This window comes from Vulpes vulpes, chromosome 3 (genome assembly GCF_048418805.1).
Source record: "Vulpes vulpes isolate BD-2025 chromosome 3, VulVul3, whole genome shotgun sequence".
NCBI classification, from domain to species: Eukaryota; Metazoa; Chordata; class Mammalia; order Carnivora; family Canidae; genus Vulpes; species Vulpes vulpes.
Window position 1 is genome coordinate 63,604,430 of NC_132782.1, and position 71,729 is coordinate 63,676,158.

The window sequence follows — 71,729 nt, forward strand, 5'->3', positions numbered from 1 at the left end:
AATTTGCCACCATATAGTATAAACCCAGTGCTCATCCCTCAAGTGCCCTCCTCAGTACCCGTCACCCAGTTACCCCACCTCCCCTTCCACTACTGCATGTACGTTTCCCAGAGTTAGGGGTCTCTCATGGTTTGTCTCCCTCTCTAATTCTCCCCACTCAGTTCCCCTCCTTTCCCTTATAACCTCTTTCACTATCTCTTATATTCCCCATAGGAGTGAAACCTTATAATGTTTATCCTTCAATTGACTTACTTCACTCAGCATAATACCCTCCATTTCCATCCATGCTGAAGCACATGGTGGGTGTCCATCCTTTCTGATGGCTGAGTACTATCCCACTGTATATATAGACCACAGCTTCTTTATCCATCATCTGTACAAGGACATCGTGGCCCCTTCCACGGTTTGGCTGTTGTGGACATTGCTGCTGTGAACATTGGGGTGCAGGTGTCCCGGCATTTCACTGCATCTGTATCTTTGGGATAAATACACAGCGGTGTAATTGCTGGGCCATAGGGTAGGTCTATTTTTAATTTCTCAAGGAACTTCCACACTGTTTTCCCAAGTGGCTATACCAGTTCACATTCCCAGTTCCTTTCTCTGCATCTTATTTTTATTTTTTTATTTTTATTTTTTAAAATATTTTTATTTTATTTTATTTTTATTTATTCATGACAGACAGAGAGAGAGGCAGAGACACAGGCAGAGGGAGGAGCAGGCCCCATGCAGGGAGCCCGACGTGGGACTTGATCCCAGGTCTCCAGGATCACACCCCAGGCCAAAGATGGCACTAAACTGCTGGGCCACTGGGGCTGCCCTCTGCATCATATTTTTAAAAGAAATATTTACTTTTTTTCTACTTACCAGAATCCCAATATACACATTACAAACTTTACTTTTTACTGTTGAATTATCTTGGTCTCCAAAGGCCATAGAAAGACACCAGAACTTAATAATTCTGAGAATATTCCTGTGTCTGCACTGAAAAGTAGAAACTACTACATTTCCTGACTTTTGCCAAATTGCAAATTAGTGAGCAGAGTGGAGGATGGCTGTGGTGAGTCAGGGCTGGCTCGTCTGCCAGAGCACCATCAGGCCCAGGAAGTGTCAAAGCCTCACCTGCAGCATCCACCCTGAGCCATGCACAGCACAGAGGGGCACGGAGGGGCATGAAGGGGGCACAGAGGGAGCACAGAGGGGCATGGAGAGGGCACAGAAGGGCACGGAGAGGGCACAGAGGGGCATGGAGGGGCATGGAGAGGGCACGGAGGGGTACAGAGGGCCATGGAGGGGGCACGGAGGGGCACAAAGGGGGCATGGAGGGGCACAGAGAGGCACAGAGAGGCACGGAGGGGCACGAACAGGGCATGGAGGGGCACAGAAGGGCACAGAGAGGGCATGGAGGGGCACAGAGGGGGCATGGAGGGGGCATGGAGGGGCATGGAGAGGGCACGGAGGGGCACAGAGGGCCATGGAGGGGGCACGGAGGGGCACAGAGGGGCATGGAGGGGCACGGAGGGGCACGGAGGGGCATAGAGGGGGTACGGAGGGGGACAGAAGGGCATAGAGGGGCACAGAGGGGACATAGAGGGGCACAGACGGAGCATAGAAGGGCATGGAGGGGCACAGAGGGGACGCAGAGGGGCACAGAGGGGGCATGGAGGGCAGAGGGGTACGGAGGGGCACAGAGGAGCATGGAGGGGGCATGGAGGTGCACGGCTGGGGCACAGAGGGACATAGAAGGGGCACAGAAGGGTATGGAGGGGGCACACGGAGGGGCATGGAGGGGCACGGAGGGGCACAGAGGGGCACAGAGGGGCATGGAGGGTGCACACGGAGGGGCATGAAGGGTGCACACGGAGGGGCATGGAGGGGTATGGAGGGGCACAGAGGGGGCACGGAGGGGCACAGAGGGACACAGAGGGGCATGGAGGGGGCACACAGAGGGGCACAGAGGCACCCCCCAGGTCCAGCACAGAGCCCACGTCTGCTTCGGTGCCGGCGGGCGGACCTCCCTCAGGTGAGCGAGCACCTACATCAGGGCCACCCGTGCCCTCACGGGCCTGGGCCAGGAGCCAGCAGATCCCACTGTGAGAGACACTCGGGGCCGCAGCCGGTCACAACGGCCTCTCCGCTGCCCGGCCCGGAGCAGCAGCACTGGAAAGACGGGTTTGGGCGCAGCCGGCAACGGGCCGCCAGGTCCTGCACAGAATCGTCGGGAACCGGGAAGACCGCAGGCCGCATCTCCACAGCCAGGAGCTTAGCTACAGGCAACGAAACTCTGAGTTATTTTCATCTCGACAAACTCCTGAGTCAGAAGACCAGACGCTCACAATGGTCTGTATTATTCGGCGAGAAGATAAGACGTTCACATTATTAGCTGCTCCCCCGCATTCGGTGCTACGGCTCCGTGGCTCCTCGTGCTCCCGCGAGTGGCAAGTCCTGAGCTGAGTGACTCTGTGACTCTGCTCCTGGAGGGAGGGGGTTCTGGGGACCAGTGATGGACATGGCATTTGAGATGGACCTTTACTTGCCACCCACCTCCATGCAGCTGCTCTGTCCATCCTGCACCTGCTCCAGGGGTGCCACGTCCACGCGTCAGGGCTGCCAGCACATGGACAGCACCTCAAGCCCGGGACCTGGCTCGGGGCTGGACACGTGTCCAGGCCACCAGCACAGCCTGCGGTGATGGTCCAGAGAAAGACACCCCACCCCCAGCCCAGCTGGGATGCTTGCTTCACCCGCCTTGCTCTCCGCCTCCCCTCATCCCTTCCCTCCCGAAAACATCGGACCCTGAGCACAAGGACATGTGCCTCTACGTGCAGAGTGGGGGACAGACACACGGCAGACATGTCCTCCCTTCTGTTGGAGGAAGAGCCCTCTTCCTCGGCAGCACATCCTGACGGGCACTGGGTCCCCAGGACCTGACCAGGAGCAAGAAGCCAGCTCCTGCCCTTTGGGAGCCCTGTTCCCTGGGGGTGGGTGGTCAGCGATGGGTCCTGAACAAGATACTGTAATCAGAGCCCGGTGTGGCCTCCTCCACCCTGCCAACACGGGGCCCTCCCCCAAAGCCAGCAGTGCACCAAACGCCCAAGAAACCCCATTCCCCACCCAGTGCTTACTGTTAGGACACTTACCGGGGTTTGGGATGTGGGTCTGTAGGACAAATGCGAGCACGTAAAAAAAAGAGAAAAAGAGAATGGAACCAGCTCCTCTGTCACTGTCAGCCCCAAGGGTCTCACCCACCCCAGGGCTCACTGGGGAACCTTGAACTCAGCCGGAAGCCCCCCCCCCCACTTATTTTACAGGATCAGCCGACTACGAGGAAGAGCAGAGTCAAGGGGAAGGCAACCTCTCCCCCTGTGGGCACACACACAGGGGAGAACGCATTCCCCATTAGACAGAAACCCAGAGCCAAGGTCCCTACTGTAATTGCTTCTCCTGACAGCGCATGGTGACCACTGGCCTGTCCGAACAGGAGGGTTGGAAAGGGGAAGGTACATGCACAAAATAAGCTGTACCTCTGTGGCGATGGAACCCCGAGTTCTATCATTCTGGGACGGTCTCTCCCATAGTGGACAGGCCCCTCCATGTCCGGAGGTGCAGCAGCACCGCAGCCCTCCGGCACACAGGTGAATGGTCCAGCTACTGGTATAAACAAACGAGAACCCCTGTTCGGCCACTCCATTTGGGGGGTGTCAGGATAATTGCAAAGTGAGCATGATGCCCGGGAGCAACATTTTTGGAGGAAAGGTGTTGTTTATATTCTAAGAGACAGTGGCAGGAAGGACTCGCAGAGCATCTCATGATGCAGGGCATGTGAGTGAGCCATGGGTTATACGTGTGTTGGCATGCTCGCTGTGGCTTCTCTCTCCAACCACATTTTGAGGCCGCAAGTGCCATGAACTTTCAGGGGGGAGCTGCCTTTGACAATACAGACTTAGCTGGAAGTGATGCCCACAGTCTCCAGAACCTTTGGTGTGTGCACCAGGTGTTAGTGCACATTGGAAGGTGAGCCCATCACTCACAGGCGCACTCTTGGCCTGGGGTCCTGGTTTAGGAAGGAGATGATGGAAGTGTAATCTCATGGCAGAGACATGGGGAGGATTCCCCCCACTGTCCTCAGCCAAGTGGCAGGAAACAGCTGGCCGGAATTTCTGAGTGCCTCTAATGAAGAGGATACTTTCTTGTTCACATTTGCTGATTAAATGCAATAAGACTAAAATTCCTTGGTGGGTTTCTTGGAAGAAAGTTTGCCCAGAAAGACAATTGAGTCTGTCCAGGGCCCCACGGGGGGAGATCGCACTTAGAGATCAGACGTGGACCCCATGGTTTTTGTCAGTGTTTTCTCTCTGAGTGCTTTGAGAACGTTTGTGGACTTGACTCACAGGTTTGGAATACTTATTTTTTGGGATTGCTGTCCTCAGAACATGATGTCAAGGGTTTGGCATCTGTAGAATGCCACGTGGCTGAAGGAATGGCAGAGTGAGGCCTCCAAGTGCTCAGGGAAGGAATAGGAAGGCTGGAAGCTTCCAAAATCAAGGACGTCCGCAGGGGCTCCAGGAAGCCTCCCGGACCCGGTGAGCCCTGGTTTGGGCACAGGCTACCGTCTCTCGGCGACTTGACAACCCCCGGTAACAGCTGGCTACACCCATTCACTGCTCCCTGAAGCTACGTACCATTCACCACGGCTCCCGTGTTCTCACCTGATCAGTGTTTGCTTCACTCACCTTTTAGGGACATTTGTTGCCTTTACTGAGAGGCAGGCACTCTCTCCACCTCCTGTTCATAGAGGCGGAAGTGGACCTGTTATTTGGAGCAGACAGCCAGTGGGCACCCTGGCCTCTGCACTAAGCTGCGTAGAAAGGAAGGGTCCCACTTAGAGTAAAGCTAAAACCCCAACCAGCTTCCAGAGAAGCATGAGTAATCTGTTGCTTACAGCCTACACTAGGGGCTTTCAAGCTGCCCAAACACAGCCCTTGCAAGAAAGGTATTTTCATATCTACGCACACACTGCGCACACACACAAGCACACCTGAAACACAAGTTCACGAAGCCTCCTGAGCGACCCAATGATCTTTTCTGTTTTATTTTGTTTAAAGGAAACTGCTCATTGATCTCGTGACCCACCGTGGGTCACAACCCACACCTTGAAAACAAGCCTAAACTACTAGACCGCCGTGCATACCCACGAATGCATCCCCGCAGACCCACGGTCAGAAACATCTGTCCATCAGGTGGTTTCTAACTGTTCCTAAAGCCACGCTGTCTTATATCAAGAAGCATGTGTTCAAGAGACATCAGGCTACATGTTTCATGCAGTTTCCAACCACCACTACTGAGTGAGTCCTTTGGGATTGAGCCTGTGACTTGGGCTTTTAGGTCATTTATATTCAACAGAACATAGAGGTGTTCCTGGTGAACCTCGTATGGGACTCCCTCTGTTTCTGTTTTTTATTTTTTTAATTTTATTTTTTTAAAGATTGTATTTATTTATTCACGAGAGACATAGAGAGAGAGAGCGAGGGAGAGAGAGGCAGAGACAAAGGCAGAGGGAGAAGCAGGCTCCTCACAGGGAGCCTGACACGGGACTCGATCCCGGGTCTCCAGGATTAGGCCCTGGGCCGAAGCGGCACCAAACCGCTGAGCCACCCAGGCTGCCCTGTTTTTTGTTTTTGTTTTTTTTAATTTAAATTCAATTTTCCAACATATAGTATTACACCCAGTCCTCATTCCATCATGTGCCCTCCTCAGTGCCTGTCACCAGTCACCCCATCCCCCCGCCCACTTCCTCTTCTACAGCCCTTTGTTTGTTTCCCAGAGTTAGGGGTCTCTCGTGGTTTGTCTCTTTCTCCAAAGGAACTTCCTCTGTTTAAAGAGCTCTTACCAACCACAGAAAGATCCCATGTCAACCCAGAGAATCTTGAGATTGTCAAAGCTTGGGTCTAGAGATTGCGGTGATTCTCCTTCCCAATTCTTGTCCTATGAGTGGAAAGGCAAACAGGGATGGGTCAAACTGAACAGTCCAGCATCTGCAGCACAGTAAGAGGGCAATAACACCAGGTGAATTCATGGACATGCTGACACGGGCAAGGCCAAGGCTGTGCAGTGGGGAACGGGATGCAGGCCCAGGCCCCAAAGCTGTGTCCGTGGGAGCTCTGTGTCCACACCGTGCCTGCCCACCGTGCACACTCCCCTCCCCACTGGCAAGGCCATGGGCACTCTGAACTATCTGCACATCTGGGAGGCCCCCCAGACCTCCGAGTTGAGAGAGGAGACAGGGGTTGTGGCTCTGAACATGAGTCATCCATGCTAAGCTCATCCAGGAGTCAGTCGAATGTACAATCATAGCCTCATTCGCTCTGTTTTGATGAGGTCAGACTAGGGGGAAAAGAAAGAAAAAGAAATAAAGAAAAAGGAAGGAAGGAAGGAAGGAAGGAAGGAAGGAAGGAAGGAAGGAAGAAGAAGAAAGAAAGAGAGAGAGAGAGAGAGAGAGAGAAAGAAAGAAAGAAAGAAAGAAAGAAAGAGAGAGAGAAAGAAAGAAAGAAAGAAAGAAAGAAAGAAAGAAAGAAAGAAAGAAAGAAAGAAAGAAAGAAAGAAAGACAAGGAACAGGAAGTGTTTTTTTTAATCTAAATTCACACCCATGAAATGGCATCCCCAAGGAAGTTAAACAAGACTTTGAAATGAAAATTGCCTAAGAAAGGCCATGCAAATGATATAAAAGGGTAAGGACCCACTGGGGCCGCTGCCTGCTTCTCACCCCTGGATGTGGCTGGGAACATTTTCCATTTGTAAAATCCAAGGTCATTTTAGTCACTAGTGAAGTGCTTGTGGAATTATTAATAGAAATTTTGAACAATACTGCTCAAACAGAATCATGATCTATATGCCTGTGACAAGCAGAGTGTTAAGGATTCTGAGAGGTTTGGGTAACAATGGCTGGTTTTTCTCATACAAATGGAGCACCTGTCAGCTTTTCCAATAAAGAACTTTCACTCGGAGCATACTAAACTCTTCCTTACCTAGCTGCCATCGTCCTCCGATCCTGGGAAAGGTATTTTTAAACGTCTTTCAATGTATTTCATGCCTTCCAAGTGCAGCAGAAATAGTTTGTCCACGTGTATAGCGCTCCTTTCTCCAGCACTGCTCAAAGCCAGCGAGCGTTTGAGAGATGGCAGGCCATCACCCTAATCACTTTTGACTTTTTTCTTCAAAACCACATCACGAAAATGCCGCGATCTGAAAAAGCGGGTGGGGCGGTAGTAGGGGTATTGTTCTCAAGGAAGAAAAGCTGGATTTCGGTTCGGAGTGTGGGGTACATCCTGCAACTCTGTAGTCTGCCCTGGACTGAGGTCCGGACAGTGGGCTGCTCCCCGGTCCTGTGATGGCCACATGGGACCCCTGGGAAAGCACATCGTCCATGGTGCAGCCTCTGGAACACGGATAAGGTTGCATTCTGCTCCCCGGCACCTCACCACTGGCAGTGCATAGTAAGTCAGTATCTGTGATATCCTGTGAGCTGTTGGGACGAGGGTGTCAGGGGTCAGAGAAGCGAGGCGTCATCTCCCAGACGGAAAACACAGGGAAAGAGACACAAACACACAACCTGACCCAACACAACCGTGGTCATGTTGCAGGTTACAGACCCTGCCTATGTTCTGTCTCCCAGGAACTCAGAAGATGTGCTGCCTGAATCAGGGACGCAGAAGCTTGTGAGCCCACCTTGCACATGCAAGCCAGCAATTTGCCACTGCATTTTTACTGCTTTACCAAGAAAGGCCCTAAATCGACAAAGCTAACACGGGCTTTATTTTCCATGTTAGAAAATTTCCCAAATGCTCTCCTCCTTCCCTCCTGCCTCAAGTGAACAGGCCACAACTAGGGGATCACGTCACTTTCTCTTTTAAAAATTTCCTTGTGGGTTTAAAATTACCTTTATGGACAGTCTACACAACATCCACTTGCAGCCCAGAAGATTTATGAACCATTCCAAGGTATTCCTCTAATACAAAAAACTCTGTTAGTAGCTCAAAAGAGTTAATAATGGTCAAGAAATTGAATAATATATTAAACAAATTTTTGCAGTACTATAAAATCTCCTGATTCATGTCTGCTTCGAGTGTGCTCCACTTTAAACAAAACCTTTTTGAAAGAAAATTATTTTAATTTTGTTGCCACAATGTTCACTTCACAGCAAAGAGTCTGCAGTGAAAACAAACATTATCCTTCCAGATAATAACTCAATCACTAAGTTGTCTGATATTCTCTAAGTTTTGTAGAACTGTCTCGCAGCCCGATACAGGAGAGGAATGGAACTACAGGGTTTCTGTGTGGACATTGTTAGGAATAGTTTGTTCAGTCCTCTGCTTGTGCACCTGAGACAGGTAAGGTTGGAGGCATTACAGGAAGTGGCATGCTGGAGCCAGAAAGCAGGCGGCCTGATTACCACACGCAGTATGCTCTTCCTACGCCTTCGCAGGTCACAAGAGCCTCGATAAATGTAAGTGGACCGGATTATAACTCAATAAATATAAACGTGGATTTCCACATACTTGCTCTGATAATTACTCCTTGGGAGCACACCTGTTGTGCGGCCACACAACTGGGAGATGGATGGTCCCTCAGGGGTTTCCTGCAGGAAGGTTCACCAGCACCCACTGGCCACCGAGGGGCTTGCATGGAGGTCAGGTGGCACCACGAGGGTCCGTGAGGGGACAGCTCCCTGAGGACCCCACGGAGAAGCCAGCAAGCAGGACGATGAGGTCACATGACAAGAAGGAAGACACACCTCCCGAAGAACGCTCCCATGTGGCGCTCAGCATTCCAGCAGGAATAGCCTGCTTGCCCACCCTCTAGCCGTGCCTTTATGCTTCATCTCGAACTTAAGACGTTTTTTTAAGATTTTATTTATTTATTCATGATAGTCACACTGAGAGAGAGAGAGGCAGAGACACAGGCAGAGGGAGAAGCAGGCTCCATGCACCGGGAGCCCGATGTGGGATTCGACCCCGGGTCTCCAGGATCACGCCCCGGGCCAAAGGCAGGCGCCAAACCGCTGCGCCACCCAGGGATCCCTCGAACTTAAGACGTTTATTTGCATTCACAACCTGGACATGTGTGTTCATTGAAACCGGGCCTCTGGACCCTCCCTACCAGCACTAGGTGTGTGTGGAAGGGGAAGCCTAAGGAGGAGGAAGGGTAAACGCCATTCATACCTTGTGGTTTTATCCAGGCAGCTGGTGCCACACAATGCGCCAACCTGCCCATTGGTGATGAGTGACAGTCCCAAAGACGCCTGAAGTACGTCGTTGCCTTGATACATCTTGCCAAAAGATTGGTAATCCATATGAAGTACAGGCAACTCTTGCTTCAAAATTAGATCGTGCAGGCAATGCATGAGTCTGAGGGGATGTGCAATGAGGGCGGCATCATGGTCTTTGGGAACTTAGCAGTGTGTATGTGCGTAAGAGCAAAAGGTGAGGATGTTATGCATGATCCTGAAGGTTGAAGCAGCTTCACCGAATGTTTAAATCAAGAATGCTCAAAATGAGAAAGGAATTTAATAGAAAGTACAAAAAATGGGATGTGCTTCTGTAGGTTGTCCCCGCCGTTCTGCATAAATGCGGCAAGCCGTGCTGTGTCCTGAGGATCTGGAGTCTGCTACAAGTTGGCCATTTACTCATTAGAAGAGAGCAAATTAAAGGACATTTGTATAAAGCACAGCTCCATGCTACGGCCCCTTTTTGAGTGTGACTTATTCTGGGGAATTTAAACTCCATTGGAGAGGAGTGGATGGATAGACGTGCCCGATCAGGGAAGGGAAACTCTCAGCAAGGAAGCCAGGGGTGGAGGCCAGCAGATCGTGGGGTTGGACCCAAAAGCGAGTGGCCCCGAAGGTGATGGAGGCCGGCCCGAGAGCCGAGACCACTGTCATTACCACCACTTTGGATGGCAGCAGTTGGGATAGTATGGGTTGTCCATTTGTTTTTGCAGATACTGAAGCCCTTTTTGTGAACTCGCTATAGAACAATTTAAGGAGAACGACTGAGCTACCTGCTGCTCTGTTTAATCTGGAAGGGCTTTCCACGGTCCTCCACTGGAGCAGACAAAGTCTGTGTTGAGTCTCTGTTCATTGTGCTTTGCAGTGTGTTTACACAGACCTACAGGTCCCGATGGACATTTATGATGGAGGTTTAGGGACTATGCCATCCACACAACCCTGGGCTGCATTCTTGCCCATAGTCCTTATTTGCACAAAAGCCAGTTTGTAGCAGGGACAGCTGAGGATGGGCAAGGAGGGCATGTGGTGGAGGGAAGGACAGATCAGCCTGGGAGAGCAGACCAGGTGGAGATGTAGCCAGGACAGGAGCAGGGGATCCTCACTTTGCCAGGTACGGGATCCAGAGCATATTCCTTGGGCTGTTGTGGGCAGAGTTAGAATCTGTATTGTAATCCCTGTGACCTGCAACAAGTTTCCCATTGTCGATAGAGATGACAGTCCTATGCTGTGCTGTTGTAGTGAGGTCCGGATGAGTGAGTCCACAGTAAGCTCAGAGGAAGCCTGAAATCAATGCTGACACTCTCTGCCTTTATATTTGGCTGCATGTCCTGACCACTGGGCTTCGGCCCCTCCTCCTTACATGTGAGGCCAGTAACATCAACCCAGGGACACTGTGAGGTCTGCACGATTCTTCAATGAGATACTGGATGTGAAGTATCCAGTGGACACAGACCCCAAGCAATTACAACTGTAACATCACCGATCACAGATCACCAAGACAGATATAATAATAATGAAATTTTCATCATTCAAATATTGTGAAAATTACCAAAACGTGACACAAAAACACACAGCAAATGCTGTTGGAAAAATGGCACCAGTAGACATGCTCCATGCGGCGTTGCCACAAATCTTCTGTTTGTAAAAAAAAATGCAGTATCTCCTAAGTGCAATAAAGCCAAGTACAATGAAATGAGGCCTGCCTGTTTATAGAACGCATTTATACACAGAGTTATGAACTGGATTGATGTCATTGCTAAGAAGCCACTCTTCTTCTGTGGCAGCAAAGACTTCAATGACATCGAAATTAAACTTGAGTCCCCTTTGCATTCATACCTGAAAGGGTTCGGCCACCTTGCAGAGACAGTTACTACAAGTCTCAGTCAGGAAAACATGAGAAAGTGCCATTTCTCTCACCTCCTGCTCAGCTGAGTTTGGAGCAAGGTAGGTAGTGACCCAGGAGCTGCCCGCAAGCGCCGGGCCCGGCACCCGCGGCTCTTTCCTCCATGAGACCCCCTCCACTTCTCACCCTGCAATACTTTGGCCAGGCTGTGGCTTTTCAAAACATCGTGATCATTTAACAAACATTTAATAAGGGCATATACTTAAAATAAGTCCTACTCATCTGTGTTTAACTCAGACTGTTCTCCAGGGGTGTGGAAGCAGCTTCACATGAACAGAGTCTTAACCAGTAGTTCAAGAGGGAGAAGAGGATTCTTGTGAAGAAAACAAGGCACAGGGTGTGTCTGAGAATGTGTCTGAGGTTCCAGGCTTCTGCATCCACTGTGTGCCCGCATCCTCCTCTCGACTATGCACTCCACCTCCTGCACCCACTGTGCACCCCGCCTCCTCCTCTCAACTATGCACCCCACTTCCTGCACCCACTGTGCACTCCACCTCCTGCCCCACTGTGCACCCCACCTCCTGCACCCACTGTGCACCCCACCTCCTGCCCCCCTTGTGTACCCTGCCTTCTCTTCTCGACTGTGTACCCCGTCTCCTGCCCCCACTGTGCACTTTGCCTCCTCCTCTTGACTATGCATCCCACCTCCTGCTCCACTGTGCACCCTGCCTCCTGCACCAGACTATGCAACAGCCTCTTGCACACAACTGTGCACACAGCTTCCTCCTATTTATACAGCCTCCTGCACCTGACTGTTTACACAAAACTCCTGCAGGTTACTGTCTACACAAATTTCTTAATACTGTCTGCATAAGCCTCTTGTAGCTGACTGTCTTACACAGGATGCCTACAGCTGGCAGTGTGCACACAGTCCCAGCACAAAGATGTGTTTTCAAACAGGCTTGTACCCAAAGATGTGAGCAAGCAAGGGGAACCTCTGAGGATCATGCAGAAGGCCAGTGAGACCCAGGTCCTATTGGCAAAGGCCTTGACCAGGTGAGTAGGAGGTCCGTGATCTATTTGAAGCAGGTATTTTGGAGGCTGGTGTGGGATGGCAGGGCTAGAAGAAGGCTTTGAGGCAGGAAACCAGGGTTTGGGTGCTGCTATGGGCAGACCAGAGGAGCAGGGAAATAGGACATGGGAGGCACAACTGCAGGCACGGCTCTTTCAATTATCATGTGTCTTCCCATCCAAACAGTTGAAACGAAAATGTTCCGTTTCACAGGTTTCACAGGTGTCCAGGGCTTAGTGCACAACGCACCTCTGGTTGTTCCTTGTCAGTGTCGGTCTCTCTGCTCAGAGCCTAAAGGATGGCCTGAGAGTCACAGTCTTCTTGTAAAACTCTGGTGTCCATCCACAGACATGCAATGCAGCGGCAGTGAAGGGGCAGGTGCTGGATGTGGGTCCTGCTCTGAGCTGTGTCCCAACCTTGGGACCGAAGGAAGACCAGAGAGCAGTGGTGTGGGGAAGACACACTCACAGATGGGCAGGGACAGAAGGCCTCTGAAACCAACAGGAAAGTCCCAAGAAATCTATGTCCCCTGCAGGTTTACAGTGGATTCCAATGGGCTCATTGATAACACATCTAGATTCATTAGTGGGACTGCACAGCAGCACAGTGAAACCCAACCAGAAATTATTGAAAACTCAAGTGACTGTCTCCAGCTTATGTTACCACTGGCCCGACAGGCAGGGGCTCTCCTGAGGCACCAACCCTGTACCAATAGGCTGGCAATCCAGTGTGAACAGATTTGACGTCTCTTGTGCAGGCATCTACCTGCCTCAGGACCCAAACCTCCAGGAAAAGCCTCGTGACTGGAACTTTTCTTGTGATCAAATCACTTTGTTTCGCTCCTTCTCCACCTGCAAACCCAGAAGCCCATACATATTCACTGCGTGGACCTCAGGTCAGTGCAAACCCAGCAAATCTCCAGCCTGTTGCATTCATGAACCGCAGTGCTGGCTGAAGCTGGGGCATGCAGCCTTGTACACCAAGCAGTCTGCAGAACAGAGGCCCGGGCCCCGATCCAAATGCCAGTACCCCTCCGTCCTGCCGAACATGGGGGAGTGGTGTGTGGACCCACAGCTGAGTCAGGGCTAAGGCTGGTTTCTAACACTGGGGATCACTACCTATAAGGTGCAGACATGTACCAGCTTCTGATGGAAACCCAAGAGCTCTCTGACCACCCACTGATGGCCAAGCAAAGCCACCCAGTCCCTACTGTCTCCAGACAGCTCTGTTTACAGGATCTCCGTCATCTGTGGAATCTCTTGGTTCTTTCGGGAGTGTGCGGGTCACTATAGCCCAGATCCACCAAAGAGAATTTCACACCCCAGCTCTGTCCCACATGGATCCACCACCTGAACAGTGTCTGAATTTCTACTGTGGGCATTTATTTTTTATTTTCTCATTTTCTTAGCCTCAGGCCATCACCCTTTAAAGAAATACCAGTGCCTGGGTCCATGCCGAACCAAGTAACCCCGAACCTCTGTCCAGGTGCTTCTGATGCCATTCTGCTTTAGGGACATTAGGACATGAAGTCACTTCATGTAGGGTGTAAACACTGTGAATGCTAGTGAGGGTCAGTATGTTATGCTGAATTAAAGTGACCATTTTTAAGTCATAGCATTTACTTATGAGAAGAGTATGTGATTTGAGAATAGATTTTCACGGCAGAAAAGAAGGAAGGGAAGGTGTGGAGAGCTGGTCAGTGTTGGGGCCGCTGCGTCCAAAGACGTCCACTTTGTGTACTTCTGCTCTTGCTAAAGGTGATTCCGGCTGTGACGAGGGCCACCTGCCACCCCAGCTCCATCCATAAGCACACAGTAAATTTAGTTGTGTGTACTCTCCCTCCCTCCTTCCACTCCTCTGTTTCAAAGCCTATGTTTTAAAAAAGTGCCACTTGACAAATATTTTTTACTGTGCCTCATCAATATTAAGATGGCCAGGTTTAGCAAATAAAAATAAAAATAAATACAGTTAAATTCAAAGTACAGAAAATCAACAAAATTTTAGACCTAAACACTGCAGGGGGCATACTTTGCTTATACTACAAAAGTATCCACTGTTTATATATATATAAAAAAAGATGTAACTGGATGTCTTGTATTTTATTTAGCACCTCTGGAATTTATATATATATTTGTATGTTCATGTGTGACTCTTTTCTATATTCATGTGTACATTGTATTCTATTTATATCATATCTATTTATTGATTGTATCCATTATTTCTCACAAAAATCTAAGGGACACGTCTAAGGTCAGGAAAAGGTCTATATTTGTGCTGCATAAAATCAAACCTCATGACGTTGTGCATTTGTCAAAACCCTCAGAATGTGGGACACAGAGTGAGCCCAGACTTAAACTGTGGACTTCAGTTCAAAATGTATCGATACTCAATCACCCATTGAAACAAATGTAGTCCCCGCAACCTGGCTGCTAAGAGCGGGGGGAGGCTGCGGGGAGGCTGCGTGGTGAGGAGGGCGCCCGGGGGGCTCTGTGCACTCGCTGGGTGATGTTTCTGCGACCCTAACTGTGCTCCAGCTTTCTCTGTGATGCGAGCAGGGACATGTGTGAGTGGGGTCCAGCTTCCTGCGAGCAAAGTTAGTGGGAAACGAAGTTGGCCAAGGGGCAGCCGCCCAGAGGAGGGCTGCTCTGTGCTCTGGGCCTGGGTGGGGCCGAGCCCTGGACCCCCAGAGAGAAGCATACTCAACCTTTCTCTGCCCCACCTTTCCCCTTTTAGGGCACGACTGGGGTCTCTCTCCCTCATCGTACCATCTGAGGTCACCCCGTTGCCCACGGTGCACACCTCCTTATGCCACCCTGGTGTCCTTGAAAGCACCTTCCCAGTCCTGCCCCAATGTCCCCTCCACACCTTGGCATTTAACCTGCTGCTCTGCGTGTGACATGGCTTCCCACATACAGAAGGGGAGAAGGAGGCTCAGTGAGATGAGTCCACCCCTGCTCCGTCTGTGCTGGGCCCAGAAAGGCCCCCCCCCCTTCAAAACTCCCCACTCCCTCCACGGGGATCCCTCCTCAGATGTCCCCCCTCCCCTGTCAGCAATGGCTGTTCAAACATTAAAACAGTGCAGCTTTATTTTTTTAAGTTTTTATTTAAAATTTGGATATTTATAAATTATAATGTCTATTTTGCCTTCAAATCTCAAGAGATAACAGAATATTATAGAAGAAAAAACTCTTTTGGGAAAACACACAAGTTGGCTATTTTTGTTTCTCACATCTGGTTTACTGCACCGTTTCCGCTGAAGATATATCTAAGTCTACACTTTTAAGACAAAATTGTTAAATCATATCTTGTCAGTGGGACACAAATTATATGAAAATCTTAATTGTTATAAGGGTTCATCATGCTAAGGACAAGAACAAGTCAATGGGAACGTCGCCCTTTTTGCTTTGACAAGTCCACGCACTGCCGCCCCCCAGAGCACAGCACCCAGGCAGGACAGTGACAATTAAATCCAGCCCTCTTTGTAATGTCCCTAACTCCCAGCTAATTGTGCCTTGCCCAGATTTTGTGGTGCTGTCACTTGGAGGTGTATTTCTCATGGTGGACGGCTAAAGTGTCTTGTTTGGAGCAGTCAGGAAGCCTGGTTTACCCACGTTCAGGATCCAGACACGCAACGTGGGCCTCGTTAGTGACCCTGGTCCGTGGATACCATGGGGCCTCTGGCCAGGATGAGATCTAGGAGTGACCCCCTCGGATGGACAGTGGTGCTGCTGGGACCAGCCTAACCCCATGAGGGGCCCCCTGCCCAGCCTCCTGAGTGGGAGGAGCTAGGGCCTGGGGAAGGGCCATTTGGGCCCCTTAGGGTGTCACAGGAGGACAGTCTGTAATGCCGCTCCCTCCCCCTCCAAGCTGTGGAGGGGCCATCCTGCATGGCATCACCTGGGATTCCCCTGCAAGCAGCACCCACCTCCCGAGCGCAGGCACTGCCCCTTCTGTAGGACCGCTGTTCAGAGCCAGGAATGGGGCCGCACCAAGGCGGCCACCCACGCTACACAGAGCTTATCCTCCGTCTCCCGTGGGACACCGTCCAGATGATGACGGTCAGCACCTGCCCCCAAGCACCCTGCCCCAAACTGCCAGTGCTCACGTGAGGTGCCGCAGTCCCACGGAGATGTGCTTTGCAGGACCCCCCAGCGCTGAGATGACTTAGGACCATCTTGTTCCCTTCCCCTGTCAGACGTTATCTACTGGTGGCCTTTCCTGACCTCAAAGAGTTGGGGCAAAAGTGCACCTGGCCTGAGAGTCAGCCCACCCCTCTCCCCTCCCAGGCCCCCAGCCCACCTGCATCTAGGCCTTCTTCCCCCTCGCTGTGCCTTGTTTGCACTGGAAAGGCAGGAGGGGAGGGGTGTGCACCTGAATACATTATCTGCTTCTCCTTAACATGGTGAAGTCAGTGGAGTTGTTTACAATATAACTCATTTGTGGTTCTGTCTCCCGGCAGGCCGGCTTTATCTTCTTTAAAGCACAGCCTCAAGTCAGCCTCTGCCTTTATGAAAAGCCCAGCCCCACAGAATGTTCAACACACTGTCTCGCCACTCAGGCTCGGGCTCAACCTTGCCCTGTCCACCCCAGATTGGACCCCCTGCAGGACGCAGGGTCACCGGGACTGGGCCTGGTAACTCCTGTTTACGTCTGGGCCCGGTTACCACCAAGGGCACCTTTACTTGAGGGGCTGAGTATCGCATCATCATTCCGAAACAAATTGTTTTTCCACCGCTTGAGAGTCAGGAAGAAGAAGCCTGGAGCTGGTCTGGGCCTCAGATTTAAAGGAGCGAAGTCATCATCATTGGGTACCGCCCAGAACCTGATCTGCAACCCCTGGGGCCCACCCCGGTCCACCCCACTCTGGCCTGGGGGGATCCTGGTCTCCAAGCCTTGGAGGGCTGACCCCACCCCGGCCCACCACCATTTCCTCATTCCGGTGGGGGCAGACCTCCACTCTCAAGTAACCCCCCCCCCCCCCCCCGGGTGTGAATGGTGAGGAAGGACCCAGCTTAGGCCTCTGGGGGGGGGCGGGGGGGGGTGTCTCCCAGATGAACAAGGCCCTGAGCACCAAAGGTAAGGAGCACAGCACCTCCCATGACCTGACCCTCACCTCCCAGCCCCTCCATCCCCCAGTGCTCCCCCCACCCCAGCTGCCTCTGCTGCCTACCTTAGGTCCTGCACTTGCTAGGGCCCCTCTCCCCGCTGCGGGAGGCAGAACACGGTTCCTAGGCCCCGCCCTCGGGCTACCAGGTCTGAGCTTTGCAGTCAAAGCTCCCCCAAGGGGCCCAAAAGGAAGCGGTGAGGGCGAGGATGGATTGGAGAACCTCCCTGGTTCAGCACAACGGAAACCCGGCGACCGAGCGCGCTCGCGGGCGCCCCCATCCGGGCCACAGGCTGCGCTGCCTACGCAGCGTCGGTCACCACCTCCAGGCAGCCCACCAGCTAGTTCTTCAGGAGGAGCGCGGCGAGGGCTTCGGGCAGCATGTGGAGGCGGCACATTGACTTTATTGGGCCTGTAAAGCCCTGACTTGGTCTAGTAAATTCCCTGAAGGAGAAGCAGCAGCTTTGCGGGCCACTGGGCTGCGGGCAGCGGTGCCGAGACGCCAGAGGCTCCCTCCAGCGCCCTGCCCCTCGCTGCCCGCCGCGGCCGTCCCTGGGGGGCCACCTGCCGGGCGGGCGGCGCAGGGGGAGGCCGCCCGGGGCGCGCGCGGGGTCCGTCCCACCTGCCGGGGGTCGGGGCTCCGGGGACCACCGGGCGCGCCACGAGCCCTCGCTCCCCGCAGCTTCGGAGGCCGCGGTCCTCCGCCGCCCACAGACGTGCGGCGCCCGCGCAGGGAGGCGAGGAAGGGGGCCCGGAAGGTGCGGCGGCTGGAGCGCAGGGTCCGCGCGTCCCCGGCGGCCGCCGCACTCCTCACCTTGCAGCAGCGCTGGGCGGCGGCGGCCTCCCGAGGCGCTGGGGCGGGGGACGCGGACCGGGGCACCATCCTCGGACGCGAGCCCGAGCCGGGCTGGAGGGCCCCAGGGCAAGGCACCTGCCGAAGTCCGGGGGAGGCCGGTGGGCCTCGGGAGCGGCCGCCGTTGCCGTCCAGCGCTCCTGCGGGCGGTCCAAGGCCCAGGGAGCCCGGCTGCAGCCCGTCCGAAGGAGGCTCCAGGGCCAGATACCGCCCCCCCCATCCCAAGGGGAGGGGGCCGATGGAAGAACTCGGGCTCTCAGGCCGCAGGGGCGGGGGGCGCATTCTGCCTCGGGGATCCAGAGTTCCAGCTCAGGCCCCCTCGGGTTCCTCAGCCCCTCACTTCTGAGTGAGCCCCCCTCAGCCCCCTCCCGCCCCAGCCCGGGGCCGCAGGCTCCCGGCAGTGACCCCCGCAGTGACTCCATCAGTGTCCCTGGCAGGGGGGCCCAGGTGGTTCACCGCATCCACACGCTGGCTCCACCGGCTGCTGCTCTGCGAGTCGGGTGGCTGCTCTTGGGGCCTCGAAGTGACCCAGGCAGCAGGCGCGTGGCGGTGCCGCACTGGGGGCCCGCAGGGCAGAAAGGGCCTGGGGTGTCCACGGAAAGGCGCCCCCATCTCGGACAGCGCAGGCGTCTGAAGACCTTGCACAAAAGCCCCGAAGAAATTATTGTAGCTGTGCCAGAGCAAGGCACCTGTACTCAGCCGGGACACCCGCGGGGCTCTAAGGACAGAAGGAGCTTGGGGCCCTCCCTGGGGGAAACGCAGGGGCATCCCCAGCCCGCTCACCTGAACCAGGTCCTCTGGGGGCTGGGACTCAGGGCGACAGCGCCCACAGCCAGTGCTCCTGGCGCTCCTCCTCAGGCGCTGGGGGGCGGCTTCCCCTGGCTGACGTTGCCTCCCTCTCCCCAGCTCCTGGAGACACCAGTCGCCGGCAGCCCCCACTGACCCCAGCCTCCTGCCTGTGCCCATCCAACCTGCCAACTCCCAGCCCAACCTCTCAGGGCCGAAGATCACCCACCCCGCGGTGGCCTGGACCAGAGTGGAGTGCACGGGACTGCGCAGGCAGGGGCACATGCACTGCGCCCTCCAAACCCCAGGCCAGGTAAGCAAGTTCCCCTGGGTTCCGCCAGGCCTGGGAACCCAGGTCCCCCCTCTGTCAGAAGATGCCAGAGTTCAAATATTTGCTTTGCCCTTTTTCTTGATCTCGGAGGAAAAGGCAGGAGCTATGATGGCATCTCTGTGGGCCTCAGACCTTCATCCCTGCGAGCAGTCACACTGTCGCTAACTTTGATCAGCCTTATTAATTCCAGCTGTGCTCTATTTGTTTGTCATTTCCACCTTTTCCTCTGGAATCATTATTTATGGCTGGGGGAGCGTAGGGGGGAAGGTGCCCTCCGCTGGAATGGAGGCTGGGGGCAGTTACTGAGGGCAGGAAGGTGACTGCAGGTGTTTTCCCTAAAGGTCACCAAAAGGAGGGGAGGGCAGGGGCCTGGTCAGCCCAGTTCCTCTCAGGGTCCTTGCTAGAGAGCATTAACTAATTAGGGATGAGAGAAATAAAAAAACAAAAACAAAAACAAAACAAAACACTACACCTCCTTTAAACAACCAAAGGTAATTATAACCCTGTTGTTGACACTAAGGATTAATAATTGATCAGGAGTTACACACAATAAATTGTCAATTTATCTCCTCACGAAAAATGCCAGTGCTTGTGTAGTGTTGTGTTTCGTTTCTGCCCTCTGGGCATTTCCTACCAAGATCCACTGCTTTACCATTTGGAGGCAGCCCCAAACTTCACAGTTTGCTTCTTTGAGAATATCAGATTTAATTTGTGATCAGTTCCATATAGAACAAAGTAACACTGGGACACCTTTTAAAAAAGACTCTCCCTTATTATCTTGGGGCCAGACTTCAGTAAACAAAAAAAAAAAAGAAAAAAAAAACACATTCTTCCTCTTTCCTTTTACCTGGGATTGCAGAAGAACAGAAGAGGGAGATTTCATAACTCATTCCTTTTTTATTATATTGCCAGTATAGTCCTCCTTAATAACATCTTCAATTTTTATCTTTCTTAGAAAGAGAGAGAACGCTCTGCCCTCAGTAGAGAGAACACAAGCCTATTCTCTGCTAGGAGGGTGGGGGGTGGAGGGTGGAGGCAATGAGTCTGTAGCCCTCTGTTTGCAGGAGATACAGGTGAAAAAGTAGTGAAGCATACAAGGGGGGGAGGTGTGTACCCTAAAACAAGTGTTTCCTCCTTGCCTACCGAGCTGAGGGTCCATATGCACATCATGAAAACCTGGTCTGATGGAGCTCCAGCCAAAGCAAAGGGGAGGGCCGGCATGTGCTGTCATTAAGGCCCATAGAAAGTAATTTTCAGCAACTGAAAAATTATATTGTCATAGATTACTTCTTCTCATAATAAGCCTTTAAAATATCTGTAGGGATTTGTCACTTGCATAAAGGTTTGAAAATACATCAAAGGGACATGTCCCCTTTGCGATTTGTAGAAATTCAAATGATGTTAATCATAATATCCACATATCACAGACTGTTGTGTATTGTCCCCGTGGTTGCCCCTTGGGTTAACGCATTTTTTAAAACGTTTAAAATGTTATTTTTGTAAAAGCTGTGTAAAAACACTTATTTCATATACCTACGTATATCCTTAATTTGGGGGTTAAAATAAATGCTGTTCTCGGGATTCCCAAAGCACTAAGGAAAAATCATCTGTTAATCGTGGTGTAGAGTTATTTGGAGGAAACTTCCTAATAATTCGGTGTACTGCTGCTTAGATTTGAAAGGGTTTCCTCCGACGGAACAAATAAACTGGTTTGGAATGATATTTTCAAACTGATGTGTGTTTTCTGGACACCAGCAGTGCAAGTTTAGGGCACATTTATTCTGTAACGATAAAAACAAAAAACAAGCCAGGTTCGTGTCAGCGTCTGTGCTATTTATTTGGGTGCAGCGTCCCCGCACCCCAAGACTGGCGGGCTGGAGGGCGCGCGTCGGGGCGCCGGGGCCGCGCCGCAGGTGTCCCGGGAGCGGCGGGAGTCGGGCGCCCAGGTGCGGGCGGGGGGCGCCCCCGCGGCCGGCCGCAGCCCCGACCTCTCCCCGCTCCCGCCCTCTCGCCTCGCGTCGGACAAAGGTGGATGAAGTTCTTTGCAAGTTTCAAAGGCAGTTGCTGGGCAGCTTCGCAGAAACAATAACTCTTTTATTGGGGACAAATGTTGACATTTGACGGGCGCGGAGGCCGCGGCCGCCGGGCAGCGCCCCGGGACTCTCCGCAGCGCCCGGCCCCGGGGCCCCCGAGATGAGAGCGCGGGTTCGATCCGGCGGGCGGCGCGGCCGAGCCGGGGCGGCGCAGGGCAGGGGCCGCCGGGCCGGGGCCGGGGCCGGGGCCGGGGCCGGGGCCGGGGCCGGGGCCGGGGCCAGGCCGAGGGCCGCGAGCGCGGGGTCGGGCTGCGGCGCCAGGCCCGGCCGGCGGCTCCCGCCCCGCTCGCCAGCGCCCCGCGCGCCAGGCCGCCGCCACCGGGAGCTGCGAGCTCCGGGCCGGCGACCGCTCCCGTCCCCGGCGTCTCCAGCACAAATAAAAATCAGAACCCACACCAGCTTCCTCCCCAGGGGAGGCTCTCTCTCCACCCCGTCTCCCCTCTTTCTCCCTCTCCTCTCTCTGTTCCCCCTCCTCTCCCCCCCTCCCTCCCTCCCTTCCCCCTCTCCCTTCCTCCTCCTCCTTCTTTCCTAATGATCTTCATGGAGAAGAGCTCATAAATCACTCTGCATTTCTCTTTAGAAAGATCCCTCTAAACACCTGCAGGTTTTATGTTCTTAGCACACATTTAAAAATCAAGTTCTCCAGAATGAAATTCAGGTCAGGAGGCAGGGTGAGTAAGTTATGGAAATCTTTGATAATTTGTTGGGCATATAAACATCAAAGAAGATTCGTTAGCCTCAGCTAATCTCCTGAGCTGCTTTGAGTTTTCACTGTCTGAAAGGTGCGGTTGTCCGGAGAACCGGGTCGGGGATGGAGTGGGGGTGGGTGTGGGTGTGCGCGCTTTCGGGAAGGATCACATGTCCAGGTAAAACAATCTGCTGTTCCAAAGGGAGGCAGCTATTATCCAGGCTTCAATTTCTGAACATATGCACAAAGATCAATTTTTGTTTGGGTTTTCCACTCCCATACTCCATACTTCTCTCAGAGACAGAGTGCCTTAACTGTTGCATGTTCATTAGGGTGTGTGGTCTTGAAGTGTTTAATTTGCTAGAGATTATTCACTTCCATACTTTGCAGCAAAGTCTTCCAAATACTCAAATTATAATATTACATCTAACGGATACTGCTGCCATGTGCATTGTGTTCTCTGCTGTGCATTGTATGGCTATTATTAAAAGCAAACTACTTCATCCCTTCATGTTGCCCTCAAAAATGCTATCTGGAGGGGGGGAATCATTATCTTCATGGAAATCCTATGAAGGTTTCACATCTGAAACAAAAATGAGCAAAAGAGCTCACAGCTCACTTTTCCGTTAGCAGACCTCACATTTGTTTTCTTCCAGACTCGCTGCCACAGAGTGGCACAGTTTCCCATGTGAAAAATCTTCCCTGTCACCAAGAAATAGCTCAGCTCCAAACATTTCCATGTTTCTTACTTGCAGAGGCAGGAAGGAGGTGGGGCGGGGGTGGAGGGAGCAGCTCTGTACCCTAAAGGTTGGCTTTATGTCCAGCCTCCAAATGCTTTTATACTCAAAACCAACAAAATGCCTAAGAAGTAGCAGAAAACCTAAATCTCGATCTACTCCTTTTCTCGGGAGACAAACCACAACTGCTCCTCCCCACTGCCCTGGCTCGGTGTCCAGTTAACAGCCCCCTGGCTTTGCCTCAAGTACCCAAGATTACTTTCAAATACCCTTTCTAACAAGACCCCAGCAAGAGGCCACTAATTTCTAAGGCACAAAAAGCCACTGGAGAGAGATCCGTTTGTCAATATCAACTGGTCTAGCAATTTCCCATCCTCAGACACGTCGGCCTATCGGAGCTGGCAGATGTTTAGACAAGATTTTATAAATTGTTCAATATCAGCCCATAATGAACCCCAACTGACCATTCCAAAGCAGCTAAAAGCATCCGGGACGTCCCCCGCTGGGATCCAATAATGCGCTCATGCTGCAGCATTATTAATCATGGAATAAAACAGATGAACCTCTTGAAAAGTAAGTGTATGATTGATTAAAGGGCAATCTAAGAAGCTATTATTCTTGTTTTATAACCGTAAGTTATATTCACTCAATTTATCTTTGGAAAGGAAATAAATGATTGTTCATTTCTTCTCTGAAATCATATTATATGGATATCCATATAATTTTGCTGAAAATTAAAGTGACAGGTTTGCTGCTTTTATGATACTAATCAAAGGGAATACGCTACTTGACTACAAATTCTAGACTTGTCCTATAATTAGATAGCGAGCAGCACAATAACCAGGCCACAGTCTAAGGTTGTTTAAACTTTTCTTTTCCCCCAGGGTAAGGGTAAGAGCCACCGAAAGGAAAATAAATCTCTCCTTCCAGATTTTCGCCTTGCGTTCAACGTTGAGATGTATGAAAAGGGGAGGTAAGGCCCTTTAATCTGAATAATCTATGCCAATGTGGATAATTCAGGCTTTAAAGTAAACAATGACTTCCACCAGTAATTTACGGCCAGAAGTGTGACTCCATCCCCGGTGCTATCACAATTCTCCAGCTTACCGAGAAGGTTCAATAAGCCGGCATAGAAATAACTATAAAATGGATCCTGATGCATAAGGATGTCAGGTCATTTTATTTTGCCAAGTCTAAAAAAATTGTCATTAACAACTAATTTGCATATTCAGAGCACAAGATCTTAATTTTTCTTGCAAAACACATGCATGTAAATAATCCAAAACTGGATGTTATTGCCCTACTGTGTCTTTCTCTTCCATCTGTCTTTCTCCCTTTTTTTTCCTTTTTTTTTTTTTTAAGAGCAGGAGAAGGGAGAGGTTATTTTGCACATTTTCATTTAAAAAACCTGAGGTCAGATCACCTGGAGGGAGGGGCTGCTACCAACAGGGGGGCTCCCTACCCAAACCACTCTCCTAGGAAAAAGGAGCCCCAAACACCAGATTGTCGTAGACTAGTCTGTTTTTATTTACAATTTAAGATATAAATTAGTAAAGAATTCTTGTTAAACAACCAACAAAGATTGTATAACCAGCAATGTTCAAATAAAAACCAGGCAGAATTTATTTACAAAAAGTTTAGATTCCATTGCAATACAACTTGCATAAATTACTAGAAGCTTTATATCATTATAAAAATAAATATCAAATTTGTTTCCACTTCTTAAGTACTCAAGTTTCTCAATCACATTTTATTTCTACTGTGTACATCTTTTACAAATAAATTTTACAGTAAGTCCTATCACACCTAGAGAATATATACCGTGGCAATGAAGTGATCAATTCAAGATATCCTGAGAAAAAAGATTGTTTTCAAAAGTCACACATACGTTGGGGAAGCTATACTATGCCAACAAATTCACGTCATGTCCAATAAAAGTCTGTTCCGATAGAGTCTGTGGCGCCTTCTCCTTTATAGTGGCACGAGATGCGGTCCGGGCTTAGAGATGTGTTTTTTATATCTGTGTATTTCTGAACTTGGGGAGAGAGAATGGCCTGCTGACTTTTTTTTTTTTTTCCAAAGCAATTGTGACACCTACCTGTGGACCAAGGAAAAAACCAAATCATCTCAAATCCTTCAGTCCACACCAACATCATCACATCACAGAAACGAGTCGATCTGAAATGCTTCTGCCTTTTTCCCAACATCTTCAAGATCTGTGATTACTAATTTTGCCTAGTTGTAAAGTAGGTATTTTTTGAGAGACTGCTGGGAGCCGGGTGATCGCCGAGGTCCTATCTAGAGCCCATCTGGACACAGGGGCAGGCCTGATAAACGGCTGGGCTGCTCACGTCTCTTCGGGCTTACTCTGCAAACATCACCTCTAAAGGGTCCTGGTGCCCCAGGCTTCAGCAGCCCTAGCTCATCAAAGCCAGCATCTAGTACATGCCTAGCATAGTAAAAATGCTTCCAAACTGCTTACAAACACCCAAATTTTAATCATCTAATTTTCAAAGAGAAAACAACAGCACTGGTGCAATATATACACTCCCTCCCATTAAAGGAGTGATTCTTGACAGCTGAGCTGGAGTGAGTAAGAGGGACTCTATAAAACAGAACAGCTACTTTCCCAATTAAAGGGGAAAAAAAAAGACCGAAGACCACTGCAACTGCTCTGTCCTCAGACTCCATGGTGAGAAGCGAGAAATAGACATTGAGCAAGTTTACAGCACAATCGGTGATGGGAGGCTCCCCCAGGGTGGGAGGCGGCACCAGGGTGCCCACTTACTTGCATTGCTGTGCGCACGGGGCCTTCTATAGGTAGGGCTGGACGCCCCCACCAACCACGGTGCAGCCCTCACTGGCATCTGTCAGGGGAGGGGGCAGTTAGTCAGAACCTGACCCCAGAGCCATCTGTCTCCCAGACAGCTGCACACCCACCAGCCCGCACTCCCACGCACGCCCGCTCCCTGAACGCACAAAACAGTTAGGGAAACTGTCTGTGCGGCCACTCTCGGCAGACAGATTTGGGGCATGTTTCCCTTTCTCATTTTCTTTTCTCATCCCCTTGAGCTCCTTCTGCAGGTCTTATCAACTCTGGCCTGAATTATGAGCGATGGGAGGCAACCCAGAGAGGGCTGGGGAAGCGGCAAAGACTCTGGTTTCCTATTTGGAAGAATTAGTGCCTCTCAGAGTTACTAGAACGTTTTGTTTCCTTCCAGCCAGAAGCAGAAGAGGAGACTCAGCTGAGACTCTCAAATCAGAACCGCACTGAAACTTCAGCCCAGTCAACGCGGGAGTCAGGCTGTAATTTGCATTTTGTGACAATTTGGGGTTTTTTTTGGGGGGGGGGAACAAATCTGTCGTGATAATGACATTCAGTAACGATAACGGTAAGTTCAATAAAATGTAAAGAATAAAGGCGTGAGGCTTATTGCAAGGCAAGGGGCCCTCTGCCGTCCCCTGCCCTTTCCTGCTGCTACCGCCGCTTCCCTTCCCAAAGCTCCAGGCGCATTCCCTCCCCTCGTCTCTCCAGTCCCAACAAAGGCCCCCGCGCCCCGCCCCAGGGTCTCCCGGGCCCCCTTCCCCACGGAGTCCCGGGAGGGGGTCCGCCGGCTCGCCCTGCCCGGAGGCCCCGCGGGCCGCCTACCTTTCTTGGGCTCGTAGCCGCCGCCGGGAGGCCGGTAGTGCGGCTCCAGCGGGTGCGCGCCCGCCTTGCCCGCGTCGCTGGCCGCCTTGGGCGCGGAGTGCAGCGCCTCTCCGGGGGCCGCGGCCGCCGAGTTGTAGCGCAGGAGCCCCTGGCCCTGCAGCGCCGCGTTCAAGTTCCCGTAGTTTGTATAGTTGCCGTAGAAGGGCGATGTGTAGTACAGGTGGCGGCCGAGCAGCGGCGACGCGGGGTAGGGCGAGCCGCCCGGCGGCGCCCCGGAGGAGGCGGGCGCGGCGGCCGCGGGCAGCCCCGGCGGAGCGCAGCCCGGGCCCAGGCTCGGCTGCTTGAGGTCCGACGTGGCGATCTCGGCCAGAGACCACAGCTTGGGCTTGCTGGCGGGCTGCGGCGCGCCCGGCGACGTCCGGCTGCCCAGGGGCATCTTGCCGCCGCCGCCGCCGCGGGGCGCGGCCTCGGGCGCGGGGCTCAGCAGCGGCGCCTCCACGCCGGTGAGCGGCGACGAGGTCACGGGCTTGGGCGGCGCCAGGTCCCGCTCGCCCTCCTCGTCGTCGTCCTCGTCGTCCTCCAGGTCGTCGTATTTGTCCTTGCACTCGGAGCCCGACTCGCACAGGGGGTCCCCGGGCCGACAAGGCAGCTTCTCCCCGTCCGACTCGGCGGAGCACGAGTGATCCGTGAGCGAGTCGACGTGCAGGCTGATCCCTGCGGGGGCGCGGGCAGGGCTGTGGTCCGCAGGGACGGCCGGGGGCCTGGGCACCCTGCGCCCCACGGGACCTCCCACCCCGATCCCAGGCGGGAGCACGGCCTCCCCGGAGAGCTCCCGAGGAGTCGCTGGGCCCCGCGCGCACCCGGGTGGGGCGGGCAGCGCCGTCCCGCCCTCGGCTCCGCGCCCGCCTGGGAAGAAGGCTCCGCGACCACGCGCCAGCCACGGGCCTGCTCACCTTCGTCCTCCGCTGACGTCTCGGTGCCCTCCTGCGCCTTGTCCGGGCTCTCTCCCTTGCTCCTGGCGGCGTCGCCCTCGTCCTCGTCCTCGTCCTCGCTTTTGTTCCTGGGCGCCCATGTCATCTTGTTCTCCTTCTTGAGGCGCCGGCGCGCGTTGGCGAACCAGGTGGACACCTGCGTGAGGGTCATCTTGGTGATGATGGCCAGCATGATCTTCTCGCCCTTGGTGGGGTAGGGGTTCTTGCGGTGCTCGTTGAGCCAGGCCTTGAGCGTGGCCGTGGCGTCCCGCGTGGCGTTCTTGCGGTACGCGGGGTCGTTGAGCTGGTACGGGTAGGCCGCGCTGCCGTACGGGTGGTAGCTGATGGCGCCCGTCATCCCGGTCGTATGGGCGTCGTAGGGCGCGCCCTGGAACCAAGGAGAGCCTGGTGAGGGGTGTGCGAGGGCCTGGCCCGCATCAGCCCAAAGCTGACCCCTCCGCCCCCCCCCCACGCCTCCCTTCCCAGGGTGAGCCCCCCACTGGAGCCTCCTTCCCCGCGGCAAAAGAGCGGAAAAAACGCAGCGCACAGGGCGAGACAGGCTGCAGATTGCGGAAACGCTGCCGTTCTAATCTCGAATTTTTGAACTATTTCACTTTCCTAAAATGACACATCTTCCCCCAAAAGTCCCCGAGCTGCGGGCACAGAGGCACGCAATCATACACACACAGAGACCCACAGGTACTTTCTTGATATCTAAATTTCTCTGGCTGGCTCCCCCTACCCCCCCTTCCCCGCCCTTCTACGGTTAAAAAACCACCCCGGAGCCCCCGCTCCGCTATTCACCGCTCTAAAGCTCGGCAAATCCAATTTGCAACTCAGAAGCCAGTCACCGTTTCGAATTCTTCAAATACGCGGTAATTAGCATTTTAATTCAGCCTTTAACGTTTAAATTCGAGACATTTGCAGCCTCCGCCAAGGCCCCAGTTCCACTGTCGCTGCCCTGGAATTCCACCGAGGGCGGGCAGCGGCGACAGTCCCCCCGCGCCCACTCACCCCCCCCCCCCCCCGTCCCAGCCTCGATCGTCCGAAACGGGCGTAAGCAGCACCGGGGCCGGGCCCAGCTGCGGACCCGGAGGCCAGCGGGACGACCCCAGGCCCGGCAAGCGGCAGCTGCCCTGGGTACTCGGGGGACCGAAGCGGCATTAGGGTTGCCACACGCCCGCCGCCGCGTCTTTCGGAAGCACGGCCTGTGGGACGGATGAAGGCCGAGATCGCGGCGCGCCGGGCAGGGCCGCGAGCTGCCGCCGGACCCTGCGCTCCCTCCCCCTCCCGGTGAGCCCCCCCCCCCGCCCCCAAACCCCGAAAGTCAAGCTTAAGCGCCCGGCCTGGCCCTGGAGGCCCCAGGGGCGCCGAGGCCGGCTCCCGGAGTCCCCGCCGGCCCTGCACCCTGCGCCTGGCTTGGGCGCGTGAAGGCAGGACGACCCAGGGCGCATTCCCGACCCCGGCGGTGTCGCACTTTTCAAGCTCTTTGGGAGCAGCACCCAGGACCCCGAGGTCGAGGGGGGGCGGACGGACCCCCGGTGCGACGGACGTCGCGGCGGGCCGCGCTGCCTCCGCTCCGGCCTCCCGAATCCGCGCCCGCGGAGCCATCGCCCACGGCAGCGCCCCGCGCCCCCGCGCCCCGCGCCCCGCTCGCCGTCCCCGCGCCCCGCGCCCCGCGCCCCGCTCGCCGTCCCCGCGCCCCGCGCCCCGCGCCCGCCGCTCCGCGACCCTCCCACCGCCCGCGCGCCGTTACCATGTAGGACGGGAAGCCGGCGGCGGCCGCGTCGGCCGAGTACTGCAGCGGGCTGCCGAAGCCGGTGGCCGCCTGTGCCGTGAAGGCCGCGGAGCCCGGGTACGGGCTGAACGCCGAGCCCGACGCCGAGCGAGCCAGCTCCTCGCTGCGCGGCGCCGCCAGCGCCGAGGCGCCGTACGCCGGGCACGAGTAGAGCGCCAGCGAGCCGGGCGCCTGGTACAGGTAGCCCTGCGGGTAGGACATGGTGGGCGCGGGGCGCGGGGCCCGCGTCACGCCGAGCAGCGGGCCGGGCGCGCGGCGCCCTCCATCCACGCCCGGCCGGGGCGCGGCGCGGCGGCGGGCGCGGGGCCCCGGGCCGAGGCAGGCGGCGGCGCACTAGCCCGGGAGGCCCGCGGGCCGGGGGAGCGGCGGGGCGGCGGGCGCGGGGCGGCGGGGCGGCGGGGCGGCGGGGCGGCGGCGCGGAGCCGGTGGGCGCAGCCGCGCGCCAGGCCGGCGGTCGGGGTTTGGGGGAGTCTGGAGCCGGGAGTGAGGAGTTGAGGAAGGAGCGCTCGAGTTTCCGAGGGACATTGGAACGCGGAGCTGTCCGTCACGCGCTCATCTGCATACTCGGGCGCCCGCCCCCTCCCCGCTCCGCCCGCTCCGCCCGCTCCGCCCGCTCCGCCCGCCCCGGCTGCCGGCCGCGGCCGGGGGAGGGGCGGGGACGGGAGGGGAGGGGAGGGCGGAGGAGGAGGCGGGAGGGCGGGGGAGAGGAGGGAGGAGGGACGCGCAGGCTTTTGTGGCGCAGACGCCAGCCCGCGGCCCGCGGCCCCGCAGCCCGGCCCGGCCGAGCCGCTCGCCCCGGCTCACGCCCCCTCCCCCTCGCACGCCCTCCGGGTCCTCCCCGGCCGGCTCCTCCCGCCGCCCCCGTCCCCTTCCCCATCGCCCCCCGCCGCCCCCTGTACGCCCTCCCCGTTCGGCCCGCGAGGGCTGGGCGGGGGCCGCCCGCAGTCGGGGACCCTTGTGCGCCGCGAGGAGGCCGGCCCAGGTGACGGCGCGCGTGACCCCGGGCTCGGGGCCAGGAACCGGGGCGGAGGGAGTCAGGCCCTCCCGGGGGCGGCGCGCGCCGCTGTCGCCCCCTCCCTCCCCGGGCTCCTGGGCCTCCCCGGGGGAGCCTCCCCGCGGGGCCTCGAGTCCGGTGGCCTGCCCCGCGCCGCCCAGCGCGTGCCTGCGACCCCGGATCGGGGAGGGCCCTGAGGTGAGCTTCTGCTCCCCAGTCCCTAGGGGGACACCCGGGGCTCTGCGTGCCAGGACTTTGCGCTCGTGGGAAGGTGTAGACGCTCGCCGCCAGTGTTTCTCTCGGGAAGATGTCACCCCTGAAACGCTGTACTTGATTGTATTTTGATAAGTTGACTCTTCTTTGGGACAAGTGTCGTTAAGCGTTCCGGAGAATGACTGTCACCGGACAGACCGCCTCTGCACGACGTGAAGACTCGCTGTCGCTGTCGCTGTCGCTCGGGAGGAAGAAGGAGGGCTGCGGGAGCGAGCGCTGTCAGCAGCACAGGTGGCTCAGGTAAAACTAGGGGCTCCGGAGCTCCCTCTCGGGCCCAGAGGCAGGTGCTTAGCCAGGGGCCCAGGGACCCCAGTCCCAGAGACCCTTCACTCCCCAGCCCTTCTGCACCCCTTCTGCACCTGGGGCGGGAGGATGAAGGCACCTGGTTCCTGGGGTGTCACAGATGGGGGGTGCCCAAAAGGCACACGGGGTGTCAGTGTGCACTATCCTGGGCAGGGCACCCACCCAACAGGTGCCTTTTCCTCAGAGGCCCTCTCTGGGGTGGGTTACCTGTGCGGTAGAATTGCTGCAGGTGGGAGCTGCTGCGGCCTGCGCGGCACCTGCCCCACCAACCCTGTTATGGACTTCTGCGGGAGTCCCGCAGGCCCTGGCCTGGCCAGGCTGCAGTGGGGGGACGGAGAGCCTGCAGCCCAGGCCTGTCCACAGCAGAACCTTCAAGACACAGTTAAGCTGTGTTTCTTTTCCTAGGTCCCAGGAAGCCAGTTGCAAACCAGAGTCTTGGGCTTGGGAAGAACCCATCGTCCTTGGCCTGCAGGCCTGTGACTGCTAGTAGGTGCACCTTATCACCAGCCCCCATGTCTTCCCACTTCTTCTTCCCCAGTGCTCCCCCTTCCTGAAAACCAGTTCCTGCACCCTCTACACTTCGACCGACCTCCATATCACCCCCAAACAGCCCTTCCCACATGCCGGGCCACTTGCGGAGACCTCTCTGGAGCGGTTTTAACGATGCTGCCACGCCAGGTGGGCTGTCCAAATTCAGTGCGGGGGCAGATACTTTACAGCAATTATGGTAGTGTGGAAAAGGACAGAGAAGGGCGGCTGTGGGGGTTGCTCCAGCAGTCCTCCCAGCACACCCTCGACAGGATCTATGAGATTTTTGGTCTTCCTGAGGGAGGACTGGGCCAGGTAGAGGCCATAAATGAGAGTCACACACGTTGGATGACAAACATAAACAGCAACAGATCAGATTTGCAGGCTTTTGGATTCGTTTCCAATGAGACCGGTAAAGTGAAAAAAAAAAAAAATCAGGTCTAATTTTTATCTCCGAGGATGATTGGCCTGCAGTATTTCCATTTCTAAAGGCCAGTTCCTGCTGTGTTTCATTAGCATTTGGGGCTCGCCCCCTCGCCCTCCCTCCTTCTCCCTCCACCCCCCTTGGGCCTGATCTCTGCCAGGGGCAGAAAAGAAAACATTGAATTATTACAAAAACATCCCCAGTTTGGAGCAGGAGCGTATGCTCCGGATACACTCGATTTTGACATCAATTAAGTATATAAGCAGACAAGCACACGTGGCTTTGGAGGGGCTCAGTCGCCCTGGGTGCATCTCCACCAACGCTGTCTCCTCTTCCCTCTCTTTAGCTCTTGCTGCTGATTCTACAGACAGCCTCTTCCTCGAGTGTATTTTCCCCCAGCAATTACACTCCTCCACTGAAATCTAAATTTTCCATACTGCTGCCTGCTACTAATAAAAACCGTCTACCTTGCACTATTAAACAGTCGAATCGCGCTACATGCCGTTTTTATTGGTAGTGACTGTAGCAAATTAAAATGCCTACGCAGAGACATTAAAACTTACACTCTGCATTGTTATTGGAATATATAAACTCCGTTTCACTTTAAAGCTCCCTGATTTTTTAAAACCACTTTCCCTTTTCTTAGATGAAAGTTGGCTTGGTCTTCTTTTACAAGAAACCAATGGGAAAAACAGGCTGCGAGTGTGGAGGCTGGACGCGGTGGCTCGGCACGCGGCCGCCTGCGAGGGTGGCCTGGCTTGGCGCGCGCTCGGGCCGGGCCGCGGTGGCCGCGGAGAGCGCAGGCCGAGCGGGGAGCCAGCTGCTGCACCGCGCGCCCAGGGCCGCCGCTGCAGGAGGGCGGACCCCGGGAGGCTCGGGGTGGACCGGCCGGCGGTGCACCGCGCCCGCACCGGTCAGGCCCTGGGCGGCCCGCGTGTTCGGATGCCGTCCGAGCTGCCCGGCAGAGGATGGGCAGGCACGCTGGAACACCGGAGACCTGCGTGGAAGTCGCGGTCACTTTGTCACAGTGGCAGGGGCAGGGTCGACCCGCTCCTCCCATCCGTGCGCTTGTAAAAATAAGTTAGCACCGTCACAGGGTTCGTTCTCGTCCTCACGCATTCGTGGCGCAGCACTGCACGTCTCCGCGAGCCGGGCTCCTGCGAGGCCGCGCGGCAAGAAGCGCCGGGAACGCGGCTCGGCCCGAGAGGCCTCTCCGGGAGGCGGCGGCCGCGCAGGCCGAGGCCCTGGCGCACAGGGCTGGCCCTGGGCTCCGGGCGCGGGAGGCCCACAAGCCGTGCGTGCGGGCGGCGAGGGGGCGCTGTGGCCCGCGGCTGCGGCCTCGGCCCCTGCGCGGTGGCCCCAGTGCTGTCCCCGGCCGGTGGCGGTGCGCGCCCTGGCCCCGCCCGACCTCCCCCGTCCCGCGTCGGTTTCCTGGTCGGTGGGGGGGGGGGGGGGGGTATGCCGGGCACTCCAGTAGATCCGAAGTCACGCAGGAGCCTGTTTGCTTTACTACCCTGGCGGGCGGCGGAGTGTCTAAGAGTTTGGAGGGAAGAGCCACCATTTTGGAATGCGCAATTGGGGGAGGGGGCTCAGTTAAGATAAATGCGCACCGTTCGCAGGGGGTCCCGTAATGCAGTGACCTTTACACCGTAAGCAGCCTCGGTGCGCCCGGGCGCCTGCCCACCCAGGACGCCTCTGGTCCCAGCGCTCCCTGCCGTCCTGGACCGAGGCCAGCCAGGAAGGGTGAAGGGGCACTAAGTTCGGGTTCTGCAACTCGCTTTGTTTCTCTCTGCCCCCGTTTTGTTTTGTTTCTGTTTGGTTTGTTTTTGCAAACCCACATGTGCCGCCGTATCTTGTACCCAGTGCGAGTCCCGATGAAACGTAGAGGTCTCGGCAGCGCGGTCTCCAGCGCTCTCGGCTGGCTGCGAGCAGGTCCCCCGACCCCAGATGCACCGGTGTTCCGCGGTCCCCCGGCGCGTCTCCGAGGCTGGGCCAGATCCCCGCAAAGCAGGCGCGCTGGACGATCCCTCGCTGCCAGGGGTCCCCGCCGCCCCGGCCTGCGGCTGCCCGGGGCCTCGAGCGGGAAGCGCCGAGGTGGCAGCACCTAGGGACCAGGGGCAGCCCCTGGGGTCGGGCCCCCAGGGGGAGGGCCCAGGGCACGCTCCTCTGACTTCCTCAAACCAAGGCTTGGGTTCCCTGCACATCACCGACTCCGGGGCTCTTAGTGACCGCGAGGTCTCCGCCGCCGCTTGGTCCCTCGCGGTGTCCCTCAGTGGGTGGCAAAGTGTCCATCGTCTCCACGATGCCCCGCCTCCGACGCGCTCGCGGGTGTCTCTCCCCGCGTCTCCGCAGCTCGCAGCCCGGGTCTCGGCCCAGCCCCCCCCCCGCCAGCTCTCCCCACGCCTCTCCCGCCGCTCCCCGCCCCGGGGCGCAGCTCCTGGGGTCCGGGAGGGGCCGGCCGGGGAGCCCCGCGCCCAGCCCGGGAGGAGAGGGGAGGCGACGCGCGATGATGCGCGGCCCGAGTTCCACGCCTGGAGACCCGTGTCGGGAGCAGCCGGGGGTGGCCAGCGACCGCTGGAAGGAAAGAGGTGGGGATGTCCGCCTCCGCGCCGGTCCCCGCGCTCGCAGGCCGCCCGCACCCCGCATCCCGCGCCCCGCGCCCCACGGCGGACACACGCACGCGCACACGCGCGCCTCCCGGGAGGCCGCGCCGCCCGGCGCGCGCTCCTCTGCGCCCCTGGAAACAGAGAGCGGTTGTTGGGTTTGGGTTTTGTTTTGTTGTGCTTTTGGTTTTGGTTTTAGCTTTTTTTTTTTTTTTTTTTTTTCAAGTGTTTCTGCTAGACAAATAGCATGTGGAAGAACTTAGCTCCCCTCCTCCCGCCCCTGCGGCAGCTGCTCCCGGCTTTGTGGCGGCCGCGTCCCGGCAGAGCGCTCCTCGGAGGTGTCCGCGCGCGTGCGGCGGGGAGCGCGCCCCGGCCGGTGCCCACCCGCGGGAGGCACCCCGACTCCTCGCTCGCCAGAATGCACTGGCGAAGGAAGGTTTCCTGCAGTCTTTTGACAATTACTTTTAGCCAACAAGAAAGAGAAGCACTGAAGAGCGTTTGTCTGGGGCCATGTTGCATATCTTTCAGAAGATCTTACTTCAGTGTGTGCACCCCCAGACAGCCCGACCAGCCCGTTAATTGGGGGAGCACATGTCCCGCGCACAGGCGTGCCTGTCCGCTCCCAGGATCTCCTGCAGACTGTGACACACCTGGTGTTGCTTAGGCAGGGAAGGGAGGAGGGTTTTATTTTGTTTTCCCTTTTTAAGCACTGGAGAGAATGCAGAAACAACAGTTTAACAAATTGCATGAAAAATAAAAACAAAATCAACTTCAGGTGGGCAGCACATTAATGGCCGACACCCACCAGGGAGAAGATGTTTAGAGCACCTGTGAATATGACAAACACTGCCATACAGAATCATGAAGAATTTTGACAGCCAATGGGTGAGGCAAGCCATTCAGTGGAAAAATGGGCCAGAGATATGAACAGACTGCACAGAGAAGATTCAAAAAAGCGAGAAGGTGCCCCAGTTGCCCAGAGATGGGGAAATCAGACAGTGGAGGTGATGCGACTTTTCCATCCACTGGATGACACCAAACTAGGCCCAGGAGGTGCAGAGACAGGGAGCTAGCTCTCTCTCATTGCTGTGCTAGTTTAAATTGCTACAAAGAAACTTAGGAGATGTTGGGCAGCATCTGGGGAAACAGAAGATGCCCACTCCCCTCTCACCTGCAACCCCTTGCTTCCTTGTCCAGCTGAGAGAATGTCCAGCGAGGCTTGGCAGGCCGGCCAAGCACAGCCCTGCAGTGCAGGACTGGAAGCCCCCACGTTGCAATTGGTACAGGCCTGAATATAGAATTTGTGGCATATTTCATGGAGATAAAATGATCGCTGGAGATGAATGTGAATGAAGGTAGTTCTCGTATCAAGAGGAATAAGTACTGAAAGTATAAAACTTTCGAGAGCGAGGAAAAAATAATTAAAAAGCAAAAGGATACGGGCAAGATGACGGTAAGCGTGGATTCTACAGCCAATGATATTCTGTGCTGTTGACAGGTGGGGCTGGGGGGCAGTCCAGCGACTGCAAGAGCAGCGTGGGAAGGAAAGGGTCCACTCCACTGTGGGGCAGGCCCAGCACCTTTGAAGAGGGGCAGTGGGATTGGGAGGCCGGCTCCAGCACCTTTAGTGAGGGTTTATTTCTGAAAAATATATCTCTTGTGAATGTCACAAAAACGTTAGTGATTATTAACTTGGAATGATGGTTACATGCACTTGTATTACTCTGTACATTTTTATTGTGTGAAAATATTTTGTTTTGAAAGTTAAAGCGAATTAGCATTCTAAAAAGTGTTATAGCACAGAAGTATATTTTGCTAATTTGGGAGTCGTTTCTTAAAAAAAAAAATCTTAAAAATTTACATCATTCATGTATTTCTGCCTCTTTCCATTTCTGTACTCTCCAGAAAACAAAACAAAACAACAAGAAGACAGTGTCTTGGGTTTGCAGTTTAGACCTTTAAATGGATCATCACCTGTGTGTATGTCTTTGTGCAGTTATCCAAAGCATGGCTGGGGGACAGGCTTCCTGGGCAACAGGCTCCCTGGGGGCCCTGTGCCCTCCATCTGGGATCTGGGGAACCACCACCTCACTCTGTGGGAGGCAAGGCCTGGCCCTTGCCTGCTCATGGCCACAGGCATCCAGGCCTCTCCTGAAGGTAAAGACAGCACCCACGGTAGCCCGGCTGCCCACTGGCCACCTGCATGTCCCTATGGGAGACACATACCTTTATAGTGTGCAGAATTCTATATCTTGTCTTGATGTCACTGTGCACATATTTTAGAAATCCAAATCCAGATTAGAGAGAGGGGCTTGGGGACAGCACGTTAGGGAAGGGCAGAGTGCAGCCTACCAAGGAAAGGGGAGAGAGCCAGTGCCTGGGAGAAGGTCCTTGCTCTGGCAGACTGTGGCCTGTCACACACCTCCTCCCTCCTTGAGGAGAGCTCCCCCCTTTCTAGCCCACCCTTAGCTCTTTCTAGAAAGGACACCTTCTTACCACTGCAACCAGAGGGATCTGGATCTTCAACTACAAGTCTGCTTAAAGCCCTGCTCCAAGCAGCTTGGCCCACTCACCTTTCTGCCTGCAGCTACACTTCCTCCCATGTCAGGTCTCTACAGATTGTTTTACCCCATAAGTCTCTTCCCCATGGTTCTCATTCACCCCTTCTCCCTGGGAGCTGCTGGTGTTCAGGTATGTTGGGTCCCTGACCTTGTTCCCCCATCCCCCACTCTAAGCCTGGGATAATCATGAGCAGGAAACAAGTATTGATGAAATGAATGAATGAATGGCGCACTCCTGGTTATCCATTTTTACTTCTAAAAGGCACAGCAAGGGGTTGAGGGAAATAAACAGAATTGACCTGCTAACCCTTTAGAGATTCCACTGTACCTGAGCATGGTGGAGCACAGGCAATGGGGCAGATCAAAGGACTTCCAGGAGCCCTGGCTCTCTGATGTAAGACATGATCAATTTTGGATGTTAAACTTGAGGACCTAGTAGACCTGCATATTGAAAATAACATTGAGTTTTACAAAAATTCTTGAGTTAGCAGTCAGCTCCAAATCTTGCGTTCTTTGAGGAAAGTGGGCATACATTCTTAATTTTCCATCCCAAATGATCTGTGCGGTCCCCAGCACATAGCAGGTGCTCACAGCGATTACTTGGGTGACAGAATGAATGCGTGTTGACATTTGGGGAAAGGAAACTTGCACATACGCAAACTGAAAGTTGGCAATATTTTACATAAAATATTCTGAGTGGGAAAGAATTACAGCATTTAAACAATGTGACCCCATGAGATTTTTGTAGATGCAAGCGAGCTAATTCTAAAGTGTATTTTTAAAGGCATGGTTATTAGTATCACTAAAATGATTTTAACAAAGAATAAAGTAGGGGGAATCCATCTACTTGATTTCAAGACATTACAGGCTACAGGAGTCAAGAGTCTAGTGGTGGAGGAACAAACACAGGTATCATTGGAGCAGAATAGATAACCCGGAGACAGACCTGCACAAATATGCCTGACTTATTTTGATGAAGATGCAAAGCAATTCAATGGAAGAAAGTTAGTCTCTCCAACAAATGGTGGGAGTAATTGGACATCCCTAGGAAAACACCAACAGAAAACATACCTTATATGGTAATTAACTAAAAATGGGTCAGCGACTTAAATGTAATTGTAAGAGTTTTAGGAAAACATAGAAGAAAATCTTTAAGATCTAGGACTAGGCAATGAAATCTTAGACCAGACACCAGAAGCACATCCATAAAAGGAAAATGTGATTAATTGAAAACTTCACCCAAATTGAAACTTTTTGTTGTGTGAAAGATATATTTATTTATTTATTTATTTATTTATTCATTTATTCATTCCCTTATTTTTGTGAAAGTTCCTTTTAAAAGAATGCAAATATGAGATACAAACTGAGGGGAATAATTGCAAACTATATATCCAACAAAGGACTAGTATCTAGAATATATAAAGAATACTAAAAAAAAAAAAAAAAAGAAAGAAAACAATGACAGAAGACAAACAATTAGAAATTGGACAAAAGATATAAAAAGACACTTCACCAAAGAGGATATGCAGATGACAAATAAGCACATGAAAAATGCTTGTCATCATTAACCATCAAAGAAATGCGAATTAAAATCACAAGGGGAATACAGGCACCCATCAGAATGCCTGAAATAAATAAGAGTGACAGCTTCAAATGCTGGTGACTATGTGGAGAAACTGGATTATTCACACATTGCTGGTGGGAATATAAAATGGTACTTTCACTCTGGGAAACTGTTTGGCAGTTTCTTATAAAACTAAACTTGAAACTACCACAAAGTCTAGCAATTGCATTCTTGGGCGTTGGTCCCAGAGAAACAGAAATGTAGGTTCACACGAACTTCTGCACATGGATGTTCGTAGCAGCTTTATTTGTAATAGAACCTGGAAACAGCCCATATGTCCTTCCATGGCCGGGTGATTGAGGTACTCCTCCGCAGTGCACAAAGTGAGCTGTTGGTCCACTTGGCAACCTGGGTGATCTCCAGAGAATTAGGCAGAGGGACAAAAGCCAATCCCAACGACTATATACTGCATGATACATAGAATTTAAATTAAAAAATGTATAGAATATTTTTGAAATAAGAGAGTTTAGGGCAGCCTGGGTGGTTCAGCGGTTTAGTGCCACCTTCAGCCCAGGGCGTGATCCTGGAGACCCGGGATCGAGTCCCACGTCGGGCTCCCTGCATGGAGTCTGCTTCTCCCTCTGCCTCTGTCTCTGCCTCTCTCTCTCTCTCCCTCTCTCTCTGCGTCTCTCATGAATAAATAATATATATATATATATATATATATATATATATATATAAAAGAAATAGGAGAGTTTGGAAGTGGGGATCAGTTGGTGGCTGCTAGCATTTGGGGTCAATGGTGGGGAGTTGGGAGAGGTGAGGACGGGGGAGTGTTTATAAAAATGACAAGGAGGCGCCCTTGAGTGATGGGAGTGTTCAGACCTTGACCCTGTGCATTTCAGAGACTGTTAAGGGACACACAGATCCTGGCAGCTGAAAGTGTGAGGTCGATTTTACATGCTGTCCCTTCTGAGCGCACGGCTGACAGGCCATAACCACACCCTTCTGAGGATGCAGAGCCAGGAGCTGCATCAGTGTCCACGCTCTGGGACGCTGCAGAAGTGCCCGGCAGACCCAGTGATCATGGTAACTGGAAGAGGGGACATTGTGCATTGTTCTTTCGCTTTAAGGGAGGCCTAGTGGGGAAGATTTGTAAAGTTACTCATGGGTAAAAGTCTGATCTGTGAACAACTGCTAAATTTGGCAGGATTTTTGCTCATTTTTTAAAAAAAATACTATACTATTATTGTGTGCAGAAAGATTTGTGAGGATACAAACAAACATAATTCCAAGTGGTTATTTATGAGGAATGAAATCTGCAGCATGAATAGGGAAAAATGTACATTTTGTCACTTATGTATTTTTTTAACTTTTCTTACATATTTGGTAATTTTAAAGTTCTGTATGAAAATGATGAATTGAGTAGGGACTATAATGGAATGAGAAGGAGAGCAAGTCTTTGTATTTGTTATCTCATGAAATATCTGACTCTTCCAGATTTTTATATGAGTCTCTGAGAAACATATTTATGGTCAACTTTTATATATAGATTTTGAAGTAAAGTAGATAATCAATTATATCTCAGATAAGCACACACATATTTCTAATTTATATTTTGCATCAAAATATTTTTATTCATATCTCTCTCCATATATTGAAAGTCTTGTTTCCTTCAGCATTGTATATTTATTTATTTGATTTATCTTAAAATATACATAAAAGTTTCAAAGCTATATCAACATTACTAATAACAAATTCAGAGTAGAGTTTGTGTTTTTTTTTTGGCAAATCTTTTTGTATCTGGAAGATATCACATTCAGGATGCACAAAGTATTGTGTTCAAAATTGCTTGAAAATATCAAATTTTCCTGTCAATTTTATACACAGATTTATATATTTCTCTGTATATTAATTTTGTAGCTTTTCCCATTTGGGATTGGATTCCATTTTGCAAAGTAACTTCCGCAGTTTAAAAGTCGTGAGCAGTATACTTAGCAAAGCTGGGATTCTTTCCTTTCCCTTTATTTGTCTCCACCCTCCATTTGTCCTTCCCCATTACCTTCTCGCAGGTCTTCTCGACTCTTTTTGGTCATGTAAGCAAGGATATGCATGCATTCATGAGAATAAGTAAATCCCTTCCCATTCTTTTTTTTTTTTTTAATATTTTATTTTTTTATTCATGAGAGACACACACAGAGAGAGAGGCAGAGACACAGGCAGAGGGAGAATCAGGCTCCCTGTGGGGAACCTGATGTGGGACTCGATCTCAGGACCCAGGTTCATGCCTTGAGTCGAAGGCAGATACTTAACCCCTGAGCCACCCAGGCATCCCCTTCCCATTCTTAAAGACAAATAGCCTATTCTATATGGTCCTATCGTATCCTGCTACTTCTCTGAACGTTAAATCAAGGAAATCACAACCAGTTATTTTATAGAGACTTTTGTCGTTTTTTCAAAGTTACCTACATAGCATTCATTTGGGGAATGCATTGAGCCTATTCGACCAGACCCCTAGGAAAGACATTTGTGCTGCTATAAGCTTTTGTTTTTAGAAACAGTCCTGCAGGGTGCAGCCTTCCACAAAGGCAGCCCGTATTTGAGAAGGCACAGAATCAGGAGACAGTCTGAGAAGTGAGGTGACCGGGTCACAGGGTGAATGAAGGAGCAATTTTTCCAGGGATGGAAAATGACTGTCCTGTTTACATCTCTCAGCAATGTGGGAGGATGCTGGGTGCTTCACGCTCCTGCCAACACTTGGCATGGTCACTGGTGTCCACTTAGCCACTCTGGTGACTATGAAATGTATCCTAACTGTGCTCTCTTAGATGTCGTGTGAACATCGAAATGAGTCCCCCAGTTTATCAGTGAATCCAGTTCCACAACACATTGGAGGGTAAATCACCATGCACAAATGGAGTTCCTCCCAGGAATTTAGGATCGACTCAACTTGGGAAAAATCAATACAATTCACTATATTAACAGAATAAAGGAGAAAAGTCACATCAGTTGATGGGCAGAAAAGAATTGTGGCAAAATTTACACTCCCTTATTAAGAACCCTCAGAAAACCATGGACAGAATCTCTCACCTGACAAAGTACATCCACACACACCAGAGATGACATTACTGTTAATTATGGAAGAGTAAATGCTTTTCAGGATGGAAGCAAGGTAAGGATGTCCAGGTGGACTGAGCATTACCCTGGAGGTCTTAGCCAGTGTAACCACACAGCAAGGAAACAAGCAAGCAAACAAAGACACAAGATAAGATTTGCAAAGATTCCTTAGCAGGATTGTGAAAAACAAAATATCTATTAGAATTAATATGTGAATTTAACAAGGTCACAGGATACAAAATCCATGTTAAAGTAATCCGTTATATTTCTTTTTCTTTTCTTTTCTTTTCTTTTCTTTTCTTTTCTTTTCTTTTCTTTTCTTTTCTTTTTTTCTTTTCTTTTCTTTGTTTTTTTCTTTTCTTCTTTTTTTTTTTTCATCATGATGAGTGTACTCTTTAATGCCATCATCTATTTCCCTCATTCCCCCACCCCCCTGCCCTCTAGTGACCATCAGTGGGTTCTCTGGAGTTATAAGTCTGTTTCTTGGTTTGTGTCTTTTTGTTTCCCTTTGCTCATTTGTTCTATTTCTTAAATTCCACATATGAGTGAAATCATATGATATTTGTCTTTCACTTAGCATTATACTCTCTAGCTCCATCCATGTCATTGTAAATGGCAAGATTTCATTCTTTTTTTATGGCTGAGTAACTTTCTGTTGTGTGTATATCTCACATCCTATTTATCCATTCACCTATCAATGGACACTTCAGCTACTTTCATATCTTGACTATTGTAAATAATGCTGCTAAAAAATAGGAGTGCATGTATCCTTTGAATTAGTGTTTTTTTAAAATATTTTTTGGGGTAAATACTCAGTAGTATGATTTCTGGATCTTATGGTAGTTCTATTTTTAACTTTTTTGAGGACCCTCCATACTGTTTTCCACAGTGGCTTCAACAGTTTGCATTCCCAACAGTGCATGAGGGTTCCCCTTTCTACACACACTCACCAGCACTTGTTGTTTCTTGTGGGTATTTTTTTTAAATTTTACTTTTAAGTAATTTCTATACCCAACGTGGCTTTTGAACTTACAATCCCAAGATCAAGAGTCCCGTGTTCTACCAACTGAGCCAGCCAGTCATCTCATCATGTTTTTGATTTCAGCCATTGTGACGGGTGTGAGGTAGTACCCCATTGTGGTTTTGATTTCCATCTCCCTGATGATGAGTTGTGTTGATCATCTATCTATGTCTTTGTTGGCCATCTGTATGTCTTCTCTGGAGAAATGTCTGTGCCTGTCTTCTGCCTATTTTTTTAATTGGATTATTTGTTTTGGGGCAGTTGGGTTGTGTCAATTCTTCATATATTTTGGATACTAGCCTTTTATGGGTTTTGTCATTTGCAAATATCTTCTCTCATTATCTTTTAGTTTTGTTGATTGTTTTCTTTGATGTGTGGAAGCTTTTTATTTTGATGTAGGCCTAGTAGTTTGTTTGCTGGTATGGCTAATGTCACAGAAATTACTGCCTGTACTGTCTTCTAGGGTTTTTTATGGTTTTAGGTCTCAGATTTAGCTCATTAATCCATTCTGAGTTTATTTTTGTGTATGGTGTAAGACAGGGGTCCAGTTTCATTTTTTTGTTTGTGGTTGTCCAATTTTCCCAACACCATTTGTTGAAGAGACAGTCTTTTCTCCATTGTGTATTCTTTCTTGCTTTGTCGAAGATTAATTGACCATATAGTTGTGAGTTCACTTATGGGTATTCAGTTCAATTCCATTGAAATATATATTTATTTTTATGTACCATACTGGTACATAAAACAGTACCAATAGTACCATACTGTTTTAATTACTATAGCTTTGTAATATAACTTGAAATCTGGAATTGTGATGTGTTCAGTTTTTTTTTTTTTTTTAAGATTTTATTTATTTATTTGAGAGAGAGACAGCAAGAGGCCACCAGTAGGGGGAGGGACAAAGGGAGAGACAGAAGTCCTATCCTAGGACCTTGGGATCATGACCTGAGACAAAGGCAGATGTCCAATTGACCAAATTTATTCTAGTTTTGTAATAAAAGCTGTTGGTATTTTATAGAGATTGCATTTAATCTGTAGACTGCTTGGGTAGTATTGACATTTTAGTCAAATAATCAATTATATTTCTACAGTGTAGCATACAAATTATAGGAAATTTATTTTCTTAAAGATTTATTTGTTTTAGAGGAAGGTCATGGGAGTCAGAGGGAGAGGGAGAGAAGTAGACTTCACTGAGTGCAGTGGAGCCCAATGTAGGGCTAGATCTCATGACCCTGAGATCATGACCTGAGCTGAAAGTAAGAGTTGAATGCTTAACTGACTGTGTCACCCCCAGAAAACTTAATTTTTAACAAATAAGAATTTCAACTTAAACAAATATAAGTTAATTACAACAAATTTATTACAGAAAAATTCTACACGAGACACATAAAATAGTGCTGAGAGTAAGTGAGGGAGATGTAAATAAAAAGAGGATTACAAACTATATGCTGTTAAGATGTTCATTCTCCCAAAATCGATATGTGGATTCAATACAGCACCAATCAAAATATCAGTAGGATTTTTTTTTTGTAGAAACTGATAGATTGATTCTAGAGTTTGTGTGAAATTGAAAAGAATAAGATTAGTTTACAGTTTTGAAGAAGAACCAACCTGAAAAGCTTAAGTTCCTTGGCTTCAAGCCTTACTATAAAATTACAATAATTAAGCCAACTTGATACTAGTGAAGTATAGACCTATAGACCCACAGAACAAGATAGGGAGTCCCAACATAGATCTATATATGTGGTCACTTAGTCCTCATATGAATGTACAAGAGCAACTCAATATCCACATGAAGAAAAATAACTATGCCTTCCACTTCACATCGTATACCAAGTAATTTGAAATGGATCATAAGTTTAAATGCAAAAGCTAACCCTTCTGGAAAAAAACATTTGAATAAATCTTTACAACTTGGGGGATAAAATATTCCTTAGATAAGTCATACACAAGAATATCCTTAAAAGAAAAAAAAGGGATTAATTGGACTTCAGACTGTCTGCAGGTGACAAAGACAATATAATGAAAGGGCAAGCCACAGTGTGTAATTAGTGATGTAGATGATATTGTATATAGCATATAATTTGTGATAGAGGGTATATTGTTTATAGTGCATAATTTGACAAAAAGATATCTATCTATCTTTAAGCACATCACACATTTTGATAAGAAGAGAAAGAATCTAATAAAAATTGGGAAAAGTCTTGAATGGATACTTGCCAAAAGAAGATATATAAATGGCCAATAAGCCTTTCAAAAATGGTCCACATCGTTTGTCATGAAAGAAACGCAAATGTAAAGCACAAGATATTACTACAAACCCATTAAAATCAGGCTAAATTTAAAAAGACTGATAATGTCAAGTGTTAGCAATGATGAGGAATAACTGAGATTCTTAACTACCACTGGTGGAAGTATAAAATTGCGGGAGCACTTTGGAAAACTGCTGGCAGTTTCATATATAGTTAAAAACATACTTATCGCTTGTCCAAGAAATTGTATTCTTAGGTGATTATGCAAGAGAAATGAGAACACACACCCTGCAAACTATTTGACCCAAATGTTTATTGTGGTATTATTTATAATAGCCCCAAACTGGAAACAACCCAAATAGTTATCGATAGAGGAGTTAAATTGTGGTCTGTTTACTGAACGTAACATATGGTCCCATAAAAAGGCATGATGTACTACACACAACATGGATGAATCTCAAAAACATTATGCCGAAACGGGAAATAGATACAAAAGAGTGTAGAGCATATAACTGCATTTGTATGGCATTCTAGAACAGTAATGTTTTAATATTAATAAGTATAGCAGGGGAAGTCACCTGGGACCTAGGATGGCAGAGGACCAGCATGGGACATGGGAAGACTCCACTTCATATGCTGATGGGTGTCATGATTTACGGGGTTATACGTGTTTACAAAACCACCAAATTTTATATTTATCCTCTGAGCTTTTTATCATAGTGTCTCAATTAATAAACTCAATGATCATATATAGTGTCTCAATTAATAAGCATCTTATATTTTCCTAAAATTATAAATTAATGTTCAAAATACTCCTAAAGAGTTTATGTTTCCATCACTCTGCCTGTTTATCAAACCCTCGTCAGATCTGGATGCGCTCCATCATTTCTGTCTTTGTCAATCTGACCGGAGATTTTATTTGTGTGCTCCTTCATCTTGTGTTGTTTTGGAGGCTGGCACCATCATCACGTGTTTTCTGGCCAGTTATCTCTCCACTGCTGTGAATCGTTTTCTCAGTTTCTTTGCTTTTTTGTCTATTTGATTGTTGATCTTTTGTTATTAATAAGTGATCTTTATAATTTATTATATTAAATCTTTTAGATCCATGTAAATTAAGATTATCTTCCTAACTTTTTGGTCTTTCAAGTCAGTTTAAAGTATTTCTTAACTTAAGTAAGTCCTTGATCTTTAATAGTATAATCTGTTAGTGTTTTATAAGTTGTGACCTTTTGGTTGATTGAAGCCATTTTTTAAAAAACCTAGAATACAAAATATGTTCCTTCTTATAACAGTAGGACTTCCAAAATTGCATCTTCTAGTCGTTTGAATTGGTTTTTAATGGTGTGAGGTCACATTTATTCCATGGATAGCAGATTTTCCCAAGCCTCAAATTTGTTTCTTCTATAAATTGTTTGTTTGAAACACGCCCTGTGATTTCATGTTAGATCTTCGCAAATCTGTGGGTCTTATCTAATCTGTCTCCTTTTCTTAAAAAACATTTTATTTAGTTATTCATGAGAGACACAGAAAGAGAGGCGAGACACAGGCAGAGGGAGAAGCAGGTTCCCTGCTGGAAGCCCGATGTGGGACTTGATCCCAGGATCCTGGGATCATGCCCTGAGCTGAAAGCAGATGCTCAACAGCTGAGCCACCCAGATGCCCCATCTGTCATGTTTTCTACTTTTGTTTTTATTTTCACCAAAGTTATACATCCTCATATTTTGAAAACTCAGACATTTGTACAGCGGACCCTTCCCCCATCTTCCCTATTTCCCAACGTCCAGAGACGATTTGTTTTGAAAGATGTTATTTATTTATTTGAGAGAGAGAGAGAGAGAGAGAGCAAGTGAGCATGAGTGGGTGGGAGAGGCAGAGCAAGAGGGAAAAGTAGGCTCCTCGTGGGGGTCATTGTGGGACTCGATCCCAGGACCCTGGAAACACGACCTGAGCCCAAGGCAGACACCTAACCGACTGAGCCACCCAGGCGCCCCAGGAAGCAACAATTTTCATCATCGGTTCTGTGTGTGGACTGTGCTCTTCGCAGCCTTCTACACTTGTGTCCCTGCCCCTTGGACATGCGCTGGCCAGTGACAGTTTTTCATCAACAGAATGCAATAGAAGCAACTTCTAGCAACTTCCAGCTCCAGAAGGGGATGGGAGCTTCACCTCCTGCGCCTCAGCTGCCACATTATAAGGAAGCTCAGGTTGGACCCCTTGATGGAGAGAGGCCATGTGGAGGGGTGGAGGAGGCCACCCCTCGAGGACAGATGCTCTGTCAGAGAAAGGGAATCCTGGACTCTTCCGTGAGCTCCCCATGGGATGCAGCATGAGGATGCCCCCGTGTGGGCTAACGGAAGGGGCCTCCAGCTGAGTGCCACCAACTCACAGAATCATGAAGAATGAGAGTGGTTTTGGATTAAGCCACTAAATTTGAGACAATTTGTTTGTAGCAATAGGTAACTATTACGCCAACCTCGGGCAGCTTACCTGGTGTCTGTGACCCTCAACATCTCGTCTGTAAAAGAGAGCTACAATGCCTTCCTTAGAAGCCTATTCTTTAAGAGGAAAAGACCCCAGGGACCTAGCAGGGCACCTTGCACATACCTCATACATGTAGGCCAAGAGCTGCAGGGAGAGCCTTGGACAATATGCTTGCCTCCTACTTTCTCTTTAGCCATAATTTGGGTTTAACACTTCTTTCCATGTTTTTAATTCTTTTTTTGGTTGACGGAGGCATGGAAATCCATCTTGTCATGCTGACCTCGTGCATTCCCTTCCTCCAACAGGGATGATGGCGACAAATCCTTGTTTTAGACTAAATTCAGCCACAGTCCATGAGCAAAAATAGGTGAATAACCACAGCCTCGTGTGACACAAAGGGGACATGACAGTCTCTTTTTGCTTCACACCTGAGCCATCACTAGAATGCCAGGTGGAAACGGTAGCAGCAGAGATGGGGGTGCATGGATGTCACCCCAGGACTCTGTGTGCAGTGGGAGGCAGCTTTCCATGGGAAGGATGGAAGCGTTCTCTTGGGGAAAGCTCGCAGGATGTGCTCACCCCCTATTGGCAGGAGGGGGCTGCTGTGGTTCCACCAGCATTGGAAGGGTTTTTCCGTAAGGACAGAGTTAGTAAAATCGAGGCAGTTTCTTTTGAATGGAGCTGCTTAGGAACTCACGGTAGACTTCGTGTGGCTTCTGCAAAGGGCAAGAGGGGTGTTTCCAAAGTTTGACTTTTCAGCCACAGTGGGAGAGAGCTGTGGTCATGGTGTGGTTTAGCCCGGCCGTGGACATGAGGGCTGCCAGTAGACAGCGGAGGCCAGAAGGGGAGCTTGGGGTGCTCTCAGCAAAACCCCTCTGTCCCAGGGAATCGGAGGCTGGAGCCCTTTGGAAATGAGCTCAGAGGCTGTGGCGGTCAGGGGAGGAGGGCAGAAGAGAAAGGAAGACCAAGTGGCTGGCAGGGAAGGTGGGTAGCGGATGAATACCAAGTCTTCTCTGGGAGAGGAAAGAAGCTTCTGGGTTTGCTGGGATGTCCTGGAAGTTAAAAGCCAGCAGGCTGGCAGCGGGAATTCAACAGGATCGTAAGGGACAGTGAGGATAAACACAGGCTTGGACTCCGGGCTTTCAGAGGAGACACAACACGGTTACATGACACATCTTCACAGCTGTGGGTGTGAGCTCTGCAGCCACGAGTAGCATCCACTCTGCACCTGGGCCACCCCTGTGACACCCTGCAAGGCTTTGGGGTGGTGTCTAGGTCCCCATCTCCTGCTTCAATCTCACCGCCTGACTGGGAGAGCACCTGCCCAGGCACCTTCCATCCTCATGATTGACGCTGCAAGAGAGTCTGACAGCAGCTTTTCCTTGGCCTCATTCTCCTGTGTGTTTGTTCATTTGTTAGTCAAATATGCCAGCAAATAGTTACTGAGAACTGCTGTGGGGTGACTCCATCCCCCCTGACTCATCTGTGAAAGCCCTGGTCTGAGTACCTCTGCGTGTCACTGGCTTTGGACACAAGCTCTTTAGAGAGGTCACCAACCTAAGTGAGGCCACAAAAGGATGGCCCTAGCCCACATGACCGGCATCCTTGAAGTTGCTGAGGACACACACATACAACCACGGGCAGCCAGGTGAGGGACATGGGGAAGAGCACTTCTCCATGCCAAGGAGAAGGGCCTCGGAAGGAACCAGCCGTGCACATACCCATTTTGGACCCTGGCCTCCAGAACACATATCTGTCGTCCAAGCCTCTCAGCCTTGGCACTTGGTGATGACAAGCATCTGCACAGTAACAGCCACGGGGCCTGCCACCATCATCTAAGACATAAAGGAGGGGGCCCGACATATCCTCATGTGGGGTGAGGACGGAATTTCACTGGTTAACCATTGGCTCCAGCAGCAGGAGCCTCCACGACCTCCCCTGATGGTGGCTCCTTCCTTCCATGCGTCGCCACACGCTCTTGCCCATGACGCCCAAGCTCTTAATCAAGTGCTGGGAGAATGTGATAGGCTGTTTACACGTCTCCTGAGATGGTGCTCAAAATACAGGCCAGGGCTTTACGTTGGCAGCGATACTTGGCAGACTCCTTGAGGGTGGGAGGTGATGGCCAGCGATCGGAGCCAACGAGCACTCTGGGCACCTCTGGGCACAATCACGCTGCTGGCTATGCACATGCAGAGGGCTGTGGCTGGAATTTTGTGCACGTTGGATAGGAAGGGGCTCCAGGAGACTTGATCCTATGTCCTTTGGGAGTTTATGTATCCAGAAGTGAGGATGAGTGTGGACACTGGAATATTTTGGTTATTTATTCACATTTTTATTGCACCCTCACTTTGCAGGAGAGAACATAGCCCTGTGCAGCAGAGACAAGTCGTCAAGCAGAGAGTTTCCTCCTCCGCCCACTAGCAGGTGGGGAGGGACGTGAACACCAGCCTGCACCAGGTCGCACCGTGAATAAAACAATGCAGCACAGAGAGCAGTGAGATTTCAAAGCAGGGGTTGCAAATCTGTTGCTAGTGTCCTGAGTGACTTCAGCCACTTTATGCCGGCTCTCATCACATCACAGACTGTCCACAGGCATGTGTCTGGGCGTTCAGATGCGTGCCTGAGTTTATTCTCAGCCTCATCACTCACATCCCTTTGAGTCCCTTCTCAGTCTCATGTTTGCTGAGATCAAGGACATGCTCATCTTTGTTGGGCTTAGAGCATGCTCTATTTTTTTTTTATTTTTGTAAGTATTACAATGTGCTCTCCAATGAGCCTCCCCCTCACCTGCATCCATTATCGATGTGTTTTTTAATCAACCGTGAACTAAGCACAGCTTCTCACCGGCACCTCGATCACATTTGCTGTCAGAAGCAATACTATATTCATGGGCTAGCATCTCAGGGGGCTGGTCTTAACCAATTTGGTTTATCAGGCTTATGCTCTGGGGGTAGAGTGAGGACCTGGGTCTCTATTTTAAGGATCCTCTGTTGGTATTGGCTGGCACACAGGAGACATTTGTGTGCAGGGTCCCTGAACCCATGAGCACAACGCTGGGGCTTGTGGGTGTGGTTAGTGGTGACCGGGTTGGACCCAGGCTCTTTAGAGAGGTCACCTAACACATAAAGGAAGGGCCCAATGTATCTTCATATAGAGTGAGGACGGAATTTCACTGGTTAACCATTGTTTCCAGCAACAGAAGCCACAAGGCGCTGCTCTTACAAGGACACATATCAGAGATGGCTTTGGAGGGAGGCCTGCCGGACTCTTGCTGTCTTCTCCAGGAGTAGGCAGCACTGGGAAGAACAGGGAAACAGGGCAAGCAACCTGAGGGCATTTTATCCATGCCCACGAGAGTTGGTCCCATTGAGGAGGTAACGTCTGAGCAGAAACCAGAATGAAGGGAGAGTGACCATCCAGAAGGTGTTCAAGGTCGGATGCTTTATCTGGGTGATGTGGTCATAGACAGCCAAGGTCCTAACGGGAGCTGCATGTGGACCCATGTGGCATCTGTCACCTGTTGGTAGTGTAAAAAAGGGCCACAACAGAGTGGCTGAACACAACAGGAACTTACTGTGTCAGAACTGGAGGCCAGAAGTTTGAAATCTGGCTGTGGGCAAGGTGTGGATCCTGCCTCCGTAGCTCCTGGTGCCCCAGGCATCCCTGCCCTGGGGTCACTTGATCCTGTCTCTGCCTTCCCCCAAGTCTCCTATTTCTGGAAGGACCCTGCCATTGGATCTAGGCCCCCCATCCTAGGCAGATCCTTCCCTGAAGCAGGTCTGCAAAGACCCCATTTTTAAATAAGGCCACGTTCCCAGTTTTGGGTGGACGCTATCTTTGTGTGGGGGGGAGGAGGGCGCTATTCAAACAAGGATATATGCAGAGGTCACGGACTTTAGGAGGAACTCAGAACCAGTACACCACCTTAAAAGAGAACATTTAATGAGTGTTCCTCAAAGTGGGGGAGAGAGCTGCTGTTCCCAGGCAGGTGGGTGCAGGTGTAGTCTCAGGGGACGAGACTGTTCTCACTAAGAAAGAAGCTGATGTGCTCAGAGGACAGAGCCAGTGGGGACTTGGCCTCACCTTCGCCCTGGTCGCTGGTGACTCTGTCCTTTTACCCCGGGTTTGCAGGTTCCCTGCACTGCCCTAGGGCTGCCCTGGGCTTCCTACCTGTCCCTCCTCCCAGGAGGCTGCAACCCTGCTGGGCAGCGGGGTTCACTCATCTCCAGATTACCATACTGATGGCATCCTCTGAATTAGGAGCTTGCTTTGTTTGTGTTTGGGGTTGCCTTCAGCCCAGGGGCCCAACTCTCTTTGACTCCTCTTGACCCCACCCCCAGCCCTCCACTCCACCAGCCACTGGAATGTGCCCTCGGGTCCCACACACCTCAATGCAGGTGAGAGGTGCTTCTGAGCACAACTGGTTCTACCTGTTTCCACACCAGACTCTCCACCACAAGGACGACTCCCACCTCAGCCATTCCCAGGACAAGCCCGTTCCCAGGCAGGCTCCAGCCCTGCCGCCTACAGGTCAGTCCTGTACACATGCAAACCTGCAGGCCATGTAGGCCCTGGGGGCAGCAGGAGCAGGCAGGTCTGCACACCTGCTCTCCCAGGATGCTCGGCCGCACGTCCATCTGTCCAGCCAGCTGGCTCTGCTGCACCTCTGCAGGCGGAGCAAGAGACCCGCTCCTTCCGCTTCCCAGTCCTGGCCTTTACTGAACCTGGGAGGTGATGGGAAGGGTGGGGTGGGTTTGCTCCAAGATAAAGGCAGCCTCAGATTGGATGTTGTGCTGTTCCTCCCGGATGGTTGGTGTTCCTCTCTCCCAGGCCTGCTTGCCTGCCTGCACTTCCTTGTTGGAAGCAAACCCACAGCGCCCACTCCTTGTGAAGGGAGCATGGCCACAGCGTGTACAGTGTGTCTCTGCCAGCGACCGCAAGGCCAGTGTTAAGTTCCTTGAGAAGGGTTCACACTGACAAAGATAGTTCTCTCTCTCTTAGGGGAATTCTCGTACCAGTTGTTAGTTGATACATGTTACGTGAACCGTAGTTGGTGTTAGAAATTCATGAATATGTGTGGATATTCACATATTTCCCACAAACAATACATACGTTATTAAGGACACAACATCTATAAAAAGAGTCAAGTTTTACATTGCAAAATTATTGCATAATTGCCCAAAGAACAAATATCGAGGCAACAATAATATAAATCAACAACAAAACGACCCCCAAATAGCCTAATGGGAATCAAACATTTGCAACGATGACAGAAAGAGAGCTCACACTGTTTGATGAGCAAATGGGAGAATGTGTTCATGGTGCAGGGGAAGACAGGCATGGATATAAATGAGGTGTTTTGGAAGCTATTTTTCAAAGTTTATCAAAATCTAATATCTTCCTAGACTCTGAATAGGAATTCTGTTTCTAGAAATTTAAATTATGGAATTACCCCAAAATATGCGTCTAAGAGCATTTGAGTGTGTTGTTGTCATAGCATAACATGGGAACCAGCTGAAACCCGCGTGGGGCAGGGGGTAAGTCAGGGTGCTGCTGGGGGTCCCCCGGCCCCTCTGAAGTCAGGCCCATGCCGGCTCTGCACACACTGACCTGTTGGTCAGGATTCACACTACGTGCCCAGAGGTGCTTAACTTCTGAGGAATAGGATAAGGGGCTGGGATGGGTTTGTGTACTTACCAGTTGTCATTATTACTTCTCACCACAAGGACATAGCATTTTGTCGTTAAAGGAAGAGGAAGCAGGAAGCAAGTCCTTGGTGTGACACGCTCGCTCTGCTCCAGCCTCGCGGTGCCATACGGAGCAGACACTGGAGGAGAAAGAAGCACAGACACACGGAATGAAATGCGAAGAGAGCCGCTATAATTTGCTAGATTATGTGCGCGATAAGGCAGGTGTGATAATAATAAAATCCTAGAAATCATAAGTAATACAAAAATCTAGAAATAAAGCCAAATAAATGGCTTCTATGGCTTTGCCCGTGGCCCCGGGGACCCCCACCCCCTGTGGCGGCTGTGCGCACTTGTGTGTGTGACCGCAGGGACAGGCCCTCGGGCGATGTGGCCAGGGCTCCCAGGGTCCCTCCCTCGCCACCCCTCCTACAGAGCAGCGATGTCCATGGAAGGTACACTTGGTTGTCGTAATAATGGAGAAACTGCATGGTTTGGGACCCCATATCTCAGCAGAGGTGCCACCCCAGAGACACGGTGGCGTATAGTCCCACCCCGGTGGCAGCTGAGGATGCTGTCACACAAGTCAAGCCTGCGGTTCTCGGAGGGTCCTGCGGCCAGGGCTGACCGTGCTGCGGGGTGCTGGCCAGCGGGATGGAGGGCCACTTTGTCACGGCCAGAGCCTGGGAGGCGCCTTGTCCACAGGAGCCCTGAGACCCCGCCCTGCCACGGCCCTCCAGCTGCTGGTGCTCTGCTTTTCCTCCCTTGCACACGAACCAGGTCCAAACAGAAACAAAGGGAGCTTGATATCTTCTTGACACGCGTCAGACGTGAGCACACTGTCCCTATTAACAACTTTCACATCGTTGAGGACGTCACAATTCCATGGCTGCTAGAATGACTGCACACTGGGCGGCAGACACCGTAGAGACACCTTCTCTCTCAGCTCGGGGGGCCAGGGACTGGGTCCCCTGTGTGCGCAGGATGGGCTCCTCGGAGGCTCTGGGGCAGAGCCTGTCTGACAGGTGGGTGCTGACGGTCTGACAGAGCACTGTCTGACAGGTGGGTGCTGACGGTCCTGGGCACACCTGGGCAGGGGGCCACCCGCTCCCATCCACACGGCCTCCTTCCTGCGCCCACTCCCTCTCTCCCACCTCTCCCAGGATGTAGGGCACACACAGGAAATCCAGGATGACGTCGTCTCAAGGTCCTTGACTTACATCTGCAGACGATGTTTTCCCAAACAAAATCCCATTCACAGGTTCTGGGACTAGGATGCGGGCCTATCTCTCTGGGGCTCACCACTGAGCCCACTGCAGACCACAACCTCAATCTCCTTTCCCCTCCTCGGAGTCAGTGTGTATCACCTAGCACTTTCTGTAAGCACCTCTCTGCATGTGCACACACCTACACACATGTAAGGCATATGTGTACACGTGTGCACCTGCTGTCACGTCAGCCATATGTATACACGTGCCAGTGGCCAATCCATGAGCTTGGAAGACAGCCCTCCTCCCCACTTCACAAGGCACCCAGCCATTCAACTTTCTGAACCACAGAAGTGTGACGGGATAACCGTCCTCACGATGGGTGACGTAACAGGTCCTACAGAACACGCCGTGCACGCCCTGAAGCTTGCTTCTTGTGCTAACGGTATATTGAAGAAGTTTCCCTGTCATCACCAACATCCTTGCTTTTCACTGACTACAGAGTATGCCACCGCTTTAAAGTTTCTTATTCCTGAGACACTATTGGCTACTTATATTCCCAAGATCATTTCATTACGTCTCAGTTTTAAAATGTCTTTCCATTTTAATTTTGGTTGTGTGTGCCTGCACATTCATTTTTTCTATTCATTTTTATATATGGTTTGAATAGGATTTCTTTTCAAAGCATCACTTAAAATATTTTTAGAGATAAGGGGGGGATGGAGCAGAGGGAGAGGGAGAGAGAATTTTAAACAGACTCCACGCCCAGTGCAGAGCCCGACTTGGGGCTCGATCTCACAATCTTGAGATCATGAGTCAAAATCAAGAGTCAGACGCTTGGGCAGTCTGGGTGGCTCAGTGGCTTAGTGCCACCTTCAGCCCAGGGCGTGATCCTGGAGTCCTGGGATCGAGTCCCACGTCGGGCTCCCTGCATGGAGCCTGCTTCTCCCTCTGCCTCTCTCTCTCTCTGTGTCTCTCATGAATAAATAAATAAAATCTTAAAAAAAAAAGTTAGACGCTTGACCAACTGAGCCACCCAGGCACCCCTCAAAGCACCACTTTTATATTTATTAAGTGATGGACTCGATCTCCACTTGGGTCTTGATTTCAGGGTCATGAGTTCAGTCTGTGTTGGGCTCTGCTGAGCATGGAACCTGCTTAGAGAAAAGAAGAAGAGAGAGAAAGAGATAATGTACTCGAAGATTGAGTGATTGATTTAAAACATGGTAAGATCTCCTTGTGTGATAATCAATGATCAATCTTTGTGGTAGTTTCATGAATATTTTAAAAGAATGTGTATCTTCTAATTGTTCAATTTCGATAGTTAGTGAAAGGCAAATTAGACCAAACTTATTAAATACAGTACGCAACTTTTCTACTCTTTTTTTTTTTCTATTTCTTTCGTTAGTTTCTATTTCTTTTCTCATTATGGTTCAGATTTTTCTACTCATATTTATTTGCTATGTGTGTTTTTAAGCTCTGTTTTTGGGTGCATAAAGTTTCTGATTGGCATATTTTCTTGGTGTAATATTCCTTTTATTTTATGAATATCTGACTCTTCCACTCTGTTTTCCCTGATTTTACACCCACGTTACTCCCTTTGCTGCTCTTTGTTACCATGCAGTGATATACAGTGATCATTTCCCTTTCTTTTTCTTCTTTCCCACTTCATGTTTGCTGGGTCTCTAGAACTGACTTGTCATAGGATTTTTTTTTTACCAGTTGATGAGATTGTCTCTTTAATGACATGTACGGAGCTCACTTACATTTATCACAAGTACTGATCTATCTACTTAGCTTTTCTTTGCAGTATATGTTTCTATTTTCCTAGATACTGTATATTCTCATTTCACTCTTTCTTTATAAACTTCTTTATAAACCTATATATAAACTATAAACTATAAAGAAGTTCTTTATAAACTTCTTTATAAACTTCAAAATGAAGCAAAATTCATTTTGCTGAACTGGTCATGCTTTCTTAGTTACTTCTAGGCTTCTCTGTACTTATATTTGTAGGCCTATTATTAGGGCTTTATTTTATTTTATTATTTTATTTTATTTTATATCTATATATTTACTCATGAGACATAGAGAAAGGCAGAGACATAGGCAGAGGGAGAAGCAGGCTCCCTGCAAGGATCCCGATGTGGGACTCGATCCCAGGACCTTGGGATTAGGCCCTGAACTGAAGGCAGACGCTCAACCACTGAGCCACCCAGGCATCCCAGCGTATAATTTTAAATGTACTCATTTAGTGGCTGTTGAGAATATAACTGCTGGGAACACTCATGAGGTGGTTGGCTTGGACTATGTTTTCATTTCTCTTGTGTAAACACCTAAGGGTTTGAGTGCTGAGCCATAAAGTGAGCGTGTGCTCACCTCTGTTAGACTCTTCCAAACTGCTCTCCCAAGGGGCACATCACTTTGCATTTCCACCAGTAATTATAGCAGTTGTTCAGCATCCGTGTCAACTCGTATTATTTTCAAGATTTAGGATTTTTACCATTCTGATGAGTTTATACTATTAACCTCTTGGGATTGTAATGTGCATTTCTTTGATGACTTAAAGAAACACCTTTCCATATGTGTATTGATCATTCCCCAATTTTTTATTTCTATAAATGGCATATTGAAACATTTGTCAACATTTTGAAACATTTGGCTGTTCAAACTGGGTTTTTCAAAGATTTATTTATTTATTTGAGAGAGAGAAAGAATGAGAGAAAGAGAGCAAGGATGGGGGAAGGACAGAAGGGGAGAGAGAATCTCAAGCAGAACTCCCACCGCACGCTCTGCTGCCGCTGAGCACAGAGCTGAGTGCAGGGCTTGATCTCATGACCCTGAGATCATGACCTGAACCAAAATCAAGAGTCAGATGCTCAACTGCCTGAGCCACCCAGGTGCTCCATTGGCTGTTTGTATTGTTATAATTGAGTCATATTTTGGATATCAGCCTTTGGTATGACACACATATCAGGAATATTTTCTCCAGTCCATGGCAGGCCTTTTCTCTGATACCCTCCTGAGAACAAAGGCTTTAATTTGGTGAAATTCAATTTGTCAGTTTCCCTTTTGTGAGGTTTTTGTGTTTTGCATCCTAAGTGATCTTTGCCTGCACCAATGTCATAAAGAACTTTTATAGTTTTATATTTAAGCCCGTGATTCATTTCAAGTTAAAATTTGTGTTTGATGTCAGTTGCCCTAGTGCTTTTGGTAGAAAGACTGTCCTTTCCCCATTAACATGCTTTACCCTCTTTGTAAAAAAAGGAGACGCTCTCTCAAGTGTGATCTGTCTCCGGGTGATTCGTCCCATGCCATGGTCTGCATGTCTGTTTCAATGTCAACACTTCATGGATTTCATTCCTGCAGCAAACTTTGAAACCAGACTAAATCCTCCATCTCTGCTCTGTTTTAAAACTGTCTCAGTTTATGTACACTTAGAATTATTTTCTACAAAAAGCCTGTTGGGATTTTCATTCCCATTTCATTCCCAATGAATCTATTGATGAATTAAAAGATAATTGATATTATAACAAATCATATGTTCTGATCAACACAATATATTTTGTCATGTATTTAGGTCTCTTTAATTCTCCTCAGCAGGGACACCTGGGTGGCTTGGTGGTTGAGCATCTGTCTGGCTCAGGTCTTGGGGTTCTTGGGATTGAGTCTCGCATCAGCTCCCTGCAAGGAGTCTACTTCTCCCTCTGCCTATGTCTCTGTGTGTGTCTCTCTCTCTGTGTCTCTCATGAATAAATAACTAAAATCTTAAAAAAAATAATTCTCCTCAGCAATATTCCGTAGTTCTGAGGATATAAGTACTGCACATATTGTGATATGTTTGTTTCCACATAATTTTTTAAATTCTATCAAGAATAGAATTTAAAATTCATTTTCCAGTTGCTTGTTGCTGGCATAAATACAATTAATTATTGTATATTGACCTTTCATCGTATGACTTTGCCAAATCCATTTCTTAATCCTAGAAACCTTTGAGGACTCCTAAGGATTTAGGATTTACTGCATAAAAGTGATTCACAAAATATGTTACCCACAAATCCACAAAGACAACTTTATTTCTTCTTTGGGAATCTATATGGTGTTAGTTCTGTATCTTGCCTTATCTCACTAGATAGAGGGTCGGGTACAGTGTTGCCTAAATGTGGTGGGAGTGGACCCCCTTGCCTGTTGCTGATCCTGGAGGGGGGCATTCAGTCTTTCACCACTAAATGCGGTGCTAATTGTAGGTTAGCTGCAGATGGTCTTTCTTGGTTTAGGGATGTTCTCTGCTTCTTGAGTTTGCTGAGGCTTTTTCTTGTCCCTAAGTGTTCATCAAGATAGTGTAGTCTTTTAATCCCTTTAATCTATTTCACTTACCATCCCCCACCTCTCCTCTGGCAACTGCTGGTTTGTCCTCTCTTCTTAAGAGAGTATTTGTTGTTGTTTGCTTATCTCTTCTTTCTCTGTTCATTTGTTTTGTTTCTTAAATTCCACATATGAGTGAGATCATTTGTGGATCATTTGTCTTTCTCTGACAAATTTTGCTTAGCATAGTACACTCTAGCTCCAGCCATGTTATTGCAAATGGCAAGATTTCATTATTTTTTATAGCTCAATAATATTCCATTGGGTATATATATGCCACATTTTCTTTATCTGTTCACCAGCTAATGGACACTCAGGCTGCTTCTCTACCTTGGCTATTGTAAGTAATGCCGCTATAAATGTAAGGGTGCATTCACTCTTTGAATTAATGTTTTTATATTCTTTGGGTAAATAACCTGATGGTGGAATCACTGGATCATAGGGTAGTTCAATTTCTGACTTTTTGAGAAAACTCTGTAGTGTTCTCCAAAGTGGTTGTGCCAATTTACATTCCCTCCAACAGAGCATAAGGGTTCCTTTTTCTCCACATCCTCACCAACACTTGTTTTTTTTTTTTATTGTTTTTACTGAAGTTCGATTTGCCAACATATAGTATAACACCCAGTGCTCATCCTGTCAAGTGCCCTCCTCAGTGCCTGTTACCGTCACCCAGTGACCCCAACCCCCTGCCTACCTCCCCTCTGCAACCCTTTGTTCATTTCCCAGAGTTAGGAGTCTCTCATGGTTTGTCTCTCTCTCTAATTTTCCCACTCAGTTCCCCTCTTTTCCCTTATAATCCCTTTCACTATTTCTTATATTCCCCATATGAGTGAAACCATATGATGATTGTCCTTCTCCAATCGACTTACCTCACTCAGCAAAATACCCTCCAGTTCCATCCATGTTGAAGCAAATGGTATTTGTCCTTTCCAATCTCACCAACACTTGCTATTTCTTCTGTTTTTTATTGTATCCACTCTGACAGGTGGAAAGTGGTATCTTACTGCAGTTTTAATTTGCATTTCTCTAATAGTGAGTGATATTGAGCATCTTTCTGTGTGTCTGTTGGCCATCTGTACATCTTCTTTGGAAAAAATGTTTATTCAGGTCTTCTGCCCATTTTTATTTGGATCAGGTGTTTTTTTTGGGTTCAGTTGTATAAATCATTATACAGTTAGGGCATTAACTTCCTATTGGATAGAAAATTTGCAAATACATTTTCCCATTCAGTAGGTTGCCCTTTTGTTTTGTGGACAGCTTCCTTCACTGTGTAAAAGCCTTTTATTTTGGTGAAGTTCCAATAGTTTAATTTTGCTTTTGTTTCCTTTGCCTCAGGAGACTTTTTTGGAAAAATATTTCTATGGCTGATGTCAGAGAAATAACTGCCTATGTTTTCTTTCAGGAGTTTTATGGTTTTGGGTCTCACATTTAGGTCTTTAATCCATTTGAATTTATTTTCATGTACAGTGTAAAAAAGTGCTCTGGTTTCATTCCTTTGCATATGGCTGTCCAATTTTTCCAACACCACTTGTTAAAGAGACTCTCATTTCCCATTGGATATTCTTGCCTCCTTTGTTATGGATTAATTGACCATATAAGTATGGGTTTCTCTCTGGGTTCTCCATTCTGTTCCATTGATCTATGTGTCAATTTTTGTGCCAGTGCCATAATGTTGTACCACAGCTTTGTATCCGATCTTGAAACCTTGATTATGATACCTCCAGCTTTGCTCTTTCCTCAAGGTTGCTTTGACTATTTGGGGTCTTCTGTGGTTCCATACAGATTTTAGGATTATTTTTTCTAGCTCTGGGAAAAATGATGTTGATGTTTTGACAGGGATTGTATTAAATCTGTAGATTGTTTGGGGTAATATGGACATTTTAACAATTCTTCCAACTGATGAACTTGGGATATTTTTCTATTTGTTTGTGTCATCTCAATTTCTTTCATCAATGTTTTCAGTTTGCTGAGTTTTTTTTTTACATTTTTATTTAAATTCAATTTGCCAACATATAGTATAACACACAGCCAGTGCTCATCCCATCAAGTGAGTTTGCTGAGATTTTAATCATGAATAGGTGTAGAATTTTGTCAAATGCTTTTTCCCCATTTATTGAGGTAATCATGTCTCTTTTCTCCTTCTCCTTCTTCTCTTCTTCACTTCTTGTTGATAATGGTGAATTAAGCTGATTGATTTTTGAATGTTAACTTCTTGAGATGAACTCTATTTGGTCATAATATTTTCTTTTTATTGCTAGTTTTAATTTGCTGGTATTTTGCAAAGGGATTTGCATTCCTTTTTTATGAGGGATTTTAATAGTTCTCTTTTCTTAATTTTTTTAAAAATATTTTATTTATTTATTCATGAGAGACCCAGAGAGGGAGAGGCAGAGACACAGGCAGAGGGAGAAACAGGCTCCATGCAGGGAGCCTGATGTGGGACTCGATCCCAGGACTCCAGGATCACACCCTGGGCTGAAGGCGGCAATAAACCACTGAGCCACCCGGGCTGCCCTCTTTTCTTAATTTTTTAAGAAGTTGTTCTGCCTTACAAAATGAGATCAGAAGTATTTCCTTACTCTATTTTCTGGAACATTTTCTGTATTATTATTATTACTTCTGAAAATGTTGTTAGAATTGATCACTGAATTTTCTTTGTAGGGAAGTTTTCGTGATAAATTTAATATTTAGATAAATACAGAACTATTTAGACTTTTTATTCTTATTTATGTTTTGTGTCTTTCAAGAAATATTTCCCTTTCATCTGAGTGGTTGAGTACATTGGCATAAAACTCTTTGTAATGTTGCCTTATTATCTCTTTAATATCTGTGGGATCTGTAGTGATGTGCCTTCTTTGATTCTTGATATTAATAATTTATATATTCTCATTTTTTCTTTTTAAGTCAACTAGGGATTCATGAATTTTATTGATTTATTTTCAAAGAATGAGCTTTTGGTTTCATTGACTTTCTCCTATTGTAAGTCTATTTTTTAAAATTCATTGATCTCAGCTCTGATCTTTATTATTTCTCTACTCTTATTTACTTTGATATTCCATTTTTTTTTGGCTTCTAAAGGTGGAGGCCTAGACCACTGATTTTCAACTTTTCTTCTTTTCTAACATAAGCATATTTAGTATTAAGCTACAAATTACCTTCTAAGCACAGCTTTTGCTGAAGCCTGCAAAATTTTATATGCTCTGTTTTCATTTTTATTTAAATTATTTTCTAATTTCTGTTTGTTCTTGCCCTCTTCTTTGACTCATTGGGTTATTTAAACATATTTTACTTAATTTCCAAATACTTGGGACTATCATAAGTATATTCTTATTATTTCTGATTTAATACTACTACATCAGAGAATATATTCTGTATAATTTCATCCCTAAGTTTCAATAAGCTTATTGAAACTTATATCATGGTCAATTATTTGGTCTGTATTGGGGAAGATTCCAGATTTACTTGAGAAACTATGCATTCTGCTGTTGTAAGGCAGAGTATTTTATATAGATCAATTGATTAGAGTTGGTTGATGGTGTTATCTAGGTCTTCTATGTCCATATTGATTTCTTTCTACTTGTTCTATCAGCTGCTGAGAGAAGGGTGTTAATGTCACCAATCATTCATATCTATTCCTTCTTCACTCTATCAGGTTTTTGTCTCATGTATTTCAATACATTATTATTAGGTGTATGTAAATTTAATATTATTTTATTTTCTTGATTAACTAATTTATTAATATGAAATATCCTCATATAGACATACTAATATTACTAGTCCTGAAGTCTTTGTTGTCTAATACTAAGTTCACTTCAGGTTTTTTATGTAAAAAACCATTTTTTATGTAGTGTTTTCATTGTATACCTTTTTTCATCTTTTTAACAAAGCTCATTTTTTAAATATTTGAAGCTTATTTCTTATGGACAGTATATAGTTGTGTCTTGAATTTTATCATGTCTAAAAATCTCTGCCTTTTAGCTGATGTCTTAGATTTTCTTTATATTTAATATCACTTGTTATGGTTTTGCTTAGTAAGTCTGCCATATTGCTACTTACCCCTTCTGTTCTTTACCTTTATATTTCCCTCTCTTTTTTAGATTGATTGTTTCCTTTATTGTACTTTATTTCAATTATTGGCTTATTAGTTATATCTCATTTCAATTCTATTTTTAGTGGTCTCTAGAGCTTATAATATGCCACTTTAATTCAATAGAATCTATCATTAAATATTATATATATATCATTAAATATTATATATCTATCATTAAATGTTATATATCTATGTTGCAAACTCCCCAAGTCATACATTTTATTTACACATATAATGTAAAGTTCATAATATGTTATTAAATATTTGCTTTATTTTTATTTTTTTATTGGAGTTCAATTTGCCAACATATAGCATAACACCCAATGCTCATCCCATCAAGTGCCCCCCTCAGTGCCCGTCACCCAGTCACCCCCACCCCCCCTCAGTGCCCATCACCCAGTCACCCCCACCCCCCACCCACCTCCCTTTCCACCACCCCTTGTTCGTTTCCCAGAGTTAGGAGTCTCTCATGTTTTGTCTCCCTGTCTGATATTTCTCACTCATTTTCTCTCCTTTCCCCTTTATTCCCTTTCACTATTCTTTATATTCCCCAAATGAATGAGACCATATAATGTTTGTCCTTCTCTGATTGACTTATTTCACTCAGCATAATACCCTCCAGTTCCATCCATGTCGAAGCAAATGGTGGGTATTTGTCGTTTCTAATGGCTGAGTAATATTCCATTGTATACATAGACCACATCTTCTTTATCCATCATCTTTCGATGGACACCGAGGCTCCTTCCACAGTTTGGCTATTGTGGACATTGGCTGCTATAAACATCGGGGTGCAGGTGTCCCGGCATTTCATTTCATCTGAATCTTTGGGGCAAATCCCCAGCAGTGCAATTGCTGGGTGGTAGGGCAGGTCTATTTTTAACTCTTTGAGGAATCTCCACACAGTTTTCCAGAGTGGCTGCACCAGTTCACATTCCCACCAACAGTGCAAGAGGGTTCCTCTTTCTCCACATCCTCTCCAACATTTGTTGTTTCCTGCATTGTTAATGTTCCCCATTCTCACTGGTGTGAGATGGCATCTCATTGTGGTTTTGATTTGTATTTCCCTGATGGCAAGTGATGCAGAGCATTTTCTCATGTGCGTGTTGGCCATGTCTGTGTCTTCCTCTGTGAGATTTCTCTTCATGTCTTTTGCCCATTTCATGATTGGATTGTTTGTTTCTTTGCTGTTGAGTTTAATAAGTTCTTTATAGATCTTGGATACTAGTCTTTTATCTGACACATCATTTGCAAATATCTTCTCCCATTCTGTAGGTTGTCTTTTAGTTTTGTTGACTGTTTCTTTTGCATGCAAAAGCTTCTTATCTTGATGAAGCCCCAATAGTTCATTTTTGCTTTTGTTTCTTTTGCCTTCATGGATGTATCTTGCAGGAAGTTCCTGTGGCAAGTTCAAAAAGGGTGTTGCCTGTGTTCTCCTCTAGGATTTTGATGGAATCTTGTCTCACATTTAGATCTTTCATCCATTTTTTGCTTTAAATGGTCAACTAAACATTCAAAATTGAGAAAAATGACTGTAATATATATCTACATATTTACCAGTACTGGAGCTCTTTATTCCTTTCTATGCACCCAAGTTCCTATCCAGCATCATTTAGCTTCAGCGTAAAGATGTTTTTATAATTAACATAGCTATTGTAAATGTCTTTTGGTGATAAATTCTTTCTCTTTTATTCATCTGGAAATACCTTTATTTTACCTTATTTTTTAAAAATATTCCTCTGGACACAGAGTTATAGGTTGACTTATTCCCCCTCCCCTTTCAGCACTTTATAGATTTTATTCTTGGTCTTCTGGCTTTCACTGAGCCTAAGAAGAAGTCTGTAGTCACTATTATCTGTGTTCCCTTGAAACATGTGCTTCCACCCCCTTTAGCCCCAGGTATCTTGTGTGGTTTTCTTTGTATTTATCTTGGTTGGACTTGGCAAGTTTTTCATTAATTTGTAAAAGTATGCACTGTTATTTATTCAAATATATTCTTGATCCCTTTCTCAGAAACTCCAAATGTATTTATATTAGATTATTTGATATTTCCATAGGTGACTGAGGCTCTAGTTTTTGTTGTTGTTCTTGTTGTTTTGTCTTTTCTCCTCCTCTGTATGCTTCTTTTTGGATACATTATATTGCTGTATCTTTAAGTCCCCTAATCTTTCCTTCTGTGGTAGATAGCACTCACTCGCTCTTTCGTTTTTGGATGATGGCTTTATATTCCATGGCATGAAAATGGATTACCATAACTTATTCACCCATTTACTCAATAAGAACACATCTATGTTATTTTTAGGTGTTTGCTATTTTCATTGATTATACAAAAAAACATCCTTGTGCATATATTCCTATTTAATTTTGTTTCTGTATGATAGGGGACCAGGTCTGAGATTTCTGAGTAAAAAAAAATATTTTTTTTCTCATTTCAAAAGTATTGCCAAGTGTTGCTGCTTTCCATATATTCTGTCTCACACAGAGATTATATTTTTGATTATATGTTTGATTATATTCTTATATAGTTGACACAAAATAGTTAATGTGATGATTTCATACATTTTATTTCAGCACAGTCTTCCTTTTTCCTCCCTCTGTGCTTGGATGTCTGCTCCCTCTGCCCTCCAAATTATACTTTTCTGTGGTACTTAATCTGCTAAGTCCATCAATGATTTTTCTTTTTAGATATTGACTTTTTACCTCTAGAAGTTCCATTTGGCTCTTGGCTGAATTTTTATAAGGTATAGCATGAGAAAGCACAACACATAAAATTGAGTACAATATAAATCAATGACCCAAACCAACCAAACAAAACCCTGCATGTGCTTTTATGTAATAATATGTACATATTTAGTATAAGATACATACTAGATTGCCTAGGGAGAGGAAGCTATAACACTACCATAAATAATGACAAAATTAACCTTCTTATATGAGAACCTATGTGCATAAACTTCTCTACAGTTTACAATGAAGAGGAAATGCTAGAGTATAAGACACAGCTTCCCCAACTCCACCAGATATACCACCTGAGCTGGGTGATGGTGATGGAGATAATGAAGAGGATGAAGCTGAGGTCTGCATTTGACCACTGAATCTTTTTTTTTTTTTAAAGAGTATATACATTTATTTATAATATTCTTTCTGGCCTCAGTTTTAGAAATGGATGTTATTCTTTTACTTTGTCCATTTCATTCAAGTTTTCAAATCTGGTTTAGGAAATAGCTTAGTCTAACCCAAGCAAGAAAATGAAAAAAAAAGTATAAATGGGAAAACGTTTATACATATTTTCCTTGTCAAATATTTAGTTACTAAATACAAGTGAGTAATTGCCATTAGCCAGAGTGAGTATGCTTTATATGCCATGTTGAAAATTCATTAATAAATGAGACTTGCTGAGAATCATTTCTAAAAAAGAAAGACTTATATTTAAGAAATTGTGTGATTTCTCTTTATAAAACTCATTTTTTAGGCCTCTTGGCAGATCTCAACATCCTGTCTGCCATGGAAGAAAATAATATATCTGATATAGATGAAAATTTTCAAACATTAAATATGAGCAACCACAGAGATTTAAAGAGTTCACTGTCTTAATACCCATTGAGAAGTGTGTCAATGATTAAATGTTTCCTAAAAGAAAGATATGGAGCACCACTGACTTGGGAGGGTCTTGTGGAAGGCTCATGTGATTGATAGTCCCAACCCCCCTGATAACACTTGGCAGCAGTCTTGATGTATTGTCCACCTTCACAGCCATCTTGGTAAGTGAGGCTGTGTGTCAGAGTCTGGGATGGCAGTTAGTGGGCTTTTCGGTGACTTTCTGTGAGTAAGTCTCATTTGTAATCCATTTGATGATTTGATATATAGTATTATGTGAAAGCAAATGTGATATTTCTGAGGATTGATATTTAAATTCTTCACAATCCAAATATTTATACTCTGGGTTCTGAACCAAGCAGATAACAAGAGCTCAGTTAGTCATTTCTAAGAAAGAAAAGTTATATTCAAGGAATGAAATAATTTTACAAATATTATAGTACTTCCAGTACTTAGTAAAAATAAGTGCTCAATTTGAAAGAGAGTCTCCAAGAGGGAATATAAGACACCCAGCAAATGAGCTGAAATGTTCTCCTCACAGTAAACTTTTCTAACATGAGACATTTTTTAGACTTTTGATATGATCTGTAATCTAGCTCAAGTTTGGATCATTCTTGGAATAATAAAGAATCCCTCTGTTGTTTTCTGATGTCACGCAAGGCAGTCTTTTTCTTTTTCTTTTTTTTTTTCCCCATCTGCTTGGCCATTCCTCCGAGTGCTGAGTTGGTGTAGCTGCCGGGGTATAGCAGCCGTGGAAATACCCAGCAGGGGATGGGGTTAGTCCCTGTTCTCTGGATCTATGTTCCTAGGGACATATATGCTCATGGGGACATCACCACTCTGTGCCAACTGGCAGGATGGCACTGGAAGTTCTGTATGCTCTGTCCACCATGCCGCAAACTGTGCCATGACAGTCCCTCTGGGAAGAGTAGTAAGTTCTCCACCTCTGGAAAGAGAGTCAAGATCCTCATGGGGCAAGGAGTGGAAATTAAGTTCATATTTGCTAGAAAAAAATCTAAGAGCATGCACCTAATCAAAAAACAAAAGCAACTTCAAGATGTCAGATAGATGATGAATCATGAATCTCTACATAGGAATATATGTGAAAATGATTTAGGGCTTTTTATTATATATAAATTCCCAATACATAAGCAATGATGGGTTTCCATCACAACCCGATGTTATCTTAGTTCTTATTCATAAATACCTGGTATCTAGATGTGACCAGGAGGCTGTGCATGCTTGTCAGACATTACTCCAGTGGTGTGCTTAACTTGGGGGTGCATATTGAAAGAGGAAATATCTGGGTCTTGGGGGACATTTCAGTCATTGGTACTGAGGAAAAGAAAATTTTATTATGGAATAAAATATAGGGATTGCATCTCTAAACTGACACAAGTAGGATTTACTTCAAAAGAGATTTATGGGCAGCCTGGGTGGCTCAGTGGTTTGGCGCCACCTTCGGCCCAGGGCATGATCCTGGAGACCCGGATCAAGTCCCACGTTGGGCTCCTTGCATGGAGCCTCCTTCTCCCTCTGCCTATGTCTCTGCCTCTCTCTCTGTGTCTCTCATAAATAAATAAATAAAATCTTAAAAAAAAAAGAAAGGCTGAAAGTATGCCTAAACTTAAAAAAAGAGAGAGAGATTTATTTGGGGGCTTCTTTAAGGGGTTGTTTATTCCAGTATACAAGGAACCTTGTTAGGAAGTCACCTGTGTATCCAGGAATCCCACTGAGGTTACCTGGAGCTCCAAGTACAGGTGACTTAGGGATGATGTGTCACTCTGCTGGGGCTGCTGTAACAAAATACCAGCCTGGGCCATTTAAACAGCACACTTTTATTTTCCCACAGTTTTGGAGGCTGGAAGTTTAATACCAAGGCACCAGCAGGAATGGTGTCTGGTGAGAGCTGTCTCCTAGGCTTGCAGGTGGCTTTCCTGGTGTCCCTTCTCTTCCTGGGACACAAGTCCTACTGGATTAGGGCCCATCCTTCCACCTGACTAACCTTAGTTACCTTTGTACAAGGGCCCCATCTTCCCGTAGCCACATTCTGTGCTAGGGGGCAGGACTTCAACATATGCATGGAGGGAGGGCACAATCGTGTCTTTCAGGGACAATATGAGATCTAAATGGTTTATCAGGGTGAAGATGTCTGTAAGCAAGTTCCAAAGACTTGAGTAGGCTCTTCTGGAAAGTAATCGCTTTTGAGGAATTTTGTGTTTTCTTTTTTTTTTTTTAATTTTTATTTATTTTATTACAGTCACAGAGGGAGAGGGAGAGAAGCAGGCTCCATGCACCGGGAGCCCGACGTGGGATTCGATCCCGGGTCTCCAGGATCGCGCCCTGGGCCAAAGGCAGGCGCCAAACCGCTGCGCCACCCAGGGATCCCGAATTTTGTGTTTTCAAGTGCTTAATTGGTGTGCATGTTTTTGTGTGTGTGTCCTGATGTCTTCGGCAGAGGTGATGCTAAAACCCCTTAAGATTAGCAACAGCATTCCACTTCCCAGAAATAATAAAATTCTGACTAGACTTGAAAGCAATTCTTCGAAAGGATTTCTCTGGTACTTTCTCCTACACACCCCATGTCGAGCCTCAGCAGCCCTACCATTTGGCACAGCGTGGATGCAGCTTCTGGCTCTGGCTCACGTGTCCTGGGTGTCCAGTGTGTGAATTTGTCACCAGCAGAGCCACGCTCCTGGGGCTCCTAGGATCACGCTCTCCCCTCTCTCAGGGAACAGACCTCTCAGGGACTTAGCAACACAGCTATTTCTAACTTGGGCAGTTGTGGTCAGGAAAGCACTTGTCAAAACTTTTAGTAAGTGTCCTCGGGGAGCAGAAGCCACATGACCACCATGTGACACTGTGATAGATTCTCCAGGCAGAGGGGCTGATGCCTGGATCCCACGGCTAGAAATCACGAGGCTACATGAATGAATGAACGAATGAATGATCAAGTAAATAAATCAAATAACTGGGATCACTTGCAGGGACTATTGAAAACTGCCGCTCACATTTTTATTTTACAGTGCTGGTAATTGCTTCCTTTCTGTGCCCTATGGCTACAATAGATTTTTTCCTCATAATTATAATTTCAGCAATTTTTTTGCAATTGTAAAATACTGAAATTTTAAAGAAATCCAGCTGTCATTCCCCATTGAGCAGAGGTTCGTTTTATGCTGTTAATTCAGTCGTCTTCCTCACTCTGGGCACCCAGCTCCAAGGACTCTTTACAGGGACGGATTTATGATGGATGCCATCTGGTCTGATAGAAGGAAACAGATATTGATTCTTAATATTTTCTCCCAACATGTTTACCCTAGGATAATACAGCAGCTGTGTGGCAGCTTGTCTCGGAGTGGAAAGGATTATTACCACTGCCTTTTGATGAGATAAATTACCTAGGATGACTTGAATAGCTAAAGGGTATACTTTGATGTTATGTCGCTTCATTTACCCTTATGACTAAATGATTATTGATTTTATATTTTTAAGCTCTTGAAACGTGAAAATAAGTTGGTGGAGGAGCCTGGCTGTGTTAGTTTTATTAATTTATTTCTGCGGGGCATAATTCACTTTGGACCAGGTTGTGAAGGTTTTGGGTTCATGACCGGCTGTAGATACAGTTGCAAAGAAATGGCTTATTTATATAGTCATTGCAAGTAGTCCCAAAATCAATACAGTCTGGGATTGGATGATTAAACTCAGTCCCTTTGTGGGGCTCACTCCTGTAGCCTGCTGCCGGAATCATCTTGACTACAGCAGATCCATGTGATCAAGTGTACAAATAGCAAGTTTGTTCAAGTTGAAATATTATTTTTTTTGCCATCATTTTTTTTTTATCTGCTGGGCTCACTCAATGACATTTTAACAACCTGGAAAAAAAAAAGTGGTTGATTGACTACTTCAATGAAATCAGTAATCTGCATTGAGAGTGGCCTCCTGGGCCTTCTAGAACACCAGTGTGTTCTGGACTCGGTGCACCCTTTGATCAGAGGTACCGCAGCACACCAGGCTGAGTCCTGGGTGCTTCTGCCACAGAAGGGAACCAAGGTGTGCCCTAAACCACGGCTACTCTGCAGGGTTCAGGACTCCAGCATCTCTGCGAGCCCGTGGCAGAGACCCACGTATTCCTGTGAAGTCTTGTCTTTCCTGTGTTCCTTTAATGTGCTGGCATCGTCTGGGGCATACTTGTACCCCTCCATTCCTCCACCGCTCCCTGGTCAAAAGGCACAAAAACTGTCTATAGAAAGTAGGAAAAAAAAAAAAAAAGGACTGTTTTGCTTTAGTTTTCCTAATTTTCCACTTTATTTATTTTTGCAGATTTTTAAACATAATTCACGACGTCACACGTATTCCTTGTTAAAAATAAAATCTGATTCGACTGCTGAGCCTCAGGGGTATCTTTGAGATGGAGTTTACATTTGGAATTGGGATATTTGATTTTTTTTTTTTTTTGATCTTTGCTGGCCTCACACTCAGAGCTGGGGACAGCTCGGATGCTGGGTGAGGGGATCTGCTTAGAAAGGACAGATATTCTAGGAAGACCCTGCATTCATTTATGCAGACTGCCAAAACGCAGAATAAACTGAGGTCGGGGGGGCAAGGTGAGGAGGGAAACCTAGGCCTTATTTTTATTTTAACAAAGTTCCTAGTTGGAGAGCTCCCTTCTCTAGGCCCGTCCTCACCTTGGTGTCTGGACCTTAAGTGTTTTAAGGGATGGGTGGGGAGCGTTCCCTGATGGGCCTCATCCTGCGATGGTATTTTTAAAGCCAAAAGTATATATATATAAAAGTATATATGTGTGTATATATACATATATATATATATAAAGTAAAAGTATATATGCGTATATATATATAGAAGTATATATATATATATATATATATATATATATATATACTGATTAAATTTGGTAATATTATTTTTTGCCTTGGAAACTTACTTCACATGAAGCTATGTGTTTGTACAACCTAAAACCTGCTAACCAAGGTAACTGTACTACAGACGTGCAGGAAGCAAATGCAAGGTATTTCATTTCCCAGACAGGACTTCTCAATGTTGTAAGTGATAGTGGCACGTTTTACAGAGTTAAAAAAGGTGTAAAACACTTCTTACTTTAGTCAGTGTGTATGTATAATTAATGTGTAGTAAATTATATGGCTCCAGTTTAAAGCTTGTTTAAATGCATAGAATTTGAAGTGGAATGAAGAAATAAAATAACTTTTGGAGCACTGTAATGTAATATGTTGATCAATTTTATAGGGGAGTGGTGAATATTTAATTAATCACCTTTTGACAATTATTCACACTGGTCGGGATCAAGGTCTCCATTAAAGCCGAAGAATAGCTTCATTACAAACGACCCATAAAAGTGTCAAGTGCTGGCTGGGAAGACAAGTAATTTCCTCTCCCTTTAAAACCATTAGATGGAATGATGGGGGTGGGGAAGGTGACCAAG

The 71,729-nt window shown here is 48.3% G+C and overlaps 1 protein-coding gene across 1 annotated transcript; it reads right to left on the reverse strand.

The window, feature by feature from the left end:
• Positions 1–24,291: 24,291 nt before the first annotated feature.
• On the reverse strand, positions 24,292–29,643 carry IRX2 (iroquois homeobox 2). Its single transcript, XM_072752677.1, has 5 exons — positions 29,165–29,643; positions 27,391–27,796; positions 26,438–27,151; positions 25,577–25,655; positions 24,292–24,886 (listed from the first exon to the last, which is right to left on the reverse strand). The coding sequence occupies exons 1-4, from the start codon at positions 29,405–29,407 to the stop codon at positions 25,603–25,605; spliced, it is 1,416 nt and encodes a 471-aa protein (XP_072608778.1). The 5' UTR covers positions 29,408–29,643; the 3' UTR covers positions 24,292–24,886; positions 25,577–25,602.
• Between the last annotated feature and the right edge of the window lie 42,086 nt (positions 29,644–71,729).

Bases quoted from the DNA above. Each gene is read 5' to 3' on its own strand.
- IRX2 (XM_072752677.1), bottom strand. From the start codon at position 29,407: ATGTCCTACCCGCAGGGCTACCTGTACCAGGCGCCCGGCTCGCTGGCG. The intron at 27,797-29,164 runs GTAACGGCGCGC...CCTTGGTTCCAG, and splicing joins CCGGCTTCCCGTCCTACATG to GGCGCGCCCTACGACGCCCA. The intron at 27,152-27,390 runs GTGAGCAGGCCC...GCGCCCCCGCAG, and splicing joins GACGTCAGCGGAGGACGAAG to GGATCAGCCTGCACGTCGAC.